This window comes from Cibotium barometz, chromosome 7 (assembly GCF_041138505.1).
Source record: "Cibotium barometz isolate CiBa-2024 chromosome 7, ASM4113850v1, whole genome shotgun sequence".
NCBI lineage: Eukaryota > Viridiplantae > Streptophyta > Polypodiopsida > Cyatheales > Cibotiaceae > Cibotium > Cibotium barometz.
In genome coordinates, this window is record NC_141052.1 from 7,190,531 (window position 1) to 7,262,619 (window position 72,089).

General features: G+C 42.0%; 1 protein-coding gene across 1 annotated transcript; it reads right to left on the bottom strand.

The window, feature by feature from the left end:
- Positions 1-17,483: 17,483 nt before the first annotated feature.
- On the bottom strand, positions 17,484-55,931 carry LOC147636635 (uncharacterized). Its single transcript, XM_086800087.1, has 8 exons — positions 55,691-55,931; positions 55,518-55,588; positions 53,254-53,326; positions 49,808-50,908; positions 18,665-18,706; positions 18,493-18,540; positions 18,338-18,399; positions 17,484-18,221 (listed from the first exon to the last, which is right to left on the bottom strand). The coding sequence occupies exons 1-8, from the start codon at positions 55,793-55,795 to the stop codon at positions 18,116-18,118; spliced, it is 1,608 nt and encodes a 535-aa protein (XP_086656213.1). The 5' UTR covers positions 55,796-55,931; the 3' UTR covers positions 17,484-18,115.
- Positions 55,932-72,089: the final 16,158 nt, after the last annotated feature.

Below are 72,089 nucleotides of genomic sequence, written 5' to 3' on the forward strand. Positions count from 1 at the left end.
GATAAATTCTTAATTCAAAACCAAACTCTAGGCTTGTGAAGCTAGAGGTTAAGACAATGGTTTTTTTATGCTTTTATGATGATAATAAAATTATGGTAAATTCTTATAAGTAGTTAAAAAACTACTTTAAGTGATTCTAAATGTAAGAGATTCCTATCATTTTGGAAAAAGAAGAATAGTAGAAATGGGCTAATCTAGTAGATTTATCATAATTAAGATTATGATTATGACTAAATTTATGTTTTAATTCCATAAATTAGATTTAAGTTTATGGATAGATCTTCTATCATAATTATATTGCAATATCTTATTCTTTTTAGAAACAAATTAAAAATTATCAGTAATAGCAGTGAAGCTATGGTAAAATTTTTAGAAAATAATACATATCTTATTTCATAATGTTAAAAGAGGACTTCCTACCATATTCTAGGATTGAATATCCTATGCTTAAAGAATGATTTTCATCATATTCATGGGAAACAAAATTTTAGTGTTTATGCATAAATGATTGATTAAAGAAAAGAGAAATTTTTGGTAATTTAATTTTAATGCAAAAAGAGGAATTTCCATGATAATGGAGATCCATGTAATTAAATGGAATAAGAGAAATTTTGGTATATTAAAATAATGGATAATTTTATTTAATTTAAGAGAAATTTTAAATAAATTTATTTTATGCATGAGAAATTTTTAAATGATAAAAGAGGAATTCCCATAACATTTGGAATTCAATCATTTAAATGGTAAAAGTGAAATTCTTGGCATATTTGAAATAATGGATATTTTTATTAAAGAAAAGAGGAATTTTAGATAAATTTATTTTATGATAAAATTCCATGACATTTGGAATTCAATCATTTAAATGCAAAAAGAGGAATTCCCATGATATTTGAGATCCAAGAAATTAAATGGTAAAAGAGAAATTTTTAGCATAATTCAAATTATGAGTATTTATCAAAAGTGAAATTTTGAGCATTATTAATTTTATTGGGAAGAAATATGGGTAGAATTGATTTTTGTAAATCCCATGAATCTTTTACTTAAAAGGAGAATATTGAATATATTTCACTTGAGAAATTTGAGAAAGAATATGAAAATATCCGTCGAGAAAAATTACCTTTAACTAGGCCAAGAAATTGACAGAAATTTAGAAAAGTCCCATCGGTATCGAAAATAGAAAATGTTAACTAAATTTGAATAGATGTGAATGCGATGTGAATAAGATGTGAATGCGATGTAATAAGATGTGAGTGGATGTGATAAGATGTGGTGTGATGTAAATGAATGTGGATGGGATGTGAGGTGATGTAAATGGATGTGGATGTGAATGAAGAGATGAGAATGAGATGTGAGGATATGTGAAAGGATGTGATGTGATGTCAATGGATGTGGATATGGATGTGATAAGATGTGGTGTGATGTTAATGAATGTGGATGTGGATGCGATAAGATGTGATGTGATGTAAATGGATGTGGATGTGGATGTGGATGTGGATGTGGATGTGGATGTGGATGAGATGTGATGTGATGTAAAGGGATGTGGATGTGAATGTGATGAGATGTGGATGAAATGTAATGTGATGTAAATATATGTGGATGTGAATGTGAAGAGATGTGAATGAGATGTGATGATATGTGAATGGGTGTGATGTGATGTAAATGCATGAGAATGAGATGTGCATGTGGATGAATGGATGGATGTGAATAGATGTGCATGTGGATGAATGGATGGATGAATGAGATGAGATGTAAATGGGTGTATAATGAGATATAGATAGATGTGGATGTGATGTAATGTGGATGGAATGAATGAGATGTGATGTGGACAAGATGTAATAAGGATGGAATGAATGAGATGTGATGTGGATAGATGTGAACGTGATGTAATGTGGATGGAATGTATGTGATGTGATGGGGATGCAATGAATGTGATGATATCCGAATGGATGCGATGTGATGTGAATGGATGTGAATGTGATATGATGATATGTGAATGGATGAGATGTGATGTGGATGGAATGTATGTGATGTGATGTGGATGTAATGAATGTGATGGATGTGAATGGATGCGATGAGATGTGAATGGCTGTGAATGTGACGTGATGTAAATAGATGTGAATGGATGAGATGTGATGCGAATGGATGTGATGTGATGTGATGTGATGTGGATCGAGGTAGATGTGAATGGATGAGATGTGATGTGAATGGATAAGATGTGATGTGATGTGGATCGAGGTAGATGTGAATGGATGAGATGTGATGCGAATGGATGTGATGTGATGTGATGTGGATCGGGGTAGATGTGAATGGATGAGATGTGATGCAAATGGATGTGATGTGATGTGATGTGGATCGGGGTAGATGTGAATGGATGAGATGTGATGTGAATGGATGTGATGTGATGTGAAGTGATGTAGATATGGGTAGATGTGAATGGATGAGATGTGATGAGGATAGATGTGATGAGATGTAATATGATGTGATTACATGAGAATGGATGAAGGATAATGGGAATAGATATGACTCGATGTGGAATAAGCAAAGTGAATTGATTTAGAAGAATGTGGAATAACAAGAAATGATGTGGAACAATGTGGAACGATGAGAGTTCGTTAGAAACTGTTATTTATGACCTGTTTTTAAATGACTATTTTATGTCAAGAATGCTAGGAAAGCATTTTGACCATCTTGTGAATGAGGTCGTGGAGACCTATGTGTGATAAAGTTCAACAGCTGTGACAGAGGGAGAGTCAATGGAGGACGTCTCGCGTAGCAAGGTCGACCGAGGTCTTGACCAGCCTCGGCTCGATTTAAATGGTGAGCTTCCGGTATGGTAGATGAGGGACAAAGGAAGTGGCCTATGAGTGAAGCGCTAGGTGACTTGCGAAGGAGCCTAGAGGGTGCTGACCATACCGTGCTCGGGCTCTGGGTCACCGAAGATACCCACGTGTGCGTCGAGGAAGAAAATGAAACGAGTTAGAGTTGTTTTCTGAAATCGGGCATGGATCTGGTTGATTGTCCTTGCTGGTCCTCAAACGGATGAGTCCATGGCTCTTTTATATGGATCTATTGGTTGATCTTGTTGATCGTCAACGGAGAGTCCATCTGGATTTTTATAAGTGAATATATTTCCGGATACTATGAGCTAGGAACTATCGAAAAGGCCCCTGAGTGGATAGGTGGTGGAGCGTTCTGGTTGCCAATGATGCCATAGGTAGACCGATGAAGAAATGATTGGAAATTAGAATTCAACCTAGATATTTTGGAGGATTATGATCAATGATACTATGGTTTCATTAAAAGATTGTTTTAAAGACAGCTGAATCTGTGAAACACGCAATTTTATATTGGGTGTGTAAGTGGTGTGACTATCTTGAAGTTTGCTTGAAGAGCTTAGGGGGCTGTGAACTCTTTTCCCTGGTACCCAAGGCAAAACATAACCAAATTCCTAAATGGATCCTATCATTACAGTGGTTGCCCATGGGACTGGATGGGGTTAGGCTGGACTGATGGATCCCTATAATGAGACTCAATTCTGTTATGTTACAATAGATGAAGTAAATCCCGGATAGTCCTTGTTCTATGGAAAAGAATCAATGGCTATGCCTCTTGACGAGGAAATAAGCGTTGGTCTCTATGATCCAAGGGCAAGTCTCTTCCTTGATTTGACAATGTGACTTACGGGTTCGGTCGGATCAATTGGGTTAGTTAAGGCTCTACGTTAGAATAAAAATATCCTGGAGGAATGGCCCGTGCTTTCTGGGCGAGAGAAGTTTTGGAAGAACCGAGGGATTAGTCTCTTGTCCGGATATCCGTGGGGCGAGGCCCCAAGTGAGAGGCTCTACCTTGCACAAGAAGTGCCACTTCCGCTGCTAGCACCCCCGATTTCATTGCGCGGAGGGGGCAGGGATCTTTCAATAACCAATAGACTGAAAGGGAACTCCTTCACCCCACGAGAAATACATATGCATGTCCCAAATCTGCAAGTTAACTGCACGATGATGCAAATCTGTCAAAGTATCCACAATGGCATACATATACTGCAGCAAACCACAAATCGATACATGTGCCATGACACAATCAGCTTCTGACACCTGTAAGAGCTGCAAGTGCGCAAATCCTGTAAATCTACTAATGCGATTGCCCAAAAATTTAGGAGAAATGCCCCAATGCCAACCAAATGTACCTATAATACCCAAAATTGCCTGCAAATAGTGCCAATTTCTGTAAATAGTGCCAAATTCTACACAATAGTACCAATTTTTCTACAAAATCCCCAAATTTCTAGTGTAATTATGTACCAAATCTGCTGCATTCAATGCCAATGTTGTAATTGCATGTTCAATTGTAAAAAGCCCTAAATTTGAACCTGTGCAATTTCAGGTCAAACCTTGTAGATCTGGAACTTGAAGTTACTTTGGGCAGTGCAGAAGAGCAGATACAATCGGACCAAAGCAAGAACAGTCGTACGGTACAGGGCGCAGTACGACAGCAGGTAGCAAAGCAGATCTGGATAGTACAGTGATGAGACGATGCAGATCTGAAGGCTAGGCGACGCAGATCTGAGACTAGGCGACGTAGATCTAGGCGACGGTATCGGTACAATACAGTGGCGATGGCGTCGACAGCAAGTACGGGCGTAAACGACAGCGGCATCAGATCTAGACAAGCAGCGCCAGATCATCTGGGGCGATGCACAGGGACGACGGCGACGTCAGATCTCGATAGGCAGTGCACATAGGGGCGACGGCACACAGCGTGCAACTGAGGGCGCGACTACGAGTAGTATGGTGTACGGACAGAGGTACAGTCAGAGAGCAGGGACGGTAGTATGACACAGGCGGCGCCGTACAGCAGCAGCGGATCTGAGAGGCGATGATGGGCGCCTGAGGGCAAAACCCTAACCCTAAATAGCAAAAAACTTACTGCTCCAAATCCTAATGCAATAGGCTCAAGCTCAAGCTCTGAAAGGCAGCAGGGGGCAAACCCTAATGCTAACCCTAACCCTAACTAGGCACTAATACCAAAGTTGGGTAGGAGGGAAGCTAGCCTGCACACACACACACACACAACCTCAAGCAGAGAAACGTGAGAGTGCTGGAAAAGATGTACTCAATAATGATATGAAAATGAAAGTATAAGTGAGTACTAAAAGGCCTAGGGCAAAGTGCCCATGTGTCCAGTTACAGGGAAAAAACATGTGTCCAGTTACAGGGAAAAAGTGCCCATGAGTAAGCTGGGTTCACACCTGAACTAGCCGAGAGTGGACATGACCAACAGCAATGCCCACCTACATTCTCTCCACCTCTCCACATTCCTCTCCACCTCTCCTAAAATCAAGCCACCTCTCCTATATTCAAGGATGTACTCTTGGCCTATAAAAAGGCACCTTTGGGAATGAGAAATTAGTACAAGTGTTTTGATTCATACCCTCTTCATGCTTGTGTAATTATTTTAATCATACCTTAATCATATTGTTAATCATATTCTAGTGATGGCATACATATGCTTTGATCCACCATAGTTACATGATCCTTTCCATTTTCAATAAGATATTGAGTTTTAAAGCTTTTTAAAGGTGTTAAAGAAACAAAGATTTCTTTTTAGCTTTAACAAAGAGCTTGTAGGCTAGCTAGTGTAAACAACAAAACAAAAGCAACAACCAGCACTACAACAACGAAGAGAAGGAAAAGAAGAAGTCACAGGCAATGCGTGAACAAGAAAAGCGTAGGAGAAACGAGAAACAGCCCCCACACCATTGGTTTACCAAAAATCTCATACTTGAAGGTTCTGTAATTCTAACAAGAGAATAATGATGTTCAAATCTTACTAAATGCATCCATAGTCTCTTATTTTAGAAAGGTTAAGGAAAATGGTGGTTTTGGAACTTGTGATGAGTTGTTTTGATGAGGTGGTGAAGAAGAAGTTTTGTCCAATGGTTGTTATGGATCACCCTAACCCCCCTTGTTGAAACACATCCAACAAGAGATTACTTGGTGAACTGCAAGTGTCGTGAGGATCTTTCTAATGGCCGAGCTCGTAACCCTTGAGGTCTCCAAGCTCTACAACTCCTTGAGAAGCAATTCGACTGCGTCTCCCGGCGAGTGTTGTCACACCGTCGCGTTGCACTACGGGTACTCGTCCCTCCTCTCACCTCACTTCACTCACACACTCACTAGCATGCATTAGGGAGAGATATTAGCAAGAGGATTAGCAAAAGCAAGACTCAATTGCACAATGGGAGAGTACGTTGTATTATGAGAGAAATTCACTTATATACATGGCTATAAGTGTTCACACTCACTTAAATTGTGGCCAGCCGGGCACTTTAGGCTCATAAGAGACCTAATGCTATTACAATGACTACTCTCATAATATATCCATGAAGTAGATCACTTGGGACTTCATCCTAACTTAATACCACAGGGTCTTGAAGTGGGAATCGCCATAAATACTACGTCACACCATTACGGGCGACCGTCCAAGTTGTAGCTTTGGACACCATTGCTTCATATCTTGAATGTATGTCCCTTTGGTTTATCTACCTTGAATCCTTGATGTAAGATAATGGCAGTAGCTCTTGTTAACCCTAGGAATGGGTTAACATCTCTCCCTTCCCTGATGATGGCAATCACGTCCTCGTGAATCGCGTTAAAGATCTTTGTGTGGAGAGAATGAACAAGCTTTGTTGATGGCTTTGATGTTGAATAACATTAAATGGTCTTGTCCCTTCGGAAGGAATAAGAAAATCTAGTTAGTGAATGAAAAGTTAGTGGGTTATTGGGAATTCCTAACGGGGTGCAAGGTGGGATTTTTGTGAATGATTGCATTTTTATATTTGTGTGAGCATTTTTTATTTTTATTTTGTTAAGTGTTTTTTGCTCACTTTGTTTTTGGCAATCCTAAGCAAGGTTACATGTGATTTGTGTTATTGGGGATGCTAAGAGATATTAATAATGGGAGAGAGAAGAGAGGGAAGGATCCGGAGGAACGTAGACATAATCATCAGAAAACAAGATGGTGATTCTGAGTTCCTCATTTGATTCATTGAAGCGACATTCATTTGAAGAAATTGACCTTTGATGAAGTCTCTGTGTGTGGCAGGATTCTTGTCATGTTGTTAAGTAGGACCTATTCCTGCATTCTTCTCCCCATGTGCTTTTTATGTTTTTATGTATAGTTAAATGCTCTTATGAAGCAGATATACATTAAGTACAAGATTTGAGTCAAAGAGACTCTTATTATCCTGCTGCTTTTTGTTGAAGTAGCCACTTGTTGTGGCGAGGATCAAAAGAATTATATCGACTTGCGAGGCTAATCTAGATATCTTCACTAATAAGGATTGAAGATCATGGATTTGTGAAGATGGTAGCGTCGTTTGGAGAGGTTTGTAATTTGAAGGAAAATTCGAGGCGATGGTTTGTACCATTAACCAAGATTTTTGGCCCCCCCATCCAAAGACGTACCTGAAAGTTGTCATGTGGTGTGGTGCAAATGTCATCTAGTACATGAGTATGGATATGTACTCATGGAGCAGCTGCTACATTAACTTGGCCAAAAGAATAGTAAGCTATAAGCTTAACAGAATATAATGGCTATTGAAGATACGTGGGAATTACCATATGTGTTACTCCCTTGTTTTGGTGGGTTTTTTTTTTTACTACGACCTTATGAGAAACGGGTTCTTGTGGCTACTCTCCTTTTTAAGAGAATAGATTCTTATGTCTGTCGCCGCGCATAGCTTCTACACTTACGTTTCACATACAAAAGGGTGAAAAGAGCATTGTGAATTTGTCTTTGTTGCGCTCATAAGTCTCCATTTGTAGACGTGGGAATTGATTCTTGAGTTTTTGGCTCAAATTTTGTCAAGGTGATAGGTAAGACTGCTGGTTGGTTACCATTGGGGTTGTTTGAACATACAAGCTCTTGTGTAGGTACTGAATGCACGAGAGTGGTTGAGTGACTTGCTTGGTGTTGCTTGGGCCTCCATTCTTATCAAACTTTAGGTGAAGCTATTGGGTTTGAAGTTAGTGGTGAGGCTTTCTTCACATTGTTCGATTTTGGCAACCATATGATGGGATTACCATCATAATATTCTTGTTGTTAAAGCACATGCACAGGCACCCATCTTTGATGAACATTATAAACTGGTGTGGTTGATGCCTTTGGTGCTCGCGTTTGTTTCTTTAAACAAGTTGAGAGGACTTTTTTATTTGCTTGGGAATCCAAGCTTTAGTATTATCTTGGTAGTAGTACCCTTGTGCTTGTGTTAATCTTTTTGGTACCCACACTTGTTGACTTGGTGAAGTTCTTTGAGGAACTCACATAGGCTTTTGTGGATGGTGTTATGGAGTCCTTTTCGTTTTCCTTGGCCTCTAAGTGCTACGTTGAGGAAGAGGTTTTGACTATCGAGGCACCCAAATTAAATAAGCACCTTCATAGTAGCCTTGGGCAACAAGTAGCTTCTTCTCCACCCACATTTTGATACCATTAAGATACCTTGATTTGTGTTGTCTTGGTGGATTTTTCTTTTTGGTGGAAGTGGAAGGTTTTGGGCCCTCCTTTACACTGGTTGGCACTGAGGCTGCAGGTTTGAGACTCATGTGCATTGTTGTGACGATGAGGTTCAAGTCTCTTACAGAGTGGCATTTGATGATGAGGCTTTTGAGCATATTGTCATCTCCTTTGGTGAGGTTTGTTGATGAAGAGGCATAGGCTCCGAGGCTTTTCCTTTGAGTTCCTTGTTAGAGATGGATGGTTACGCGGGGGAAACTTCTTCAAGAATAGCTATTTTGATTGTGAGGTTTTGGCATTGAACTTTTTTGGTGAGGATGCGGTTGAAGGAGTAGATGCTTTATCAGAGTCGGTTGTTGATGCAGATGGTAGGTCATTGTGTAAGGGGGCTTCTGTGGAAGAGGCATGTAAACCTTTTGCATTCAATATCATAGAAATCCATTAAAGTTGGATGGTAGGTCATTGTGTAAGGGGGCTTCTGTGGAAGAGGCATGTAAACCTTTTGCATTCAACATCATAGAAATCCATTAAAGTTGGATCCTCTTCCTTGCAATATGGTATCGTGAACTTTTTGTCATTGACCATCATGATGACTCTATCGCTAGCAAAGCACAGTGGTACTTAGGTAGCAATAGTCCATTTATGCCCCAAAATCAAATCTGCTTCTAGCACAAAAAACTTGCAAGTAAGGGGGTTAGATTTAATATACATTGTATGTTCAAAGTATCCCCGACATATCATGTTCAAGTCTTATGTAAAGGGAATTCTTTCAGGATAATCCGTGAGTGTTGGTTGACCTAACCAATCCCATAACTCAAGGGTCATGAGATTGTATTCTCGTGTTGGATAAAGTTGTGCCTAAGCTGTGGTGATTTTATTGGAAAGTTCCAATCCAACCAGAATCCTAGGGATCTTTTCAGTAGTAAGATATGTTGGAAGTTCCAGCTCCTCCAAGGTCTCTTCCTCTCGTAAAATAGCAATTGTACTATTTGTATAGATTCATCAATTGAATACAATGAGTCAAAAATCCAAGTTCCACCAAGGACAACATCATACTCAAAGGAATCTAAGGTAACATAGAATGTAAATTCCACATCTCCACTCATTGTTTGAGTAGCATAGCTAAAGTAACTTGGAACTTTAATGTTTTGTCCATTGGCTCCCCTTGCAAGACCATTGTCTGTAGGGATTAGTTTCAGTTGTCCCAATGACACCCAAGTGTCCATTGTCATGATGTTATGACTAACTCGAGGGCTAATCAATGCATGTTTACACTTAACATCATTGCCTGTAGGAAAATCTAACCATACCATGATAGAATCTTCAAGAGGAAGCATGGATGTTTCAATTTTTGTGTCAGCTTCAGATCACGTTTCTGTTTCATATTTCCATTAACTTTCGTCCTCTTTTGGCTCTCAGTTTTTTCAAGAAGAGTACCCAATGTGTACACTGGCACACTTGTCCTCTGACAATTCTAAATGAGGTTTGTTTGGAAACTTGTGAATCCTCACAGTCTAGTTCTATGGAGCTCTTTATGTCTTGGTATAACTTATGTTGAGTCCTTAACGGTGTAAGTGCTGATGCTATGCTGGCTTCACCATGACAGAAGAGCAGTCCTCCAAATGATGTTTTGAGAGACTGCTTTAATTTTATAAAGGAATTATCAAATTCCTCACGTGCTTTCTCAACTGCATAATTCGTGAAATCTGTCTCTAATGACTCTTCTGTACAAAGTATATCTTCCTCTTGAAAGGGGAAGTGGTACTCCTCTGGGTTTTGTTTTCTGGTTACTTTTTTAGGTTTGGCATTATTAGGCTCAATCAAAACCAGTGATCCTCTAAGACACTCAACCATGTTAAGCATGCTCTCTTGAGCTTGCTTTTAGCGTTCCGCATATGTCATATGATCATGATTTTTAATCTGGGGTGGTTGGGCAGGTTCTAGTTTCTTGATTGGCTAATAAGTACACTGAGTGGACGAAATAGAACTTGTTTCATCCTCACTTAGCGACATCTTGTCAGTTTTTCATTATGTTTGCCCATGCGACGAGATTGAATTCTGGTTTTTGTATCCAGGTGTCACATATGTGGATGTTGTTATTTGTGTGGTGGCCTTGGGGGTGGACACGTGTGCATCATGTGTAGCTTTTGGCTCTTTTGGGTTATGTCCCCTTTTTTGTTTATGTCTTATCCAGGTGTCACATATGTGTATGTTGTTATTTGTGTGGTGGCCTTGTTGGGGGTGGACACGTGTGCATCATGTGTAGCTTGTTGTGTTTTATGAGACAAGTTGCATTGAAGCAACTCATCTTGGGCAATCTTGGAATATGTGATCAATGCCACATCTTTCACACATGAGTTGCAAAGTGTCAGTGACTATGGGCATGGAAGTATTCCAAACTGTGCAGTCTGCCACTTTGTGAGATCCAGGATAATAAAAACATTGAAGTGTTCGATTAACTACCTCTTGAGCGATTTCTACCCTTTGGAGTGTTTCAGTTTGGTACACGCGATGTTAAGAGTTGTATTTTATGAGACAAGTTGCATTGAAGCAACGCGTCTTGGACAATCTTGGAACATGTGATTTCAAAGTGTCAGTGACTATGGGCATGGAAGTATTCCAAACTGTGCAGTCTACTACTTTGTGAGGTCCAGGATAATAGAAACACTGAAGTTTTCGATTAACTACCTCTTGATGAACGGTTTCTACCCTTTGGACTGTTTCAATTTGGTACACGGGAGATAGAGGTTTTGAGTTATTTGTTGATGAATTGGGACACTTTGTAGTATCATGACCAAAGGATTTACAATATATGCAATACATAAAAACAGGTGCCTTATATGCATAATGGGGATTGGGATGGTCATATAGTGACTGCACTTAACACAAGGCATTTCGCTCCTCACTTGTAGAGGCATTAAGGAAGTTTGGCTTTAAAGGATTTCATTCTCTCTTAGAGATGTCGATTGAAAGCTTTTAAGCAAGGCTGCATAGAATTCATTCCCTGAATTCTATGCAGCCTTGCTTAAAACCAAGTGAAACAATGGCAAAAAATATCTTCCAAAGATAAATTCCTTGGTCTCCTTTGCTCCAAACACTTGCGTAAAAAAAGTCTTTTGAATTTGTCTTAATAATTCTTCTCCTTGAGTAGTCTCCATAGCTCTGATACCATTAGCGGGACCTTTACAACACTTGGAGAAGAATTCTTTTTCTCAAATATAAAAATTAGAGTAAACCAGACTTAGAATAAAATTAATACATAAACCTTACATATAAACAAAATAGAATAAACAAGAGAACTTGAGAATAAGAAAGAGATCATCGTCAACACAAGATTGGGTTGAATCTCCCCTAGATGAGTGTGGCCCGTCGTACCACTCATATATATTTATATATGAAAAGCTTGCTTTTCAAAAAGATAAGTCTAAAAATAAAGTTAAAGAGCTTTTTAAGTTTTTGAGCATAAAACGTCTTCCAAAAAATATAACAAGCTACAATTATCAGATCTTGGACCTACCAAAAATATAAATACTAATTGGTATATACAAAGGTTTGAGACCTTAGCCTTCATGCTAAAATATGTAATTATAAAATAAGTGTTCACATGTCTTTTAAAATATCTCATTGTGGTCCAACATATGTTCCACCTACCAACAACTAACAAAATAATGAGAGATTATGACTACCAGTTTTAAAGAAATTTCTACTAGAATACTACTCTCAAAACAAGAAAAAAATAAGAGTTCCAAAACTAGTTCAAAAAATTATCATTTAGAAACTTTTTATAAAAAGTTTAAAATTTTACACTTTAAAACATCAAAAAAAATAATTCACTACAAATACAAAACAAAAATTCTTCTATATTCAGACAATTTACATTTAACTTCTATCGATTAAAGACACTTTTTAATACACGTATCTATGAAGATAAAGGTATTATATTATTTTTATGCTATTTTTAGTCATTTTAGAAATTGTTAATTCATTAGATATGTGATTTTTTTTTGAAACTTTTACACCGATAACATGATACTCTCGTAGTGTCATGGAATTTTAAGTTGATTTTCTTTTTCATTTTTATAAAATTTAAAAAGCAACCTTAAGCCAATTTGGTGGCTCCATTACACAAACTAGAAGTGAAAGATAAGAAAATACGTAAATGAATAGTATGTGTGTGCACAGTGTGCATGTGTGCGCACGCGCACGCGCGCGCGCGCGAGAGAGAGAGAGAGAGAGAGAGAGAGAGAGAGAGAGAGAGAGAGAGAGAGAGAAGAGAAGAAAGAAGAAAGTCGAAAGCTGTATTAACATCTTCAAAAGGCCAAAATGACCTATGAGACGTAACTAAAGTATCAAATAGCCAAAGCTTCGTCCTCAGCTCCAATAACAGTATCTGTGAGCATTGCCTCTCTAGCGAGCCAAGGGTTGCATATCCCCTCATCAATCTAGCGTCGACTGCCTTCCGCATCGAGAACTGAGGTCCAACAAAAGTGATCCCAAGGTATACATATGAGGTAACATACTCCACCGGCTCTCCACTGTATGTAAACTGTACTGCAGATCTACTTGTCCACTATGAGGAGGTGTTAAAGATCATGACCTTGGTCTTTCCAAGATTCACAGTAAGATCCCGGTCCTCGCAAAAGGCTCGTAATGCATCCAAATGCCTCTGCAGCCCCTCTGGTGAATCAGAAATAAGAACAATATCATCTGCATACAAGAGGATCGATTTAAGAACTCCTACCAAATGTGCTCCCGCTCCTCCTTGTCTGTCTATGTAATCTGAGATCTCGTCAATGTATACACCAAATAGAGTAGGAGACAAGGGGCAGCCCTGCTTCACCCCGATAGTGTTGTGTGTATGATCTCTAAGTCACCTCCTGGAGCCCGTACTCTGCCTGTGACTAACTCATAGAGTGTAATGATCCCCCACAACATCTCTGCTGGCACTCCCCGCAGTCTCCTCATCAGTCTGGCCCATGGGACAGTATCAAAAGCTTTGTGAAAATCCACAAAACAGCAATATATCCATTACCCATGAGCTCTCCCCTCCTCAACGATCCCCCGTAGTGTAAAGATATGATCTCGTGTGGAGTGCCCTCTCCTGAAGCCTACCTGCCCCGGTGCTCTGAGTCTCTGCTCCTCGGACCATCTACTAAGCTCATGCTCCAAAATCGAACCATAAATCTTGGCCAAAGTGTGACCAATCATGATAGTCCTATAGTTGTTGGGGTCAATGGGGGCACCTGCTTTCAAGATAGGTACAATAGTATTCGATGACCAACTGACGGGGAAGCCCTCACATAAAGCCATGTTAGACATGTGAACCAGTAAAGGGGCTAACGTGTCCCTAGCATGGGAGAAATGCTCGGTGAGGAGTCCATCATGATCGTGTGCTCTCCCAGTCTGCATCTTGTCAATAGCATCTCTCACCATGCTGAGGTGAAAGAAGGAAGAGTGTGGAGGACGAGGTTCAGGTGGATGGGGGAGAGGTGGCTGCTCGGGGACATGGTAGAGAGAGGTGGCATAGGTGTGCCTGGTGCTCGGTGAAGTAATCGGAGTTGGAAGGCGATGATCCTGGAAGATCCTTCAGGCCTCCTTACAATCCCTTCCAAGAAATAGCTGATATAGCTCCTGCTCAAGCCTGGCTAGGTGGGCTCTCTTAGTTCTCCGTGTGAGAAGTCGAATGATCACTGGTGCCTGTTCGTGAGTGGTGGATCCAGTGCCATCTCCTGATGTAGACGAGCTTGGTATCACGACATTTCTCGTCGTACCAGCTATTCTGTGGGACAGTCCCTCCTGGTGATGTAGGGGTGGCTCTGGAGTGTGGGAAGGCGGCTGCAGAGCGGACGTATGGAGGGTGGCTGAGAGGTGTGTAGTAAGCTCATCAAGTGGGATGTGGGGGTCGAGGTCGGAGAGAATGCGGTAGACGTGATTAGAATAGATGGAAGAGGTCTCTCTGGTGAAGTGGTATCTCAGACATTGATGGGGCAAAGCAGGTGGTTGCATGGTGTATCGGCATGTGAGGGAGAAGGCCAGGTATGCATGGTCGACTGCAATACCGATTGGGCGAGGAGAGATGGTAAACTCCGGAATGAGCGGGATCAGAGAGAGGGATCCCATTAGATAGTCCATTGTACTAACTCCATGTCCGAAGGGGTAGGACGTGAAGGAGTTGGATCTAGGCCATCTAGCCAGGCCATTATAAATGGCTAGCCTATGAGCCCCACCGGGCTAAGAGATACTCTCCATATCCTGTGCTGGCTGTTGTATCATGTGATGTCCGCTCTAGATCCGTACCCACCGTGTCAATCTCCTGGTACTACATGGGATCATCTATCTCAAAGAAGGGTACCTGTGCACCTGCGGTGCGGGCATTGAAGTCTCCAGCCAGAAGGATGTCCCCTAGATTGGAAAACTTCATAATGTCACCATAAAGGGGCAAGTACAGGGACTCTCCATGGGTGGCATATTTAGAATTGGAGGGTGCAAGTAGCACACTGCAAGGTAGATGTCTCGGGCCCCCTCTGTCTGGATCCTTACCCACAAAAATCGTGCGGCCTCATCCCGTCCGACCACCTGTATCACATGTTGAAGCTCCTCCCTGTATGGTAAAGCCATCCCCCCCGACCCCCAGGTACCCCCTACTGTGCATGGATGTGGGCGGTGAACAAACTCCCATCTGTATCCTCTCACCTCTGGAAGCTGCCTCCACTCGCACTGATGAGTCTCTGTGTATAAGACCAAGTCTCTTCCTCTAAATGTCTCCTCGAACAGACCTGCATCTCTCCTCAAGGTGCCATTGCAGTTCCAAACTGCAATCTCTAGCTTGGTCTCATAGGTCTCGCACCGTCATTGGGCACGTCGCTCAATGATGATCACCCTCCCATCCTTGTACACTGCCCATTTCCTTGCCTTCCATGTATCCAAGATGCGTAGCATGCACTCCCTCCTGTGTGCCCCTATGCTAGTGTGAGATTGTCTTTGAGGTGTAAGTCTTCTCTCCTTTTAGTGCCCGCCTTTTGGCAAGGAATGCTTGCCTCGCCTCCAACTCCGCAAACTTGAGGATGAGTGCGCATTCCTTGGTGGTGTCTTTGCCCACCCTCCATGCCTCGACAAAGGGGGTATCAACCATTTCCAGCTTTCTACATAGTGCTATGGCATCCTCTTTCGACGAGGCTCCTTCCTTCCATCCCACCACTCACATTCAATGCCCTAATCTTCCTTCTTTGCTCCTCTTCGAGTGTGTCATTGATGATGTTTGGGGATGACAATGGGTTCCGTTGCTTCTTGCAACCTCAATCCAGCTGCCCGCTTCTTCCACTTGTTTCTGTGTCTTCTTAATCACCTCGGCCCATGTGGTTGCCTCGTTTGCCTTCTTCTCCTCTTGTTCCTAGAGGGTCTTCGTTTGCTCTCTAAGTGTATTCAGCTCATCATTGAGGGATAGTTGAATCTCTCCTTCTTAGAATTGAGTACGTGCCCTCAAGGTCTCATTTTCCACTCTAAGGGTGGCAACTTGGGCCTCTAGCTCCATGATTAGTGAGGTATGGTAGCTGGTCTTTGCGTCCAACATTTGGACCATTTCCTCCTGCTTCTTGCTTAGCTGAGTTGCCATGTATGCCTGCATGTTTGCCTTCCACCTATCCATCTCCTCTTGCATGGAGGCATGCAACTCATGCCTAAGGTCATCACTATCCTTGTTCTCCCCGAGCTTCTTTTGTAAGTGCTCAATGTCCATATCCTGCATTTTGCATACTGCTCTCATGGTGGTCATGCATGTTTTGGTATGGGTGTCGCCCATCTTGTGTGTGCTCGCCCAAATCGAGCTGTATTTCCTCTCCTTCTCACCTCTAGTCCTTGTTGCCGACGAGCTGTCCATGTTGGACTGAAGGGGTCCCCCTTCTAGTACCGATTTTGCTCCTCAACTGGTGGACCCCATAGATGGCCAGCTGCAAGTGGGGGTAGTAGGCTAGCTATAACAAATTAATCATTTACAAAACTGATATGATCATGTAAAAAAGTGATGCAAGCATGTCTGTAAGAGTGAAAATAAAGACTATAAATCTTGTTTACCAAAATCTTAGAACATATTTGACTTATATGAACTATGCAAGTAGCAAAGTAAAAGAACTAGAATAGTAGAACACCTTTTCACTTATACAAAGAGATGTAAATCTTTGTATTTGGTATGAATGGTAACACTAGTATTTGGAGAGAAATAAACACTCCATAAATTCAGATTCATGCGTGAAGTTCGTATGAAAGGCATATCATTCGTAGTACCCAAATGGAACTCTATTGTTTGTTGAAAAAAACACTTGAATCTACCCAACATAAAATCCACAACCTAGTGCTGGAAGCAAACAAGCGCTCTACCAAAGAGGTCGTGTGGGTTGGAGCCTTGACACCGTACGGTTGTGTGTGAGTGGTGCGGCCTCTAGCTCGGCTACATCCCTCGAGGTGGGGCTTTAGGAAACCAAAAAATCCATAATGCCAAAAACATCATCAGTACCCCCTAAGAATTCACATTGTTTGTTGAAAGAAACACTAGCTAAAGGAAATGAATAGGAGACATCTCCTCTCTTTTGAGTCTACATCTCTTTTATTAACTTAAGAGTAACAAAATCAAAGGTTCTACCAAAAGAAATCCTGAAAGAACCTTTCCAAGGGGTGGGACTACGCAATGAAGCGTTGGCATATCATCTCCATTATGAATGAACCTTTCCTGCTTGAGTCTACAATTCCTTACGTAACGTGTGGAAAAGCCTATGTTTGCAATGAAAAAGGTGGATGTCTTTACAACACTAAGGTGAGAATTAGAGGATTTCATAACTTACAGATAGAGAGCAACTAGCATGCCTGTGAGGCTACCATTTGATGTTTCCTAACATGCATTGTAAATAAAACATTTTGCAAGTATTGACAAATTCAATCCAACATTTGTCTACATGGGGAAAAACAGAACCCTGGGCTTCATTCTAAAGCAGATTGTCATTCTCCATTGACATAAAACAGTGGCACCTAAGGCTTCTTCCACTTAAAGATCAAAATTAGAAACCTTCAAAAGAGATTAATCCTTCAGAGAACAAGGCAAAACGTAGTGCCTTCATCATACCTGCATCAAATTGTGATACTTCAGGTCTCCTCTTGGGCTCAAACCATGTTCGAGTTCACAACTACCTAGAATACACCAAATTTCAATATACCATGCCTGCAGGAACCCCTCTTGAGCTCAAGTTTCATGAGATTTCACTTCTTCACCGAATGGATCATTGAGATCTATTGACAAAACGGCCCTTTCTTCAAGCCCAACCTAACCCTGATCTGGCTCTCTTTGGTAAGAACCATTTTGATTGCCGTACAGCTCTTCCACATCTAACCGACATCGTAGAATCTGATACTAAGAAAACTAGTTTGCCTGATTCAAGGATTTTAATCACACAGAATGACAGACAAATCCGAAAAAACTGCTGCGCATGATTGGCAAGCAAAAATGTTTTTCATTTAGGCTCTAGACCCAATATACTGATGCAGCCCTCCCTTGGCTTAAAACCCACTGATCAAAATTGAAGAATCTTCACAGTTGTCTACAATCTGCAGCTCTTTAATCCTCATCAGAGTTTTCAAATTTGATGGAGTGTGACTGCAAGCCAATAAGTCCCCCTCTGTAAGAACCACGCTTCTTTTTGGTTTTTTCATGACGAAAGTCCCTGGATATTCAGCAGACCACACAAGCCACTTCTTAAGAGTAGAGCAACTCTAAGCTTTTGCCTATATGCTCTTACACAACCTGGATGCAATCTCTGAGATATCAAGTTCGCTTTACCTTCCTCGAACAAGCCCAAGCACCTCCTGTGCCTTAGCACCATAGCCTTCCTCGGCTCCATCCTGCAACATTTACAATAAATCTTCCAATTAGTTCTAAATACTAGTCTTCTTTTCTGTATTACAGAAGGTGAGTGTGTTGCTATGCAACATTACCTTGGCCCAGTACGAATTGTCAGACAAGCGTGGATCTGGAAATGACACCTGCAACAGTAGATAAGCAAGGAGGAGGAGCAAATCAAGCAACAGAGTACAAGATTTGAAGCAAAAAAAACAACCAAATGCTTCAGCAATGCCCAGCACTTCGACAATAGACAATCAGCCTGACCTTTTCCGCATCAACTCTCTTGAAAGCCAAGGCCCCAGTAGGCTGCAAGATGAAAGATGTTCACAATGTAAATCAGCTCTCTCTCTCTCTCAGGAGGAGGAAATCATGAGATTTTGGTTTCTACTTACTACATTGCAGACATAGGGACCTACATAGTATGTAGACCATGCTCTTTTTCTTTTCATGTTGTATTGCCATCCAGTTTACACATGGATTACATGGTCTCACAGACCCTTTGGGTATCTAGTAGACGTAAGTATAATCTCTCTCTCTCTCTCTCTCTCTCTCTCTCTCTCTCTCTCGGATGCCCCTACTCAATGGACCAGCCAGCACACACTAAGTGTCCATGTCTCACAGGTGCCACCCCACGTCCCAGGGGCCAGGCGTCGCGCTAAACAAAGTAATCCAGGTGCAGCAAGCTAGATCCATCCCCCACAGCTGCACATCTTTGGAGGCTCTCCATGTCCACCACCTGTGGAGGGGCAGTTCCTCGGATCTGGACCCACTTCAATCCCCTCACATTGTATCATTGTAGCATTTTACCATTGGCACGTATATGGCTGTTTTTTCTTTCAGCTCGAGTTGGGGGCTTTTCCATGATTCAATCTCTTCATGATCACATTGTAACACTTTTGATCTGATAGAGACCACTGAGTGTGCACCATCCCTTCTCAGAGCCAGACATCCCATATCTCAAAGGCCTCATCCCTCCACCTGGCAGCTGCAGATCCACAATAACCTTTGACAAAATGGCAAGCTCCCATCACAGAGAGATCTTCTCCCCTCTCTCTCTCTTCCTTCCTTCATCCCTCCACCCTCCTCCCCATGTAAAAACCCTCAGGCTGACATACTCTACGATTAACTTTGGTCTTTTGTAGACGTTAATAGAACTCTCTCTCGCTCTCATGGCCCAACAGGAACAAGAAGACCAACCAAGTCCATGATGGCCTATGCGGACACGCGATCCTCTCGCCCCACATATATTGGGTGTCACTTAAGCATAAACAAAAAGGAAAACACATATAGACTCAGGCATCTAGCTCACCGCCCAACCATGGAGCCATTCAAGCTCACCCCCGAGCCTACAGATACAAAACATTGAGGAGTACGTTGCAAATCTCCCAACAGAGGTCTTAACCAATGCAACATCAAGAATAAATACCCTATTCCTCGCCTCGATGAGATTTTTAATAGGTTGCATCGTGCCAAGTTCTTCATAAAATAGACTTGAAATCTGGGTATTATCAAATCATGATTCGAGTGCAGGACATTCCTAGACAGGAGCATTAAATGCATGAGGAAGGTTCTGGACGCTATAAGGCAGCACAAATTGTATGCAAGGAAAAGTCTTCTTCACAGACAAAATTGATTATATTGGTCATGTAGTTTCAAACGAAGGATGACTCTGGATCTTGCTAAGATCCAGGCTCTCATTAATTGGCCAACAACACTTAAGTTGACCAAGTATATTCGAAACTTCTTGGATTTAACAAGATGGTGTTGAATATTTGTAAAAGACTATGCCTACATAGCTGCATCACTTACTTCTCAGCTCAAAAAGGAGCTACCCTTCCAACGGTCACCAGAATGTCCAAGTAGTTTTGAGAAGCTAAAGGTGGTACTTGATTGTCAAACTAGGTTAAAGCTTCCAAACTTCAACAGGCCCATGGTTGTTAGAGGCGTCAAAGGCGTTTGGTACGAGGCGGGTATGGTATGCGCCTCGAAAGACTCATATTTTTTAGAGACGTTAGAGGCATCATATATATATATATATATATATATATATATATATATATATATATACAGTGAAAGTTGAGAGAGAGAGAGAGAGAGAGAGAGAGAGAGAGAGAAACTAGAGTGTGTATGTATGAGCTTTGAGGGAGGGAGGGAGAGGGTGTGTATGAGGAAGGAGAGAGAGTGTGTGAAAGAAAGAAAGCTGTATTAAACATCTGCAGAAGGCCAAAATGACCTATGAGACCAAAATAGTACATCCTCATCATCTGGATACATCATCAAGGGTACAAAGTAAAATGAAATGAACTAAAATGAACTGGTAGAGTATAGAGATAGCTTTATGAAAAACATCATCATCCTAGTGTGTGTGTTTGGGTCTTGAGAAAGGCTTAAGGGAGGAAGGGTGAGAATGTATGAGAGAGGGAGAGAGAGTGTGTGTGAGAGGGGCTGCCTTAGGCCCTTAAAGCCCCCATCTAGAGACTCAAACCAACAAAAAAAAAAAATGGTGGAAGCCTCGATCAAGCAATCGAACACCTCGAACTCCTCGAACTGTTAGAGGCATGCCTCTCGTAACAACTATGAACGCCATTTGAGGTGGTGACCGATGCTAGCGGTATTGCTATTGGTGCTGTCTTGATGCCATAAGGCCATCTTGTGGCTTATTAGCCTTGAGAGCTTCGGCCACATGAGAAAAACTATCATACCCATGATTTGGAGCTCTTGATTGTGATTCATGTACTTAAGCTCTAGAGGCATTACTTGCTAGGATGTATATTTCAATTGACCATTGATCACAAAATCTTAAAGTGGGTCTTCTCTCAACCTGTTCTTAACATGAGGTTGAGAAGATGGATTGAACTACTTCAAGAGTTTGATTTTCAGATTAAATTCCATCTTGGTGAGGAAAATGTATTAGCTGATACTCTTAGTCGTCAAGGTTTTAGTATGAAGATCTCTATGCCCTCTAATCCTCTTCCAAAGCAAGTTAAGGGTCTTCTTAACCAAGATCCTTATTTTCAGCCAATTGTGGAAACTCTCGATTCAAATTGCAAGAATCAGAAGCTTGAAGGTTTGACCTTGGATGACGGATGCATGTTGTATCATAAAAGTTGTGCATTTCCCTCAATGAGGGGATTAGAAACAAGATCCTCTCTGAAGCACATGATATCCCTTTTAGGTTATGCTAAGACCTATTCTTCAATTAAAAAGAGTTTTTTTTGGTAGGTTTAAAGAGGGATGTATTGAGCTATGTAAAGCAATGCCTATCTTGTCAAAAGATTAAAACGGAAATAGTTAAGCTTCACTTCTTAGAGATTCGGAAACACACAAAGCGGGAATGTTTTAGTATGGATTTCATCACTGGGCTCCAAACTATGCAAAGTGGATATGAGTACGGCCCATCACCCAGAGACAAATGGACAAGCCGAGAGGGTTAATGAAATTATTGAAGATATGCTTAGGACTTAATGCAATCAAGAACCTAAGAAATGGTTTAAATTTTTACATCTGGTAGAACATGCTTGTAATCCTCTTGTCTTGGGAATGTCTCCCTTTAAGGCCTTGTATGGACAAGAATGTATTACATCTTTGACTTTGTCAGATCCTCTAATTAGAGTTGAGGCCACAAAGCAGATGCTAGACGAAATGGATCCTTAAGTCAAGCTAATTCCATGAGTTCTTAAAGCCGCTCAAGATGACAAAAGGGTTATGCACACATAAAGAGATCCAAAAGACTATTCAAAGAGGAGATGCAGTGTTTCTCCGTGTCAAACCAAAGAAGAGTTCCCTATCCTTCGGAAAATTCCAAAAACTCTCTCCTAGGTTTGTGGTCCATATGTGATCACAAAGCAAATTAGTGAACAAGCCTATGAGCTCCTTCTATCACCTCATCTTGGAGTTCACAATGTCTTTCACGTAAGTCTCCTTAAAAGGTTATGTGGCTGACCCCTTCCCATATATTAGATGATGCCCAAGTGATCATCCCTAAATAAGCAAGGAAAATTTGAAGTAGAGCCATAACAAATATTAGACTTCCGAGAGAAACCTCTTCAGAATAGACTTCTCCGAGAGATTTTGGTAAAGTGGAAACACAAGCCACTCCAGGATGCCAAATGATATTCGTCACGCCTATCCCCATTTTTCAAGCTGAGGAGAGCTCATTCTTTCTAGGGGGAAAGGATGTAAGGTCTCTCCCTCTCTGTATCTAATGACCTGGGTTGTTTTCTTTTATTGTACTCCTATGTTATAAAAATTGAACTTGTGAATTTTGCCCCAATAGCAAGCTAGAAAATTTCTAAAGCTGCAAATTATAAAGAGATACAAAATTACTTTTTGTTTCAGAGACTCAAAGATAGAAATTAATAGATCCTTTATAAATTTTGCACGGCAACGGTGTAGTAAGTATTAAACAAGAGAATTTTTCATGGGTAAAGAGCTAGAAAAATTCACAAGCTGGCCATTATCAAGAGTTATGCTGATAGACCTTAATATGAGGATGGGCATGGCACATTAGCAAGAAATCAAAGAAAAATATCAAATGATGTTGAAAAATTAGAAACAAAATATTTTTTTTAGTGATTTTTGTAAAAGGTGAAATTATTGGTCCAATGTAAGTGACCATTTGGACACCTAGGTGCACTAAGATTGTAACCTTAGTTAATTAGACCTACCTTATTAATAAGGAGCTTGCTTGGGAAACCTATTCAAAGGACTTTCTTCCCCATCCCCCAGCCATGTGTCCACCATAACTCCTCCTCGAAAGAGCAAGACGTTTCTCACCTCAATCCCTTTTCCTTCTGTGACCATACCCACCCTCTTACTAATGTATTCGGGCTATTTGGAGACTTCTTCTCCCTATCCTCAAGCCACCTAACATCCATACCCCTTGAGAGCTGCTTTTTATCACAATTAAACCTCCCTCTTACTACCTAGAGCCTCCTACTATTATCCCCTCCACTCTCCAGTGATTTTGGAGCAATTGCTAGAGCTAGAAGACTACTTCCCGCTCTCCCAAAGCCAAGTTGTGAGTATTGTAAATAATTTTTTGGTCTTTCTCTGGATTTTCAGCAATTAATCTTAATTAAGCCTTCCCTAGGATTTAGTTATGCTGCTAATGTGCTATGGAGTGTGGTATAGTGTCCCAAGAGACCCTTGGAGTTTTCTACTCTCCTCTCTCTCTCTCTATCACTCTCAATCATGTAATTAGAGAGCTCCTCTTCACAGATTAAACTCAAAAAAACCATTAATTAAGATTAGTAATTAGGCTTAATGATTAGGGTAAGTACAGAAGTGAAATTGTGTGATTCAGCTATACTTTAATCAATTTTTTGTTAGAGTTAAGCTGTTTGTTAGAATTTCTCTCATAGGGATTCTTCTCTCTTTATGTTTTCTTAATTCTCAATTAGCTTAAGCATCTCTTTTGTGCTTTTCCAAAAGACTAGAGATTATCTACCTTTCCTAATATCTCAAATAGATTAGAGTAATTCCTGTTGTGGTTATTACTTTATAGTGCTGTGTTTGGGATTTATATGATTAAACAGGATTACGGTCTTGTCTCTCTGTAAGGAGAGAAACGTAATTTGTAATTGTAAATTGGAAATGAGAGAGGATGAATAAATTGCATATAATTGGGCATAGCACAAGCTATGGTTTTCCTATCTTGTACTATGAGAGAAGCAGGGATTTTGTGAGAAATCAAAGAGAGTTTTCATTTCTTCCTCAATAGGAAGCTTGGTGTACATGAGTAGAAAAGATTGTCTTCTCTTAATCTAGGTCTTATTACTCTCGTTTATAGCCACTTTACAAGTGATGGTAATTAAGAATAGTGTTAAGTACTATATCTTCACACACTCAAATCAACTGGCAAGAGTTGTGTGATTTTTGGGTGGATCCTCACCCACCTTGACTTGGCACCCAATTGAGCCTTTTCAATGGATTCCAAATGGCACGCTGGTTAGAACGTGCTAGATATTTGAGATGTCGGGTGGCGATAAATATCTCGTCTTGACAACAGCTTGCCTCACTTCTTCCAAGCATTCAGCAGAAGCTCTTTTACTCGAGCACCTTGTTGGCCACGTGGTTGGCCATAGGAGGGCGGTCGGCAGAGTACACGCATTGCATCCACCCTGTGGAGTCGCTACTACGGCAGTGCATTTGGGACTATCCCAAAGCCCAACAACTTTGACACAGTATTCTTCGCCTCTACACAACGGTGCGGTCCACACCGCATATTGCACCAACTCCAATACACCCTAAAGGAAGAAAGCAAAATCAAGAACAATACTCCTCAATAAAGTTGACACCAAATTTGGGTTGTCGGTACTACTCAACACATGTATGTCTACACCACCATCTTGTGGTACATACTCCACGTAATACCTTCATTAATACATCGTTGTCAATGCCCTCTCCAAGAAACCTATGCACTATGAAGACACACCCACAAGTATATCCTTCCAAGGTGAAGACAAATCTAGTGATGTGTCCCCTAGTGGTGCCTTCATGACACCAAACACCGAAGATACTCCCCCAATGCCTTTGTGACACCAGACACTAAAGATGCTCCACCCAATGCAAAACGGCAAGTGAGAAGATTCCTATGTACTATCCCAAAAACTAAAGTAACTGCCACCAAAGCTATAGATTCCCCACCTAGTACAAACGAAAATTGTGAGTACTCTTCCTTAGAGACTTGTTGGAATCTTCCTATGTCCATACCTCTGTGAAGCACCCCTGGTGTGTGCTCAACCAGCTGAGACACGCACACATGCATCTCCTTCACACGCATTCTCAGGTTTTGAAGAAGCCGCCTCCTCGGACTACTCCTCCAAAGTCCTCAGACAATCCTTCACAATGTGCTCAATGCCATCACACTTGAAACATTGACCAGTCAATCGCTTGGCACAAAACTCCTCCTGAGAGCGTCATGTACGTTACACTCTCCTATGTTGTTATCCTCCATGGCCCTGACCGCTCCTCCATTAAGAGTTGTCTTGCCCTTCTCCTACTGGACTTTCTATTTAGTCCCACGCTTGGCACTCTTGGAATTTAGGGGCTCTACCCTATCCAAGCAGCCAACCCCAGAAAAGAAAAAAAAAATGCAGGTTCAGTAGCCTCTAATGCCATCTATAGAACACTTATCTATGTGCTAGTGTTTTCAAAGATAGAAAAGAGTCCAACGGAATCACACATACAGCAAACATAAAAGTCCTAAACTATTGTTTGTATTATGCACAAGAAAGTGTTACAACTGAAATTTAAGTGCAAGACGTGATTGAGAACGAAACATCAATTCACAACCCATGCTCTGCCGAAGATCTCCTTGGCCAGCCATGCCTTATAGAGAAACGCTCAACAAATGCCTAGCACTAAGAAATGCATATGACAATGCCGATTGCCTTATGCACGTACATATATGCAACATTGTGCTTGTCTGCCAATGAATAATGTTGTCGGCCTGCTATTATTGCCCACGAACAGCAATTAATGCTGCTGACTACCACATCATCAGTGCCATGTCATCACCCAGCACATGGCACCTGCCCCTACCCAAGTTGTTGCATGTTCTGGTGTAACTTCCATGCACTCCACATCCAAGTGTACGACTTCTGGCTCATAATAAGTCCATCATCAGAAACTCGCAAGGAGTGCTCTGTAGAATTTGAGTTTCACGGCAATTTCAGGTGGGGCCATCCATGTGTGGCTCGTGTGAAGACTTTAACGTCTACTAAAGACCCAATGGGTCTATGAGACCAGAAGTGTTACATACATTCCACGTTTAAACTGAAGATCATAAACATAAGCATGGATAAATAGAAAAGCCAAAGAAAATAGGTCTGCATACTACACAGATCCAATCAGTAGTAAGGCCGATGAAACGAGTGGAGCTCATCATGTGTCATCCTCCCTCTATGAGGGCATACAGAGAGCCAATGTCCACTGCATAGAGTGGTGCAAATCTATGTCTGAGAAGAGAGAGAGAGGAGGTTATTAGCAAACGGTCAAACCAACTAGACTGAGGCTTAGAGAGAGAGAAAGCTATAGTGCATAAGGATGACAGTTGAAGACACAACACAACACTCAATAGGTACACATCAAGAGCAAATGATCTACAGTAGTGAGTTAGTTCCAAGGTGTAAGAGGCCTCCCAGGCCTCTCTAACAAAGATCTCCTAAACATTGTCCAACACAAGATTAGAGAAAAAGGGTGTAGCCAAGCTCACCACCCATCCATAGGACCACTACTTTTATCCACCCCCGAGCCAGGGGCTAAGGTTCCACTCCACCGATACATGCTACTATGCTAGTCAGCACTCGCATCCCATACCACCAGTGCCTACCCATAGGGGCCCTCCCTGTGATATGCCATGTCCGTGATAGGAGTAGAAACTCTGGTCCATGCATAGACCTATCAAAAGTGCACCGCTCAACTGACTCTCAAATAATAACCCCAAGGCATCACTCATATAGTGATAATAGTTGCTATAAATAGCTAACTTGCTATAGATAGCAAGTAAATAGTTTATTAATTCTGCACCTTAGCCCACTGTAACTACCTGCTATCTCCTAATCCCAGGGCCCCCTAACCCTATTGAATTAGACCTGCTAATCCGAGGATTAGCTCCAGGTACATAATATACTTCCCCTCCTCAGAAGTTTCCACTCTTGGAAACAAAATCTACCTAGGAAAGAAAATCAGGGAACCTATGCTCTATACTAGCAACTGTCTCCCAAGTCGAGTCCTCCTCTATATATACCTTCATAAGGTCAGAAAAATCTGAACTTACGAATTGAGAGATTTGAGAAAGAAATAATACTGAAGAAGGACAAAGACAAAAACAAAGCATTTGAAAGATCAAAAATAAATAAACTAACAAACCTAGCTACTAAGGAGAGGAAATCAAAAGATAATATCAAACAAAGACTTTTAATTAAGACATTAACAAAAAAACAAAAAACAAAAAACAAAAACAAACAAACAAAACAAAACAAAAGACAAGAAACAAGAAAACAGAACAAAACAATTACATGAATGAAAGAAACTTTAAAAAAATAAAAAATAAAAAATAAAAGACACACACACACACACACACACACACACACAAAGGCATACACACACTTCTTCTCAATAAGAACTTAAACCTTTTGGGCTAAGATACTAAACAACAACACAAAATAGCAAAACAGAAAACTGTAAACTCTAGACCTAAAGCACTTAAGAGCCAGAACCAAACATTAAGCTAAACTTTAAAAAAGACTTCGACTCAAAAGTGCAACCATTAACTCCAATGTATGTCTGAACATGAACTGTAGGTTCATCAACTCTATCATGCATAGCGTGGACAATAAGCTATGACACCCCTACTCTACCCTATCTTTCCACTTGATTTTATACTCAAGGATCAACTTATTCCTAAGTTGCCTTTCTTCTGAAATCAATCAACTTAAACCTTTTGAGGTGAGATACTAAACAACAACACAAAATAGCAAAACAAAGAACTGTAAACTCTAGACCTAAAGCACTTAAGAGCTAGAACCAAACATTAAGCTAAACTTTAAAAAAGACTTCGACTCAAAAGTGCAACCATTAACTCCAATGTATGTCTGAACATGAACTGTAGGTTCATCAACTCTATCATGCATAGCGTAGACAATAAGCTATGACATCCCTACTCTACCCTATCTTTCCACTACCCTATCTTTCCACTTGATTTTATACTCAAGGATCAAGTTGCCTTTGTCTGAAATCAATCACAGCTTCTAATTAATTGGAACATAGGACAAGTCCTCAGCTCCCAGCATCTCTTTCTGTCCACTGACATGAAAGTCGAGTCCTCCTCTACCCTATCTTTCCACTTGATTTTATACTCAAGGATCAACTTATTCCTAAGTTGCCTTTCTCTAAAATCAATCACAGCTTCTGATTCATGTGGAACATAGGACAAGTCCTCAACTCCCAGCATCTCTTTCTATCCACTGACATGAAAGACTTGATGAACTTTCACATTCTAAGCAATTTCAGTCTTTACGCTACCTCTCCGATCTTTTTAGGGATCTGAACCGGTCCTCAATACCTAGGGCATAACTTCCCAACCTTCCCCACTCGTAAAGTCTCGCAACTCTTGGGTATTCGCAAATACATGAGCATTCCCTCAGATAACTTCCTCAACGAACGTGGTAAACCATATAGCCTGAAAAGGTGCTCAACAAACTGTTGAACCAATTCAGCAGATGTTAGTGTTTTCCTTCTGGGTAAAGATCTTGCCATCTTTGTCAATTTGTCTACCACCACCCAAATGGCATCATGCCATCTACGAGTGCATGGTAAACCAGTGATAAAGTCCATGGAAATACTCTCCCATTTACTACAAGGGATCTCCATAGGATGTAACAGTCCTCCAGCCTCAATCTTGTTCACCTGACATTGATGACACTTTACCACATAGTCTTGGACTTCTGCCCTCATCTTGGGCCAGTAAACATACGTTTTACCCATAGGTGTCAAGTACAATATCATACAATTCGTACGATACGATACCGTATGAGAAAATACGGTATGATATAATTTTTTTTCTTATCGTACGATAAAATATGGTGTTTAAAAATATACTTATAAACTTAGGTATTTCCAATTCCAGATATGCAGTATTTTAAAAAGGAGGGAAGCATCATAGTACAGAGGAAGCTCAAACAGCCATAGATAAGCAAAAAAAAAGACCATTACCTCCCAAAAAAAAAAACCTAGAGAAAATTTTTTTGAAGAAACGAACTTTCGAAAAAATAAACTTTTTTTTAAAAAAAATCCGTACGATATCGTGCCGTACGATAAGCCATCGTACGCCATACGGAAACAACCCTGGTTTTACCTAATCATAGGTTCGTTGTACCCCCGGAGGACCTGTCATAGGAGCATCGCGATAGTCATAAGGATGCTCCTCCTAATGTCGACATTATTCCGCACGCAAACTCTATCATTTCAAAATAACAACCCGTTCCAAATAAGATACTGACCACCAGCCACCTTGATAGGTGGAATGATCAAGCACTTTCGTCCACATCCTTTGAGGAGGTTAAAAAGGGAAAGGATTGCGTCTAAATACTCCCTCACTACTACTTATGGAAGAAAGTGAATCCTAAAAAAGAACGAACATGTCTAACAATCCGAGGTACTAACCAATCCAAAACCTTCTAGATCCGCTCAAGATCTGTGCTCATCCCATCTCTGGAAATCCGATGACACAGGTATGTGATTTCTTTGTAAATAAAATCACACTTAGAGATTTTTGCATACAATCGTTCATGCCTCAGAATCCCCAAGACGTGCTTGAGGTGCCCTACATGCTCCTTAATCCCCAAGATGTGCTTGAGGTGCCTACATGCTCCTTCAAAGAAGGGTTGTGTATCAAAATATCATCTAAGAATACCACAACAAATTTCCCCAAACAATCTCAAGAGAGATCATTCATCATCTACGAAAAAGTAGCAGGAGGATTAGTGAGCCCAAAAGGTAATACGAGAAACTCGTAATGACCATAATTGGTTCAAAAACCTCTCTGAAAGACTTCCTCCTCGCCTGTCCCAATCTGATGATAACCTATACGAAAGACTTCCTCCTCGCCTGTCCGAATCTGATGATAACCTATACAAGATCCATCTTCGTAAAATACTTGGCTCCCTGGAGCCTACCGATCAGGCCGTCCACTATGTTGGGGTAAAGGCGTTATGCCCACCCTTATAGTGTGTACAAGCCCATAAGTTATAGTACATAGTACACTTAGTACTTTTAATGTACTAAGTGCACTATGTGTACTAGTGCAATATACATGTGTGATAGGGGAGTCACACACTCATGCTTTTCATGAGTTGACTTATCCCCACAACTCTCTCTCTCTCTCCCTTGCTTCTCTGTGTATGTCTCCCATGAATGAACCTTAACCCTAATTCAGGTTTCTCCCCATCAACTGGTATCAGAGCCGGTGCCCTTTGAATCTCTCTGCTGTGCTGGTGCCCATTTTGAATCACTTGTCTTAAGCAGTGCTGCTCTCCCAGGCGCAGGTGGAGAAGAAGGCGAATGGTGGCTCATGCAGGTCAGTCAGCGCAGCAGCAGCCAGCGCACCAACAAAGTGCTACTAGGCGAAGGCAGCAGGTCAGTTCCCACAGACGGCGCCAGAAGAGGTAGCGATTCACCATAGCGTGCGAAGGCAGGCGAACTGACTTTTACTGGGCGTGAAGCGAAGGAGCCAGCGCTGACTGCTGGGCGTGAAGCAAAGGCGCCAGCGCTAAGCGTCGATCGTGGAGGCAGCAGCCGTAGGCTGGGCGTCGAAGGCTACTAAGCGTATGAACGTGTGGCGCTAGGCGAGTGAAGCGAAGGCGTAGGCGTATAGCCAGGCGAGTGAGGCAATCGAAACGCAAGCAGCGTGAGCACTCGTAGTGCGTAGGGGAGGCAGTCGAGCGAAGGCTCCGTTCCATCGGAAGCGTAGCCCCCTTCCTTAGGCCCTTTCGCCCTTGACCTTGGCTGCCCAGGACAACCCACGCAGCCAGCCTACGTGGCTGCCCAGGCTGCCCAACCAGCAAGCAACTGGCTGCCCACAGCCAGGTGGGGCTGCCCAGATGCTTCAGAAACTGCCCAGCATCGAAGTCGCCGCCACCACCACCTCCGTCTCAACCTGCAAGTCAAGAAACTCAGAAAAATCAGAAATTTCAGAGGTATTTTTGCTTCAATTTTGCGAATTTCTTATCAATTCAAGCAATTGAGCAGGTACAGGTGCCCAATTGCTCAATTTTTGAGCAAAATTGGCAAAATTGGGTGACATTGGTCACAATCAGGATAAATTTGCAGGAAATTGGTCAAATCAGGATCAATTTGCAGGAAATTGGATGTCGAAATTTGGGGATTTTGATGTAATTGTGCAATTAAGCACTCATACATGCTGTATGATGTGAAAAATCGCACATTTGGGCAAAATTGCAGCAAATTGCAGTGCAAATCAAGGTGCTTTTGTGCCGATTTGGTTGATTTGCATGCAGGCGATCGCATTTGATGCTGTGGATAATGTGCTGATGCCTTACAAGCACTCAATGTGCCTGTAAATCAAGGGGCTTTCATGTATTTGATGTATATGTGGCCAGGGGGAAGCATCGTGAACACTCTGGATGCCTTCATGTGCGCCAATGTACCATGCATGATCAGAAATTGATCTCAAATCAAGGGGCTTTTCAAGTTCGTATGCTTGTTGAGCTTGGCAAAGCAGCAGGCAAGCCATTTATGCCTTGAATCCTCAAAAATCAGCTTGCAGTCAAGGGGCTTTTGCCCAATTTCTGTTTGGGACTGTTTTATGCAGTGTACAGGACTGTAAAAGTCTGATTTTCACTCATTTGGACAGCCAGGAGAGCATTTATTGCTATTGTACCTGCTGGTACAGATTTGGTACAGCTTTGTGCATGTTTTGGCATGGCTGTACACTATTTTGAGTGATCAAAAGGTTCAAATTCAGCTGCTGAAATTGCCGATACAGGTTTGGTACATCATTGGTGAGCACTTGGTACTGCTGTACAGTACTTTGGAGAGGCAAAAGAGCACATTTAAGTGCTGTCCAAAATCTGCAGCAACCAGATTTTGGTGTTTTCATCACAAAAAGTGGGAGAAAAGTTGCATTCTTGCTTCCGCAGTGGGAGATAAAGCTTGGGAGAACATTTGTAAGCACTTTGTGTGCTTTGGGTGCAGTGTTTGCACATCTTTTGGTGCAGTGTTTGCACATTTGCAGGGAGTCAGGCATTGACAGGTTGCATTTTGCTATGGCAACCACAGGTGAGAGCTCTTCATTGCTTCACATCAAGAAGCTTGAAGGCTCGCATAATTATGATATTTGGCAAACCCAGTGCTACAATGTGTTGCTCCAGAAAAAGCAGCACAAGCCTATCAAAGAAAGGGGTGTGATGCCCGCTTCTCTTACAGCTGAAGAGTGGGAAGATATGGATGAGCTGGCAAGATCTACTATCATGTTGTCTGTGTCAGACTCATTACTTTTCAGCATTCGTGAAGAGAAGACAGCTTGGGGAATGTGGCAGAGATTGCAGGACTTGTATGCCCAACAAAGTGCCTCAAGCAAAGTGTATTGGTTGAAGAAACTCATAGGTCTTCAGATGAAGGAAGGGGCGTCTATGACAGCCCATTTAAATGAGTTTAATGGTATTGTCAGCCAGGTCATCAATCAAAAGTTGGCAATGGACGATGAGTTCAAAGCCACTTTTTTGTTATGCACTTTGCCAGAGAGTTGGGACACATTCAGGACAGCCACTAGCAATTCGAATGCTATGCTGTCATATGCAGATGTTGAGGGTGCTCTTCTTCAAGAAGAGATGAACAGGAAAAACAACTCTGTTGGAAAGTCCAATGCAATGAATGCACGTGGGAGATCCCAACAAAGGGGAAAAAGCCAAGAAAGGGGAAGGAGCAAGTCTCGCTCCAAAAAGGATTTGGAATGCCATTATTGTGGCAAAAAGGGACACATTAAAAAACAATGCTACAAATGGAAAAATGATCAAAAGGAAAAGGGAAAAGGCAAAGACAAAGAGAAGGATGAAGCCAAAGATGTAAAGCCAAAGGGCAAAAGTGGAGTCAAGATTGAAGAAATCAATGTGTCACATGCAGGTGGCAGTGAGGATGAGGTCCTATTTACTTCTTCACTTGATGCCCATTCACTTCTTACAGGTGGTCATGGTATGCACTCATGGATCATTGATTCAGGTGCCTCCTTTCATGTCACAGGTTGCAGAGACTTGTTTGTCAGGTACACTGCTGGCAATGAAGGAGTTGTTTATTTGGGTGATAACCATGCATGCAAGATACTTGGCAGAGGTGATGTGAGGCTTGTATTTTCAGATGGCTCACAGCTTATGCTCCATGATGTCAGGCATGTGCTTGAGATCAAGAAGAATCTGCTTTCTACTGGACAGCTTGATGATGCTGATTATGTTACCACATTTGGTAGTGGAAAGTGGAAGATTAGTAAGGGCTCACTGGTTGTTGCCAGAGGCTCTAAGGTGGACACTCTTTACTTTATGCATGCAGGTGTTTGTCACCATGCTAATGTAAATGCAACCGAGCTGCCGGAAATCTCTATGTGGCATAGCCGGTTGGGACACATGAGTGTCAAGGGAATGGAGCAATTGTCTCGTTTGGGTTACTTGCCTTCTCTAAAGTTTTCAAGTTTTCAGTTTTGTGAGCATTGTATATATGGTAGGCAACTACAGTGCCCCCACAAGAAAGCTCTTGGACAGAAAGATGCTCAGTTAGAGCTTGTGCATACAGATGTATGTGAGATGCCTCAGCTTTCTTTGGGAGGGGCAAAATACTTTGTGTCTTTTATTGATGATGCCACACGCAAGGTGTGGGTCTATCCTCTTCGTTTGAAGAGTGATACATTCGCAGTGTTTCAGAAGTTTGTTGCTCATGTTGAGAATCAAACTGGCAAAACACTGAAGGCTTTGCGTTCCGACAATGGTGGAGAGTATACGTCCAAACAGTTTCAGGACTTTTGTGATGCTAAAGGCATCAAGAGGGAGCTCTCTACTCCTTATGATCCTCCACAAAACGGGACAGCAGAGAGGATGAACAGGACCATACAGGAGAAGGTCCGTTCTATGTTGTCACATGCTGCATTACCTCATGGTTTTTGGGCTGAAGCTGTTATGACAGCCGTTCACCTTATAAACAGGTCACCTAACACGAGGCTTGGTGGGAAAGTGCCAGAAGAAGTATGGACAGGGAAGCCTCCGTCATACAAGCACTTGAGAGTGTTTGGTTGCGTTGCGTACGTGCACATACGCAGGGAAATGCGCACCAAACTTGATCCTAAGTCTCACAAATGCATATTCCTAGGATATGGTGACAGAGGTGAAATGGGGTATAGACTTTGGGATCCCATGAATAGAAAGATCATACGTAGCAATGATGTCATTTTTGATGAAACATGCATGTATAAGGAGCCTGCAAGGCAACAGGAGCCTGGCAGAGTCATCTTTGATGATGATGGACATCATGGACAACAACAAATGGCTGTAAATCAGCCATTACAGCAGGAAAACCAGCCCTTAAATGGTGCTGAAAATGGTCCAAATGGACAGCCAGATATGGCAGAAGATATCCCTATGGATATACCACAGTTAGAGGAGATACCGGGCATGATTTTTCAGCCTTATGGCATGGAACAGGAGCCACCAATGGGTGATATGCAGGCTGGACAGCAACCTGCAAATGATGGTCATTGGGTACGGAGGTCCACTAGACCCTCCAGAGTCCCTGACAGGTTTGTTCCAGGGGTTGACTATTTGATGCTTACTGACTGTGGGGAGCCCTCATGTTATAAGGAGGCTTTACAGAGGGCAGACAAGGCTCTATGGGAGCGTGCCATGAAGTCAGAGATGGATTCTCTGCATAAAAATGGAACTTGGAAGTTGGTGCCTTTGCCTGCAGGCAAGAAGGTTTTGCCATGCAAGTGGGTATACAGGCTCAAAGTTGCATCAGATGCTAAGCCAAGATACAAAGCCAGGTTAGTGGCTAAGGGCTTCAAGCAGGAATATGGTGTGGACTTTGATGAGATCTTCTCTCCAGTGGTCAAAATGACCACACTTAGAGCTGTGTTGGCTTTGGTTGCGCATGATGATCTGGACTTGATTCAGATGGATGTGAAGACTGCTTTTCTTCACGGTGATCTCCATGAGGAGATATATATGCAGCAGCCAGAGGGTTATGCAGTAAGTGGAAAGGAGAAGCTTGTATGCAAGCTGAAAAAGAGTCTTTATGGGCTCAAACAGGCACCAAGAGAATGGTATCATAAATTTGATACATTCATAAAATCTCAGAAATTCAGGAGAAGTGACATAGATCACTGCTTGTACACCAAGAAAGCTTTGGATGGCAGTCTCTCGATTCTCATTCTGTATGTTGATGATATGTTGATTGCCGGGAAATCTCGTAAAGAGATGGATGCCTTGAAGCAGAGGCTGCATCAAACCTTTGATATGAAGGATTTGGGTGATGCTAATCACATCTTGGGTATGCGGATACTTCGGGACAGAAATCAGCATGTGTTGTATTTGTCTCAGAAGGAATACATTGGCAAAGTCTTGCAGAGGTTCAATATGGACGGGGGGAAGAAAGCTAGTACTCCTTTGCCTCCATATGTGAAACTCAGTGCTATGGACAGCCCACAGTCGGATAGTGACAGGGCTGATATGGCCAAGATTCCGTATGCTTCCGCTTGTGGCAGTCTCATGTATGCCATGGTTGCTACTAGGCCGGACATTGCATTTGCAGTGGGAGTGGTTTCTAGATACATGGCCAACCCTGGCAAGAAGCATTGGGAAGCAGTGAAAGGTGTCATGAGATACCTGAAGGGCACACAGGATTTGTGCATTTGCTTTGGCAAACAGGATGCATTAGTGCATGGTTACACGGATTCGGATTATGCCGGTCATCCAGATAACCGGAAGTCTACTACCGGTTATGTGTTTACATTCACAGGAGGTGCTGTGTCATGGATATCCAGGATGCAGAAGTGCACTGCCTTATCTACTACAGAGGCCGAGTATATTGCAGCCACAGAGGCTTGCAAGGAGGCATTATGGCTATCTCGGTTAGTGGTTGATTTGGGCTATACAGGGGATATTCCATTGTTGCATTGTGACAGTCAGAGTGCCATCCAGTTGGCAAAGAACCCTGTCTTTCATGCAAAGACGAAGCATGTGGATGTGAAGTATCACTTCATCAGAGAGGTGATAGAGAACAAGCAAATTCAGCTTGTTAAGATTCATACGGATGACAACCCGGCTGATCTGTTGACGAAGAGTTTGCCTCCGGAGCGGTTTGCTCATTGCAGACACTTGATGGGCATTGGATGAGGCCATTTTCAGCCTTGATATGGCCTTGTATATTATCATGTACATGCTGATTTTTTTTTCTTTACTTAAGGGCACTTTGCCTTTAAGTGGGAGGTTGTTGGGGTAAAGGCGTTATGCCCACCCTTATAGTGTGTACAAGCCCATAAGTTATAGTATATAGTACACTTAGTACTTTTAATGTACTAAGTGCACTATGTGTACTAGTGCAATATACATGTGTGATAGGGGAGTCACACACTCATGCTTTTCATGAGTTGACTTATCCCCACAACTCTCTCTCTCTCTCTCCCTTGCTTCTCTGTGTATGTCTCCCATGAATGAACCTTAACCCTAATTCAGGTTTCTCCCCATCACACTATAGGAAGGGAGTATCTATTCTTGACTGTAGTTTTATTCAACTTTTTAGAGTTGATACACTTCCTCCAAGTTTCGTCGTTTTATGGGTTCCTTAGGGTAGAGACTTCCGCTTGGAGTTTCTGCATCTAACTGTCAAAATAAGCTTTCTCGACCACAATTATATCCTCCTCTTCAACCATAATAGTATAGTGGCCAAACTCACGATCATGGCCAAGTTCCCCAACATCTACCCCTCTATCTTCATGTTCCCGTTCATGCTCGAACAAATCATCAGTAAAGGAGAAGGGCTGGGGTGTCACCATGGGTTTGAGGGATGGAAGAGAGAAAAAAGCTAGAGTGTATCTCTGTCACTACCAAAAAAAAACACAGAGATGAATATGTGCTTATTCTAAATGCTATCAAAAGTGAGGGAACAAAAAACTACAACCGGAGGTTGAAAAATCTGTGACTAGCCCATGAACCGACTTACCAAAATCTTCCCAAGCTCCGTGTATAAAGTCTGCTCCTTGTTTTGCCCACACGCCGAACGTAAGGAAGTTCCAAGGTTTGATGGTTTAAGAGGGACATGGTTCAAGAGGGACTGTTGGGGTAAAGGCATTATGCCCACCCTTATAGTGTGTACAAGCCCATAAGTTATAGTACATAGTACACTTAGTACTTTTAATGTACTAAGTGCACTATGTGTACTAGTGCAATATACATGTGTGATAGGGGAGTCACACACTCATCTTGGTGAGTTGACTTATCCCCACAACTTGATGGGGAGAAACCTGAATTAGGGTTTAGAGTTCATTCATGGGAGACATACACAGAGAAGCAAGGGAGAGAGAGAGAGAGAGTTGTGGGGATAAGTCAACTCATGAAAAGCATGAGTGTGTGACTCCCCTATCACACATGTATATTGCACTAGTACACATAGTGCACTTAGTACATTAAAAGTACTAAGTGTACTATGTACTATAACTTATGGGCTTGTACACACTATAAGGGTGGGCATAACGCCTTTACCCCAACAACCTCCCACTTAAAGGCAAAGTGCCCTTAAGTAAAGGTAAAGAAAAAATCAGCATGTACATGATAATATACAAGGCCATATCAAGGCTGCAAATGGCCTCATCCAATGCCCATCAAGTGTCTGCAATGAGCAAACCGCTCCGGAGGCAAACTCTTCGTCAACAGATCAGCCGGGTTGTAATCCGTATGAATCTTAACAAGCTGAATTTGCTTGTTCTCTATCACCTCTCTGATGAAGTGATACTTCACATCCACATGCTTCGTCTTTGCATGAAAAACAGGGTTCTTTGCCAACTGAATGGCACTCTGACTGTCACAATGCAACAATGGAATATCCCCTGTATAACCCAAATCAACCACTAACCGAGATAGCCATAATGCCTCCTTGCAAGCCTCTGTGGCTGCAATATACTCGGCCTCTGTAGTAGATAAGGCAATGCACTTCTGCATCCTGGATATCCATGACACAGCACCTCCTGTGAATGTAAATACATAACCAGTAGTAGACTTCCGGTTATCTGGATGACCGGCATAATCCGAATCCGTGTAACCATGCACTAATGCATCCTGTTTGCCAAAGCAAATGCACAAATCCTGTGTGCCCTTCAGGTATCTCATGACACCTTTCACTGCTTCCCAATGCTTCTTGCCAGGGTTGGCCATGTATCTAGAAACCACTCCCACTGCAAATGCAATGTCCGGCCTAGTAGCAACCATGGCATACATGAGACTGCCACAAGCTGAAGCATACGGAATTTTGGCCATATCAGCCCTGTCACTATCCGACTGTGGGCTGTCCATAGCACTGAGTTTCACATATGGAGGCAAAGGAGTACTGGCTTTCTTCCCCCCGTCCATATTGAACCTCTGCAAGACCTTGCCAATGTATTCCTTCTGAGACAAATACAACACATGCTGATTTCTGTCCCGAAGTATCCGCATACCCAAGATGTGATTTGCATCACCCAAATCCTTCATATCAAAGGTTTGATGCAGCCTCTGCTTCAAGGCATCCATCTCTTTACGAGATTTCCCGGCAATCAACATATCATCAACATACAAAATGAGAATCAATAGACTGCCATCCAAAGCTTTCTTGGTGTACAAGCAGTGATCTATGTCACTTCTCCTGAATTTCTGAGATTTCATGAATGTATCAAATTTATGATACCATTCTCTTGGTGCCTGTTTGAGCCCATAAAGACTCTTTTTCAGCTTGCATACAAGCTTCTCCTTTCCACTCACTGCATAACCCTCTGGCTGCTGCATATATATCTCCTCATGGAGATCACCGTGAAGAAAAGCAGTCTTCACATCCATCTGAATCAAGTCCAGATCATCATGTGCAACCAAAGCTAACACAGCTCTAAGTGTGGTCATTTTGACCACTGGAGAGAAGATCTCATCAAAGTCCACACCATATTCCTGCTTGAAGCCCTTAGCCACTTACCTGGCTTTGTATCTTGGCTTAGCATCTGATGCAACTTTGAGCCTGTATACCCACTTGCATGGCAAAACCTTCCTGCCTGCAGGCAAAGGCACCAACTTCCATGTTCCATTTTTATGCAGAGAATCCATCTCTGACTTCATGGCACGCTCCCATAGAGCCTTGTCTGCCCTCTGTAAAGCCTCTTTGTAACACGAGGGCTCCCCACAGTCAGTAAGCATCAAGTAGTCAACCCCTGGAACAAACCTGTCAGGGGCTCTGGAGGGTCTTGTAGACCTCCGTACCCAATGACCATCATTTGCAGGTTGCTGTCCAGCCTGCATATCACCCATTGGTGGCTCCTGTTCCATGCCATAAGGCTGAAAAATCATGCCCGGTATCTCCTCTAACTGTGGTATATCCATAGGGATATCTTCTGCCATCTCTGGCTGTCCATTTGGACCATATTCAGCACCATTTAAGGGCTGGTTTTCCTGCTGTAATGGCTGATTTACAGCCCTTTGTTGTTGTCCATGATGTCCATCATCATCAAAGATGACTCTGCCAGGCTCCTGTTGCCTTGCAGGCTCCTTATACATGCATGTTTCATCAAAAATGACATCATTGCTGCGTATGATCTTTCTATTTATGGGATCCCAAAGTCTATACCCCATTTCACCTCTGTCACCATATCCTAGGAATATGCATTTGTGAGACTTAGGATCAAGTTTGGTGCGCATTTCCCTGCGTATGTGCACGTACGCAACGCAACCAAACACTCTCAAGTGCTTGTATGACGGAGGCTTCCCTGTCCATACTTCTTCTGGCACTTTCCCACCAAGCCTCGTGTTAGGTGACCTGTTTATAAGGTGAACGACTGTCATAACAGCTTCAGCCCAAAAACCATGAGGTAATGCAGCATGTGACAACATAGAACGGACCTTCTCCTGTATGGTCCTGTTCATCCTCTCTGCTGTCCCGTTTTGTGGAGGATCATAAGGAGTAGAGAGCTCCCTCTTGATGCCTTTAGCATCACAAAAGTCCTGAAACTGTTTGGACGTATACTCTCCACCATTGTCGGAACGCAAAGCCTTCAGTGTTTTGCCAGTTTGATTCTCAACAAGAGCAACAAACTTCTGAAACACTGAGAATGTATCACTCTTCAAACGAAGAGGATAAACCCACACCTTGCGTGTGGCATCATCTATAAAAGACACAAAGTATTTTGCCCCTCCCAAAGAAAGCTGAGGCATCTCACATACATCTGTATGCACAAGCTCTAACTGAGCATCTTTCTGTCCAAGAGCTTTCTTGTGGGGGCACTGTAGTTGCCTACCATATATACAATGCTCACAAAATTGAAAACTTGAAAACTTTAGAGAAGGCAAGTAACCCAAACGAGACAATTGCTCCATTCCTTTGACACTCATGTGTCCCAACCGGCTATGCCACATAGAGATTTCCGGCAGCTCGGTTGCATTTACATTAGCATGGTGACAAACACCTGCATGCATAAAGTAAAGAGTGTCCACCTTAGAGCCTCTGGCAACAACCAGACAGCCCACAGGTGAGAGCTCTTCATTGTTTCACATCAAGAAGCTTGAAGGCTCACATAACTATGATATTTGGCAAACCCAGTGCTATAATGTGTTGCTCCAGAAGAAGCAGCACAAGCCTATCAAAGAAAGGGGTGTAAAGCCCGCTTCGCTTACTGCTGAAGAGTGGGAAGATATGGATGAGCTGGCAAGATCTACTATCATGTTGTCTGTGTCAGACTCTTTTCTTTTCAGCATTCGTGAAGAGAAGACAGCTTGGGGAATGTGGCAAAGATTGCAGGACTTGTATGCCCAGCAAAGTGCCTCAAGCAAAGTGTATTGGTTGAAGAAACTCATAGGTCTTCAGATGAAGGAAGGGGCGTCTATGGCAGCCCATCTAAATGAGTTTAATGGTATTGTCAGCCAAGTTATAAATCAAAAGTTGGCAATGGACGATGAGTTCAAAGCCACTTTTCTCTTATGCACTTTGCCAGAGAGTTGGGACACATTCAGGACAGCCACTAGCAATTCGAATGCTATGCTGTCATATGCAGATGTTGAGGGTGCTCTTCTTCAAGAAGAGATGAACAGGAAAAACAACTCTCGGTTGGGACACATGAGTGTCAAAGGAATGGAGCAATTGTCTCGTTTGGGTTACTTGCCTTCTCTAAAGTTTTCAAGTTTTCAGTTTTGTGAGCATTGTATATATGGCAGGCAACTGCAGCGCCCCCACAAGAAAGCTCTTGGACAGAAAGATGCTCAGTTAGAGCTTGTGCATACAGATGTATGTGAGATGCCTCAGCTTTCTTTGGGAGGGGCAAAATATTTTGTGTCATTTATTGATGATGCCACACGCAAGGTGTGGGTTTATCCTCTTCGTTTGAAGAGTGATACATTCTCAGTGTTTCAGAAGTTTGTTGCTCATGTTGAGAATCAAACTGGCAAAACACTGAAGGCTTTGCGTTCCGACAATGGTGGAGAGTATATGTCCAAACAGTTTCATGACTTTTGTGATGCTAAAGGCATCAAGAGGGAGCTCTCTACTCCTTATGATCCTCCACAAAACGGGACAGCAGAGAGGATGAACAGGACCATTCAGGAGAAGGTCCGTTCTATGTTGTCACATGCTGCATCACCTCATGGTTTTTGGGCTGAAGCTGTTATGACAGTCGTTCATCTTATAAACAGGTCACCTAACACGAGGCCTGGTGGAAAAGTGCCAGAGGAAGTATGGACAGGGAAGCCTCCGTCATACAAGCACTTGAGAGTGTTTGGTTGCGTTGCGTACGTGCACATACGCAGGGAAATGCGCACCAAACTTGATCCTAAGTCTCACAAATACATATTCCTAGGATATGGTGACAGAGGTGAAATGGGGTATAGACTTTGGGATCCCGTGAATAAAAAGATTATACGGAGCAATGATGTCATTTTTGATGAAACACGCATGTATAAGGAGCCTGCAAGGCAACAGGAGCCTGGCAAAGTCATCTTTGATGATGATGGACATCATGGACAACAACCAAGGGCTGTAAATCAGCCATTAAAAGTAGCAAAACCAGCCCTTAAATGGTGCTGAAAATGGTCCAAATGGACAGCCAGAGATGGCAGAAGATATCCCTATGGATATGCCACAGTTAGAGGAGATACCGGGCATGATTTTTCAGCCTTATGGCATGGAACAGGAGCCACCAATGGGTGATATGCAGGCTGGACAGCAACCTGCAAATGATGGTCATTGGGTACGGAGGTTCACAAGACCCTACAAAGCCCCTAACAGGTTTGTTCCAGGGGTTGACTACTTGATGCTCACTGACTGTGGGGAACCCTCATGTTACAAGGAGGCTTTACAGAGGGCAGACAAGGCTCTTTGGGAGCGTGCCATGAAGTCAGAGATGGATTCTCTGCACAAAAATGGAACATGGAAGTTGGTGCATTTGCCTGCAGGCAAGAAGGTTTTGCCATGCAAGTGGGTTTACAGGCTCAAAGTTGCACCAGATGCAAAGCCAAGATACAAAGCCAGGTTAGTGGCTAAGGGCTTCAAGCAGGAATATGGTGTGGACTTTGATGAGATCTTCTCTCCAGTGGTCAAAATGACCACACTTAGAGCTGTGTTAGCTTTGGTTGCGCATGATGATCTGGACTTGATTCAGATGCATGTGAAGACTGCTTTTCTTCATGGTGATCTCCATGAGGAGATATATATGCAACAGCTGCACTAAGTGGAAAGGAGAAGCTTGTATGCAAGCTGAAAAAGAGTCTTTATGGGCTCAAACAGGCACCAAGAGAATGGTATCATAAATTTGATACATTCATGAAATCCCAGAAATTCAGGAGAAGTGACATAGATCACTGCTTGTACACCAAGAAAGCTTTGGATGGCAGTCTATTGATCCTCATCTTATATGTTGATGATATGTTGATTGCCGGGAAATCTCATAAGGAGATGGATGCCTTGAAGCAGAGGCTGCATCAAACCTTTGATATGAAGGATTTGGGTGATGCAAATCACATTTTGGGTATGCGGATACTTCGGGACAGAAATCAGCATGTGTTGTATTTGTCTCAGAAGGAATACATTGGCAAAGTTTTGCAGAGGTTCAATATGGACGGGGGGAAGAAGACTAGTACTCCTTTGCCTCCATATGTGAAACTCAGTGCTATGGACAGCCCACAGTCAGATAGTGGCAGGGCTGATATGGCCAAGATTCCGTATGCTTCAGCTTGTGGCAGTCTCATGTATGCCATGGTTGCTACTAGGCCGGACATTGCATTTGCAGTGGGAGTGGTTTCTAGATACATGGCCAACCCTGGCAAGAAGCATTGGGAAGCAGTGAAAGGTGTCATGAGATACCTGAAGGGCACACAGGATATGTGCATTTGCTTTGGCAAACAGGATGCATTAGGTCATCCAGATAACCGGAAGTCTACTACCGGTTATGTATTTACATTCACAGGAGGTGCTGTGTCATGGATATCCAGGATGCAGAAGTGCACTACCTTATCTACTACAGAGGCCGAGTATATTGCAGCCACAGAGGCTTGCAAGGAGGCATTATGGCTATCTCGGTTAGTGGTTGATTTGGGCTATACAGGGGATATTCCATTGTTGCATTGTGACAGTCAGAGTGCCATCGAGTTGGCAAAGAACCCTGTCTTTCATGCAAAGACGAAGCATGTGGATGTGAAGTATCACTTCATCAGAGAGGTGATAGAGAACAAGCAAATTCAGCTTGTTAAGATTCATACGGATGACAACCCGGCTGATCTGTTGACAAAGAGTTTGCCTCCGGAGCGGTTTGCTCATTGCAGACACTTGATGGGCATTGGATGAGGCCAGTTTTAGCCTTGATTTGGCCTTGTATATTATCATGTACATGCTGATTTTTCTTTTCCTTTACTTAAGGGCACTTTGCCTTTAAGTGGGAGGTTGTTGGGGTAAAGGCATTATGCCCACCCTTATAGTGTGTACAAGCCCATAAGTTATAGTACATAGTACACTTAGTACTTTTAATGTACTAAGTGCACTATGTGTACTAGTGCAATATACATGTGTGATAGGGGAGTCACACACTCATCTTGGTGAGTTGACTTATCCCCACAACTCTCTCTCTCTCTCTCTCTCTCTCCCTTGCTTCTCTGTGTATGTCTCCCACACATGAACTCTAACCCTAATGAACTCTCCCATTCAAGGGACAATGTGCTCTATTCAATAGGTGGCCACCCAAGCTTTTTATTAAAAAAAACTTATAATGCCTTTTCCCCTTCGAACTGGGCGCCACTTTCTAGAAACTCCCAAAAGCGGCCAACTATCTGTTTGCAGTCATCTCCTGCCTGTACACTACACCAGGGCCTCTGTTGTGGCTGTGCCCGCCCGTGTTTAGTGTTTCTCCATTTTTCCTCAATCTCCATGTATTTTCCCATTTTTCCCTAAGGTGTGGAGGTTTGTCGGTTGTCCTCAAAAGCTGGCCGACTGCTGTTCTGGTACCCGACCTGGTCCAAAATGGCCCCTTGCCCCCCACACTTCCCACATGTAATTCCGGGATTTTCTTTAGTGTATATAGCAGAGTTACACAGTTTCTCTCTCTCTCTTTCATCTGCGTTTTGCTCTCTACAGCAGTTGTCTTCATTTCCGTTGTGCATTCTGACATGGTATCAAAGCCCCAGGTGGCTTCAAGCTTGGAGACAGTGGGACGTCGAGGGTTTGCTGATTTGAGGTGCTGATTGGAGATTGTTTGGGCTGTACGGGACTTGGAAATCAGGTAGAAAGTGGCCATCACCGTTGGACAGCCGCCTTGCATATTATTTGCAGCCTCTTCTTCTTCTTTTTTTCCACCCACCCTCCCTTCACAAGACCTTGTGAACCCTTGAGATGGCAGACTTGCTTGAGATGGTTGAGAAGCACGTGAAGATCCCAACACTCCCCATGTTCCCGGTGGATCGACAATTGGACGAGAACAACTACGGCATATGGAAGGTAATGATGGAGTCCGTTTTGGACTCTTATGACTTGGCTAATTTTATTGTTGTTGGTGTTCCACGGCCGGAGTTGGAAGACGGGGAGTTACCCTCTATACAGAAGGAAGGGGAGGCTCAAGAACAGTTATGTGATCGTGACAATGCCCTCGTCCGTTCTTTCATCTTCCTGAATTGCGCACCACAGGTGATCGATCACATAAAGCATATGACGCTGGCCAAAGGTATTTGGTAGCATTTGGCTTCTCTGTATAACAGGGTTATCACCCATGAAGAGGATCTCCTTGGAAGTTCAGATACCAGATACGGGTGATAAATCCTGCAAAGTCGTCGACGATGCGGGCGCACATCAACAAGTTGCAAGCTCTTCAACAAGAGGTTCTCCAGTTAGGGAAAGAGATATCATCAGAGAATATGGCCATCACGTTGTTGTCCCATTTGCCCTCTTAGTACTGAGCATTTTACTCCTCGTTGATCACCAGTGGCAAGCTCAACACTATCACGTGGGAGAAGCTTGTGCCAATGGTCTTGGACCAGGAAGAGCGATTTACGAACCCTCCACAGGGCAGAGGTTCTGAGGCCTTGACTGGCCAGCGATCGAAAGGCCGTAACAACAACAACAAGGGCAAAGGGAAGTCTTCTGAGAAGAAGCCCAATTCAAACTGTGAAAAACTAAAGGCCAAGCGGACTTGTAACGATTGTTACGAGAAAGGCCACTATTGGTGTCACCAACCTGGACATTTCCAGGTATGAAAGGGGTCTGGTGGACTCCAAGATGTCTAAATATTTGGAAAGTACAAGCTTTGGGAATGGGAGATTATCCTGGAATACAAAAGGACCACACTCCTAAAATTTAGGAGCATTGCTATTTTTGGCTCAACTCCGATGGAGATTCTGTTCGCGTCATTACATCTAGAATTGAGCAGATACCAGGATTTGGCAAAGTGCCTATGACAAAATGTCTACTAGTTGGGATATTTTTAGAGGTAAAGATTATGGGAGAACCCATCTCTTAGATTGGGACATGTGGCAAGAAAGTGAATCAAAATGAGACAAGTGGCCTCACACTTGTCAGAAAGTGGATCAAAGTGAGACAAGTGGCCTCACACTTGTCACTCCAGCTATTGTGTGGCTCTCCACTTGTCATCATAGCCTTCTCTTTCCATTTTCACTCATGGGAGCCCCAAATCTATAAATTGGAGCCCTCTTTCTTCATTAATGGAGGCTCTCTTGCTGCACACTAGCCTCTACCACCGTTACAGGCTGCCCTAATGATGGCTACTCTCTTTCTCTCTCTCTTGAAGGCTGCCCATGAAGAATACCGGCTGTTGGAGACTGTTTTGGAGGCTTCCATCACAAAGAAATACTAAAGGCAAGGGCATTTAATCATTTATTATGATTTCTAGCTATTGTACTTGTTGTACCAGCCCTTGTACCTACTGTACCAACCACTGTACAGGCTGTACCAATCCTTGTACTTGCTGTATCTGTTGTACCAACCATTGTACCGGCTGTACCAGCCACTGTACCTGCTGTACCAACCATTGTACCGACTGTACCAACCACTGTACTTGTTGTACCGGCTGAATGGAGAGTTGTACTTGCTGTACAAGCTCTATTGCATGAAGACCCGTTGTTTTTGGGGAAGAATCAGTACCCACACGGAGGTATATGGATTATATTGTTGGCTCGGCATTTCTACAGCCTATTTTCCGGCTTGGTAGCCTCGTGTTGGGCTGTGTTATGGCATTTGTATATGGATAATCCGGCATCTCCCATGGGGAGAGTAAGGCCCGCAAAGCTTGTACATGATATTATTCTCCTTGGGTAATAAAATACTCCAAGGGGGGGTCGGCCCATTCCGGCCTCTATGCGAGGTTCTTCTGCTGTGTGGTGATGCTCTGTCTTTCGTATTTGAAGTGTTGGTCTATTCAATTGTTCCGGGTCTCCTATCATGCCGTACAGGGGGCAGCAGGAAGAAGCGTACCACCTACAGCTCTACACTCTCTTCTCTTTTGCTGGCCGTACGCAGCAAAAGGGGTTGCAAGTGACTGTTTATTCCCTTCACTCCCTCTACACTGATCGTACAAAAATTCAGCCGCCAACAGGACCTATCCGTACAGTCGTACAGGGACAGTACAGGCCGCACATGTGAAGCGTAACCGACCAGCCTTGAGGGCAGATTTGGACCAGATTTTGAGGACAGTTTTGAGGGCTGTTTTTGAACTATCTTTGCACAGATCTTGGGAGATCTTTGTGGATCGTGGACTTATCGAAGGATGACCAATTTAGACTTACTCCACTTCTTGGGATTGGAGATCTGGCAAACCCAGAGGGGGTTCTTTGTCTCTCAGCAGCGGTATGTTCATGAGTTGCTTGAGGCCTTTGGGATGAAGAACTACAAGCCCGGCTACAGTGGCACCTTGTCATAATCATCTCCTCCGGCCGGTGTTTTGGGAGGCAGCTCACCGGGAGATGGGAGCCCGGTGGAGGGATGCTGCAGTGCCCATTGGGGGTGTTCGTGGAGCTCGATGGTGATGCGTCTCCTACGTGCGTTAGTCTTCCATTGTGCATTCTAACAGAAGTCTCATTGGGACACAGGATTGCGGATCTTGCGGTATCTGCAAGGTACGAAGGATCTTGAACTCTTTTACGACACTGGAGGTGAAACGAAGGACCGAGTTCGACTCCAAGGTTGGAATGACTCAGATTGGGAAGGAGATCCAAACACGAGGAGATCTACCTTAGGCTATAGTTTTACCCTCGGCTCGGGAGCTGTTTCATGGAGCAGCAAGAGGCAGCCGACTATTGCCTTGTCGTCTACAGAGGCAAAGAATACCGGGCTGCTTGTGGTGCTACTTTGCGAGTTTGTGTGGCTACGGAGGTTGCTTAGCCCACGGTCATCCAATGCAATAACCAGAGCTGTATCACTATTGCTCGGAACCCGGTCTTCCATGCCCGGACCAAGCACATAGAGATACAATCTCACTTTGTTCGTGAGAAGATCTTGGCTAGTGACATCTTGCTTCTTTTTTGTTCGACGAAGGACAATGCGGCGGACCTCTTCGCGAAGTTCTACCTCAGGCTATGCTCCGGCGGCACTCCAGCTCACTGGGGTTGGTTCCACATCCGAGAGCTACGAGAGGGTATTATCTGTACACTACACCAGGGCCTCTGTTGTGGGTGTGCCCGCCCGTTTTTAGTGTTTCCCCATTTTTCCTCACTCTCCATGTATTTTCCCATTTTCCCCTGAGGTGTGGAGGGCTGTCGGCTGTCCTCATAAGCTGGCCGACTGCTGTTCTGGTACCTGACCTAGTCAGGTGTCTTGGCCGACTGCAGGCACCTAGCTGACTCGCTCATTTGCTGGTTGTGGGCAGTCCACGGCTGGTCGTGCTGCTGTCAGCCTGTTTTAGGCTGACCAACCAGCAGCCTTGGGCCATATAAAATGGCCCCTTGCCCCCCCACACTTCCCACTTGTGATTCCAGGATTTTCTTTAGTGTATATAGCAAAGTTACACAACATCTTTCTCTCTTTCATCTGCGTTTCTCTCTCTACAGCAGTTGTCTTCATTTTCATTGTGCATTCTGACACTATCAATAAAGAAGGATTCGCTTAAAAAAAGGGTGTGCTTTCTGTTTTTTCTTTTTTAGCAAAAACCTCAAAAATAACTAGTTGCCGTTTTTGGCTTACTTTCTGTCAGCGCTCAGAGCTTTCTAGCGGCTTGCTCTACCAGCACACACCAAATCTGCTGGTCACCTCTACCTCTACCTTGATCCACATGCTGACTCCTGATGTGACTCTTTGTCTGCTGCACTGACCAGCCCTCTATGCCATAGGCCTGGCCGATTCTCTTGTGCAACTAGCACTGCTACTGCTGCTGCACAACTTAGCCATGCTATGCTTCTGCACCCACAGTCAGGTTGTCTAGCTGCACCCCACTGCACATGTGGCGCTGCACCTACTGGCCAACCAAGTGGCTGCACAACCAACCCCCATGCCGTCTTATGCGCCTAGAGCCCTATTGCCTGGTGCACACAGGCTGTTTACAGCCCTCAACTGCATATCCACTACCCACATGTATCTCTCAACATGCCAAGGGTATGATAGCATCTGGCCAAGATCAAAGGAGTGTAGGCAAGCTCACCACCCATCTGTAGGATCAGTACTTCAATCCACCCCTGAGCCAGGGGCTAAGGTTCCACTCCACAAATACATGCCAGTCTACACTGGCGCCCATACCACCAGTGCCTGCCCACAAGGGCCCTCGGCAAGACTACATGTGATCTGCCATGTCCACGGCAGGAGTAGTTACTCTAGTCTAGACACAGACCCATCGGAAGTGCACCGCACAACTGACTCACAAATAATAACCCAAGGCATCACTTACATAGCGATAATTGCTACTATAAATAGCTAACCTAGCCAATAGCCTAGTTTATTAATTCTAAACCTTGGCCCGCTGTATCTGCCTGCTATCTCCTAAATCCCCCTTTTTGTCATCCAGGTCAATCAGCACTAACAACCACAAACAAACTTAATCTGTATAGATGTTCTTATTGCTCTTAATCCTACTTTATTAGCTAGCCAAGGGATTGTAATTAAAATTAATACCAAAGCATTTAAGTTGCAGTTTATTCTGGAGACTTACATTCTGATTGCTAACCCACAGCGACAAAGTAGGATTCTATTCAAAACACTCACCGTTTTCACCTTGCCGGGAGTATCTTTCTGCTTCTTTGTTTTTGCAGGACCTGTTTCATGCATCTCCACAACCGCATCAACGACTACACCTTCACCTTCTTCGGATACTTTGCCCTCTTTCAAAGCACTCTTTGAATTGCCATCCTTTCCATTTGAAAGTGCTTTTTCAAGAGTTATATCCTTTGACTTCCGTTTTTTTCCACTCAGTTCTTCACCACCCAAAACATGGCCTTCTGTACCGTCAGACACACTCATGTTATCCTTCTTGATCCCTTTCACCTCTGCGTTATAAGATTCCTGTAAGTTACTCTTGGCATCATCAATATCCTTCAAAGACAGTTCTTTCCTGTGCTTTTTTTTCTTTGCACTGGTTTTGCATTCAATCAGCTCTTTTTTCTCATTTGTAACAGTTGATTCAACCAGCTGCATCGTGGCATCAGCACTTTCTGACTGCATCTTGATCTGCACTTTTGATGTGGATTCTACCACAATCTCATCCCTTGTCTCCTTTCCACCAGCATTGACAAGACCACCCACTTCTTTTGATTTTTTCCTTTTTTTTTTACTCAAACCATCTTCCTGTAACAAAACATGAGTGGTATCCACAGGCCTTGTTTCTTCCGACACTAGAATGTCATTGGCTGACAATTCCTCTCCTCCTCGCTTTTTCTTGTCTTTTTTACTTTTCGTGCTTGAAGCCTTTTCAGAACCTGCAACTTCTGTTCGAGTTGCCATGCCTGCTTCAGCATGCTCATGGTTTGCCCCCGCATTTTTCTGTAAAGCACAATCATTGAGTGCATGCTGATTATCCTTAGTTATCTCTTGCATCCCATTAGTTTTTGAAAGGCTTTCCTTGCTTTCTGACTCAAGACCTTCAATGGTCTCCTTGTTCTCATCAGATTTTTCCTTCCTTCTCTTCTTTTTTGACTCCTGTTTCTCATTTGAAGTCTTCCTGGCCTCTGCCTTATCAACTCCAGTTTGACCCACCTCAAGGACAGGTGTTATATTAGGAACAGGATTTTTTCTCTTCCCTTCCTTCTTCTGCTCCGATGTTAGCTCAGCTTGTGCCTTTGTCTTCTCCTCTCCATCATCTATCAAATCCTGTACAATACAAGGAGATTGAAGTTAGAAATTCGATTGCAAAATATCATGAGTACAACAGTGTTTACATGCATCTTTCTGCATGGTGGCAAAAGGGCTTATATTCTACAGACCAGCCACGCACACAGTTTTGAAGTTAACCAAGACAAGAGAATCACAGTGACCACCAACAGATCAAACATCATTAGAGCAGCTTGACAAGCGACAGCAGGTACATTACAGAAAAATGTACTACCAACAATGAATCTTTTTTTCACCGGAAACAAGATCTTTTATTAGTTAACAAAATACAGCCTTAAAAGGCTAAATACAAACTCGCCTCCAAGTACATAGCGGGGATCAAAGAACAAAAAAAGGGTAAGGATGCACTTCTCCTTCAGCTGGCCACCAATGAATCTTTATGAACAGTCAAAATGTTTTCCATAAATGTCATCAAATGCACATACGCCCACTAGAGTGCTAAATCACTTCCTTAGGGCCCAAAATTAAAATACTACTGCATGCAAGACCAGCCGTCATCAAATCCAGACAGCATTACGAACCCTAATGTTCAGCAGAAATGCACAGAAAACAGTACGAACACACAGCATGGAGGTTGGAATACTAGAATGAAGTGTGCAACCACAAGTACCTTAAGTACAAACCCAAAATGTGAAAGTATAGGTGGCCAGACACACCAAGTGTCCAAGGTAAGAAAACCTCTATAATGTGTAGAGGGAAAAAGTGCCCCTGGTAAGCCCCCCTTCACACAGTCACTACCACATATGTATAATCCTACAATGGCCCAAGGTAAAAAGATTATGGATTTGGTTTTTTACGTAATTTCTCAAAAATTGCAGCAATGAGATAGCAACTTATGGCCCCTTCATGCCATAGTGACAATAGCCACATCCATTTTGTGATCTTACATGTCTTATTGGCTCCCTATGCTCATCTAGAAGAAGTCTTAAATTCACAAATTTGATTATCTGGTAAGAGTTTTTGTGAGAAAGTAAAGTAAGACTAATCAGATAACTTTTCCTTTGATTGGATGGGAACAGGTCACCTTGCCTACCAAACTGGGTGATCTAGGCTTGCTAGACTTCAAGAATCACATGGTGGCTAGGTAAGTCAGCTTGTTCATGAATTTTTTTAAGTCAGATGCTGGTAGAGGATGCTATTTCTTAGTTCAAGGGGCATTGGTGTGGCATCCCTTAGCAGGACAAGACTGTATAACATTCCCTTAAAATGAAGGGTTGCCCTTTTGCTCCAGACCTCTTGATTAATTGGAAGAGGGCATTCAGTGGCAAAGCAGGTCAGGCGATAGAGGAAACACTTGGCAAGGGGAGCCAATTTTTTGGTTCAGGGTATTTGATACCTCCTTGGCTCAGGACATTGGCAAAGCAACTGTCTCTATGCACAAAAAAAGGTTGTATCAACTCAAGCCAGTGTTTAATGATCAAGGTGCCTCGCTAACCTGGAGGGATATCAAATCTTTCTAAGCACTTTCAACCCTTTTGGAACCTTATCAGTTTCAAGCTGAGAAGCATGGACTTTCCTCCTAGATTAGAAATGGCAACAAAAGAGATTGGAGATCACAGTATAAAGTCCCTCTTCAAAGGGGGTCCGCTAAACCTCTTTATGCTTCAATGTGTGACTTCAGGCATCTCTATCAAAGCTGCAATAGACATTGGGCTTTAGGTAACCTGAGAAGTGATGGAAAAGAATATTATCAAGCTGTGGAGACTACCCCTTCCCCAGAAAATCTTTTTATGGAGGATAGCCACTGCTGCCTCCTCACCCATTCAAAGCAAGCTGAATTTGAGGGGCATGGGATCCTTTCTCTGCCACAGTACATTTCCCAAACATCACAAAAACCAAAGTACAATCTTAACTCCATGAGACATGAGAGTCTACTTGCAAAGCTCCAAATCATCAACCCCCAACATGCATAGGATCGGCTATGTCCTATGGCATGCCCACTCACAACATCCGTGCCCAAGTGGTAGTGTGTAAATTATGCTGCTTTGGTTTAGCTCTCCCTTTACATGGCCTGTCCTCCAGGATCTTGCTTACTAGGGTCATGGCATTATCCACCATTCAAATAGAAAACAAGGTCCATATTAAACTTGAATAACCTATACATTTAAAAAAAAACGAATAAGCATCCCTTGTCCATGTTCAAAGAAGAACAAAATTTGCGGCTGTGCATGGCAAGCATTACGTCTTATAATCCTACTAGAAATAGCCAAGTTCCTTAGACTATTAAAATGATGGGTACTAGATTGTTAATGGGTAAAATGTTAAAATATTCTAGTTGTGAAAGCAAATGTGCCACTAACATTAAGCTTTATACAAGAAAGTACCTCATTGTTTTCTTTCTTTTTTAACATGTCCTCTGGCTTGACCCTTTTTGATTTCTTTGTTTTTGAAGCTCCGCTGTCAACATGTTCATAGGAAGTAAAATTAGTTGAAAACCTAAAAATGACAACAATTTCACTCACAAGGACTTGAATATCAAAAAAATACCTAAAATATAATACTGTAGGGTAAGTACATTGATGCTAAAAAATGGGGAGAGCCCCGACTTGCTATGCTTCTCTTCACAAACAATGCTATTAAAGCATGTTATTGACATCTTTGCCATCCCATTCCGTAGTAGAAGGGGGTGCACAATCTCTGATCAAAGTAAACGCATTATCACCTTCTATAGCACACTACTAGCATGCTGATAAGGTAAGGCGTGCCTCAAGTCCAATCACCACATTCTAAAAGCCTTTGGCAACAAGTACATGCCTCATCATGTATGACCACAAAGATAATTGGTTCTATCCAACTTATCCTCAACACCAAGCATTCCAAATACACCATGTCCAACCATTTTTATCTGCATATTAAATTTCCGACCCACACCAAATGTAACCTGATCAACACACTGCAAGTGTAGCGCCCACTTAATGCAACCAATATAGCTACCAAGTGATCCACAAAGGAATATTTGCAAATGTGTAGAAAATGGCAGTGTAGAGACAGAGAAAATTATCTGATAGAAAATGTATGGGCAAGGCCAACGAAGAAGTCGTAGAGCAGTGATGTAGGAGATTAATGTTGATGCAAAAGGTCGACACAGAGGAGAGGGCGCAGGAGCGAGAGCGCCAAAGTCCGGGCGCAAACAAAGGTGCAGCTGCAAACATCGCCAAAGGGGGCCGAAAAATGGGGATCCTCGGGTGAGGAACTATGGGCTGTGCTTAGTCGGGGCTGGCAAAGCACCACCGTAAACTGCCCAAATTCTTGGCCCCCAAGTAGAAAAGGAGCGGCAGAGGTGGTGCCATCAACAAGGTGGGGCAGAGGTGGAACGCTGGACACTAGAACCGTCGGGTCAAGGGCAGCGCAAGAAGCGGATGATCCAGCGGATAACATGACGGAAAAATCGCGGACACGGGTAGAAGGACAACAAAGTCACTAAAGGTCAAAGGGGGATGGTGTGCTATGATTAAAAGGGGTGGAGCTCACGCGTAGGAAGCTGGAACCTGGATAGCTCTGATACCAAATGTTGGGGTCGAGGTGGCAGCACAACACCAACAATGCACACAGATACACTCGTTGAGATACAGAGAAGCGTGAGAGGGAAGAGAGAACAATGAATAAAGCAACTGCTCCATGTGTTGCAAACTGTTGCCCTTGGGCTACCTTTTGTTGATTCGGAACTAAGATCAGTTGTCCAATGATGTCCATTGCTCAATGTTGAATTATGACACTTAACCTCATTCTATATAGAGATTGGACGGCAAGTTGTATGTTGGTAGGCCAGCCCTTTTCCCAAAATATCATAAACAATATCATTAAATATGTTCATATTGGGTCCAATATATGTCCCAACCATTGATGGGCACTCCAAGGTACCTACCGAGCTGCGAGAACTGCTCCAATCTCCCATATACAGCCTCTAAACTTACCCCTTTGGTTAACATGACACAGCCCGTCCAAGGCTGCCATCAGCTGTCAACTATCAGAAGTGCACCTCTAGCTCTCCTCAATGGCCTCAATGGAAGCCACTACACTGGTTTGCAAGTTTGTTGGTAGAAAGAGCCTTCCAGAACTCATCTTCTGCAGCTCATCCACACACATCTCAAGCACGCGACTTAGTGACAGCCTATAAAGTCATGTGACCTAGCTCAAACCCCTTTATCACACTTCTCTAAAGGTGAAGCCGGACTCGGCCATGATTAAGTCTCGCACCAATGAGCAAAGTCAATCAAACGTACCCATCTTTCGTCTTTCATTCAGTTTAAAGAGCATTGAGGCTGACTACACATTTACGGCTTCCCCTGGGAATGGAGAAATCCCAGCCACAATTTTCTCTTGGGCAATATTACCTGCCTGCACCCAAATTTTAGGCATGTGTAAGCAGCCTATGTATACATAAAGTTGTGCTGAAAATAAGGGCTCGTCTAAGCACGCATTCAATAGCTATACACCTCCAAACTCAATGGTACCAGCAGCTTATCAGACCTAACGAAACCAGCTTTATCATCCACAAAACTTGTCACCATCAGCTTATAAAAGAGACTTTAAATAGACTAAGAAACATACTCTCATTACATACTCTGAACATTTTATCGTTACATACTTGGCTTGTGCCGATATATAAAACCTGTAAAGGGTCTCCAAATCTACATCTTTAATCTCCCGGCCAGTCATCTGTTGGAAAAAGAGCTAAATCTCAATATCAGAGCTCTGCGCGCGCGCGCGCACACACACACAGAGTAAAAGCTCTGCATAGGAAAGCATAAAGGTACTTACGCCTCCATTCTCGTCAAGAAAAACAGCAAGCGTTTTTGCGAATCCATACTTCCGGAGATAGGATGCTACAATGAAAGCGAGCTCGGCAGCATGCTCAACGGCCATGGTGGATAGCTGGGAGAGCACCCTGCCGTGTGCACAATGCGAAGTGGGTTACCAGATTACTTACTGATCATAGTTTCGCCACTTAGGTTTACAAAATCAAAAATAGGACACCTAAACGCTGGTTTTCTGTTAATTTAAATACGGCAATGGTTTTCATCAAGAAATTCCGAGGTTTCAAAGGTTTTATCGTTAGGTTTTCATATTTAGCAGCAAATGAAAATGGAATCTTTATCCATAAAGGGATATTGATGTGGAGGAATGTTGGTGTGCCTTGTTAAAACTGGGGAGAGATAAAGCTCCTGGCTAGGATGGTCTATCCACATAGTTTTTTATAGCCTTTTGGCCTTCCTTGAAGGATTTTGTGGGTGATATTTGTAGCATAGCTTTCAATACAGGGCTTATGGATAAGGATTTTAAAGAAGGGCTAGTGAAGCTCATTCAAAACAATTTGCCTGTTAACAAGTTTGGTCATTGGAGGCTCGTTACATTGCTAACAATGATTTACAAAATTCTGACCAAAGTGATAGGTTTTAGAATTACTCCAGTGCTGCAAGATATAGTTTCTAAAAAACAACATGGTTTTATCAAAGGAAGGTCAACATATGATAATATCTTTGCTGCATTGTTGGGAAGAGATGTGCTATCAAAACTCATCAAAAATGCATCATGTTACAACTGGATTTAGAGAAAGCATATGACAGGATTCATTGGTCTTTGTAGCAAGAGTGATGGAAAAGCTGGGTTTTGGGACCAAAATGGCAACTTGCATTTATACTCTTGCTTGGGGAGGCTACGCTAAGGTGTTGTTAAATGGAAGAGTGCTAGGTGGGTTTGAGATTAATAGATCAGTCGGACAAGGTTGTCCTCTAGCCCCCCTTTTGTTTGCTATTGCTTCTCATCATCTAGTAATTTCCCTAGAATTGGCCTGCAAAGATGGGAATATTATTGGGCTAAAGCTTAAGCATAGTGAACAACTAGTTATACAATGCTTTGTTGATGACTCCTTATTGTTTTTAAGGGTTGAAAACAATAATGTGAGATTGGCTTTAAAGATAGTGCAGGAGTTTGCCAGAGCCTCTGGCTCTAAACGCAAAATTCTGAAGTCCATAATTACCAGCTTGATTGAGGATAATGACTTTGATATGCAAAGGTGGGACTATGAGGTGGTACAAAAGGGTCAGATTGTCAGACTACTTGGAGTCCCCTTTGGAGTGGGAGTAACTAATAAACAACTATTAGAGTGGGTAATAAATAGGTTCTTGGAGAAATTTAAAAAATGGGAGGGCATCAAAGTTCCTTTCCACAATAGGGTTGATATCTACAACATAGTGCTAAATGCTTATTTTATGGTCCTTTGCCCTGTGTTGGATACTGGCAAGTGTCATTGGAAGAAAATTATAGAACCTATTAGAGACTTCCTATGGAGGAATGGCAAGGGAACTAAAAAAGTCTCTGCTTGGGTAGCATGGGACAAACTGATAGTTCCTAGAGTAGAAGGGAGCATTGGTATTATTCATATGCCTACTCACTGCATTGCAAGAACTGCTCTAATGCTTCCTAGATGTTTATCTCATAACACTACTTGGGCACTAAAATGATGAGGGAATTGGTTGAGCTCTCTGATGCGATGGCTAAAGGTAAATGGGTGGACTTAAATTGGAAGGATAAACTCTTTTCATTTCCTCCTCTTAAGGTTACCAGTTCAGCAGTTTGCAAAATGTTATGCAAAAGATGGAAGAGACTACTTAGGTCTCATTACTCGGGATGGGGGTGGCAGCCCACGTACTAGATCTGACTCAAAGGGAGTTGTGCTCTACTACTACTAATGTGTCAGTCTAGATTAAAGATTGGGCTTGGCTTAAAGCTAAAGGATGGTAAAACCAAAGAACTGTACTCACTATTGAGAAAAGGGGATGCCAATGTGGTGTATTGTGATAAAATTTAGAAAGTCAATTAGAGCCCCCCCAGTTGGAAAAGAGGTGGAATCTCCTTTGGGATAGCCAGATTCCGAAGAAATTTCAGGTCTTTATGTGGAAGGTATGTATGTGGGCATTGCCTATTAGCTCCAAACTTCAAAAGAGAAATATCTCTACTAGTATTTGTCCCAGGTGCAGGTCTTCACTTGAAATGCTAAACATGTGTTTTGGGACTGCCCAACAATTAGAGGAACTTGGTCCAAGTTGTCAAAATGGATAGAGAAGAGCTTGGGCATTTAAACATTATGGGGGGATTGGATCTTGGGTAAATGGTTATTTAGTGATGAACTTACTGGTTTGCTTTTTAATATCATCAGAGCTTGTATTCTATGGAAAATTTGGTCTAATAGGAATGCCATTGTGTTTATTTATGTACTGGCTTGCAAGAGTCAAACTTGATGCATAAGTGTGTGTGTGTGTGTGTTGGTCTGTATGCAATGTGAATAAGATAAGGTTTATGTGCTGATACAGAATCTGCAAAGGAATACCGTCTGAGTCCTGCCCAGGGTCTGGTGGAGCTTCAAACATTCTAGGAGTAAGTTCATAATGTTGATTTGTATGCTGCAAGTGAGGTGTTGGGAAGAGAAGAAGAGACCCCTCAAATTTGGACCAAGAACTCAAAGGTGGTACCGTAAAGTAAAGCAGGATGATCATACTTTTGTTGTCTTTTTAGAAAACCCTGTGGGAACCAGACCCACTGTTAATATTTGGTCTAAGAAGGGGGGAATGTTGGAAAAACAATCCCCTTGTGGATGCACTACAAAATCAATGATGGAGGCCAGCATTAGATATCTTGGGAGCAGCAGTCTTGCTTTTTAATGGAGGAAGAGAGATGGGATTTTCTGTGTAAATTTTTAAATGAAGACAGAAATGATTTGTAAAGATCAATAGTTTAGATCTGACTTGGTTGTATTGCAGTTTTTGGATAGTTTCTAAGTTAATATATATATAATTATTATTGATCCCAAAAATATATATCGAATCTTTAGCATATAATTAATGAAGGCACATGTCCCTTCGTCATGCACAGTGTCACAATCTTTGTTTGGGGTGCACCTTCTCGGTTCTCATAGGAGGTGTTGTTTAAGCCAGTATCTCTTACTTCTCAATCGCCACACAGGGGGTGGTGTTTAAGCAGGCCTCTCTTTTTTCTCAGGCACTCCTATGTAGAATCGAGAAGGTGTTGTTTAAGTCAGCCTCTCTCTTCTTCTCGGGCACTCGCCTATGAAGCCTTACTGCTCTCTTTCTTCTCAGGCACTCGTATGTGGAGCCTTATAGCTATGTTTCTTGTTTACCCTAGCCTCTCAAGGCTCTCCCACGTGACAGACAATAAGGTCAAATCCTACCTGTGGCTCGTGGAAACGTGGTTCCACGAGCTAGCACTCTCTCTCTCTCTCTCTCTCTCTCTCTCTCTCTCTCTCTCTCTCTCTCTCTCTCTCTCTCTCTCTCATAATAGAAGATATATTACCAAAAATTACTTTACAAATGGCCGCATGGCCGCCATGTGATGTACTAGCCTATCCACCTGAAAATTGAAAGAATCTCTCTCTCTCTCTCTCTCTCTCTCTCTCTCTCTCTCTCTCTCTCTCTCTCTCTCTCTCTCTCTCTCTCTCGCTCTCTCTCTCTCTCTCTCTCTCTCTCACACACACACACAATGCCATCTTGGCGGTAACATTAGAAAAGAGAAAAAATGCAAGAAATCAAAGGAACTAGATAAAAGGGTCCTGGGTTTCCCAAGGCACCACCACACCTCAAGAATATGGGGTGGCATTGTGCAAGCAAATGGGTGTCACAAAAAAACTCCCTTTGTAAATGCATGGCAAGTTAGGAAGGACTTGTCGAGTGAACAACCCCTCATCCTTAAGTTTAGAGACCCTTGAATCACGTGCTGCTTTTCTAGAAAAAAGAGTGGCTCTCAAATCTACCAAGATATACTTCGGGAATGATTTCACACCCTTACAAGTGGAGCACAAAAAAAGCTGGAATAGTCCAAGTCATGGAAGCCCGCTAAGAGATGGTGCATGGTCTATGTGAGGCTATAGATCTCACATGGTCTATGTGGTATGACCTCGGAGGTTTTGTAAAGACATTCACATGGAGAGATATCATCTTTTACACATAGACTCACCAAAGCACTAAGAGAGGACTACTTGAGGTGTTTGGATATGAATGGAATTCAGCCTTTAGAGGGCAAACATGCACTGGGGGGCTACATTGTTTAAGAGGAGTGGCATGCCTGTTTTGGCTTTATATGCATCACAATCATTAGTCAAGTTTCTTATGGTTGAAATACATTGCAATATGCTACTTCCCACCTAACAATTACCTTTTACATGTGCCTTAATGTCGAAAGGTAAGTCCCCTTAGACACCATTGTTTTCACACATTGCACTATTCTTCCAATAAGGAGATGTTCTCTTGCTAGTGGGTGATTTTAATGCATGAATAGCTAGGGAATTGCTCCTAATGTATGATTTGTAAGATGATGTCATCATGTTGTCCAATATTGATCTTGATGATGACATTATGTTATACGATGTTGAGATGGGTTTGCAACGAGCCTCTCAAGATACATCATCTATTACAAGATATGGGTGTCTCTTTCTAGAGATGGGAGCCATGCAAGAGAGACGATTATATAATATGGGATGTCCTTGCTTCTTCCCACACATGGGAGGTTCTAGCATAGTGGATTGCCTCATGGAGTATCCTGCTAGGGTTAGGGCCTTTTAGAGTGTCCGAAATCACTCCTCAAGGGTTAGTCCGGATTGAAACTATCGAAGGGGTAGAAATGGAAGGGTATATCACAACGGAAGAAAACTCAAGAAATATTATGGACCCTTGACCTAAGAAATGCTCACACAAGAGCATCTCCTAAATTAAAAGAAGGAGCTAGTCAAGGAAAAGATCAAACAAGCTCAAGAGGAATCCAAGGCGAGGGAAGCCAAAGTAAAACAAAGACTCCAAGGGAGAACGCTACACGTCAACATGGCTTCACTCACTATGCCATTATGAATTCCATTGAATAAGGGCAAACACGCAGTGGCATGCAACATGGAATCTTCCATGCCACGAAAAATAGATGGCTTAACAGAACAAGCATCCACATCGAAAGGTCATCCCTCTTCAAGAGAACCAAAGCAAAGGCAGCAAAAGTATCAAGGCACAAAACATTGGGATCCCAAGGCAAAAGTATCCCTCTTCAAGAGAACCAAAGCAAAGGCAACAAAAGTATCCGGGCAAAAAACATTGGGATCCCAAGGCAAAAGTATCACTCTTCAAGAGAACCAAAGCAAAGGCAGCAAAAGTATCTAGGCAAAAAATATTGGGATCCCAAGGCCCAGGTTTAAGCACAAGGATACTATGAGATAGGCAAAGCCTCATGGGTAACAGACATGCTACAAGCAAGAGACAAGGAAAGCCATACAAAGACATGAAGCTATATTCCAAGCAAGGAAAGCCATACAAGGACATGAAGCTATATCCCAAGCAAGCCCACACATAACTTAGCATTTAACAGTGGTGGGTCCGCAAAGACTTACTAGTGGCATAGGGCTATTATCAAGGAAGAAAAACAGTATGGGTACCAAAAACAACTCCAAAACCCGATTCCGCATATGTACTTTCAGAAGAACAAAAGGGTGCCATAAGCACACACAAGACCAAGTTCCAACTAAATCGAGTTCTAAGGAAGCACCAAAGTTTATCTCGAAAAAGAAACAAGTTTAACCAAGTAATCAAGGGAGAGAGACACTGCCAATGTCATCCACCAAGGAGGAAAAGTTGAACCAAGCCGTGGACTAGGGTAAGAGAGACGTGCACTCACATGCATAGGAAGCAAAATAGGTTCACCAAGATTTGGTGGATGTAATCCTCCACTACATGGAGGGAAAAATCAAAAGTTCACTCAAAACTTAAGTGATTGTAACAACATATACCCATAGGCTCCAAAGTACAACATTGGTTCCTGTGGCACTAAAAGGAAGGATGATGAGGGGTACCCAGCTCCAACAACTGGGTACAAGGTAAAGGGGTATGCTTTTCATGCCATGAAACATGTTCATTCATTTCACATGTACACTTCTACTCCTCAAAATGCATAACATATTGCCTTGGAGTGTTTGAGCATATAAAAAATAATAGGGTATCAATATTTGCATGTATAAGGGTACAAGCTCTTTCACATCATGAATCGGTTCAGGCTAGTTCACCTCGTGAAACACTCAGGACTGTTTCACGTCATGAAACACTTCAAAATGGTTCATGTTGTGAACCGATTCATGCCACTTCATGCCATGAAATGTAAAAAAACCTACACGAATAGGTGGCATATCCAATTAAGATGGCCATCGGCGGCGGGGGCCGACGACTAGATCATAAATACATCTTTTTTCCCATTTTTATCATTTTTCATCGCACGGCTTGGTTTGCTTCTTGGTATCATCATCTGCATCGTCTTCTGGAGTCGATCGTATAGTTAGTGTTCTCCCTCACTTTGCGACCAATTGATTCTCAAGTAGGAGCTCTTCACACACTTTCAATGGTTTCATTCGTTTTCATTAAATCATCTCTGTGCTTACGCACACATTGCCTGCATCTGTGCCATTCTTGTTTTCATCCATCTTGTTTCATCTTGTCATTTATGATTTCATCTTGTCACCCACCAAATCTCATCATAAATGCATACAAGAATGGCCCATGAAATAGCAATCTGCTATTTTACGGAGTCAAATGAAAATCTCGAGTTTGGGAAAAATATAGTAAATTGCTGAAATTAAATTGACTACAACATAGGCTACCCATCAACACTAATAATCATCACAACATAACCTAATTTTCATGAATTAACACCTGCTTTTTCATGAATTAACACCTGCTACTTCACATATTAAGCCTTTTTCATGAATTAACGCCTGCTACTTCACATATTAAGCCTTTTATGGCTTAAGCCCTCACATCTTTACACTTCACCAAATAACCTTTCACGTGCTAACCCTTCATGGGTTAACACCTCACGGATTAACCTTTCATGCACAACTACTTCACACTCGGCCAATTCACGGCCTGCTACTTCACAGATTAGGACTAATTCCCGACAAACACTAATTCACACACATCCTTTCTTAATTCATTGCTCACCACACTAACACTCTTCTCATCATACATCCATGCACATCACTAACACACACATACAAAAAGAAAGAAAGAAAGAAAGAAATAAAAAGGAGGACTGTGAGCTCCTACCAGTCATAGTGATTGATGTTCTTTTCACATGTTACAGATGGCCTCCTCCGCTACTTCTGAAATAGAGGTTGAGGGGAACCTGGTCGTAACTCATGCCAGTACCACAAGGTCAACTAAAAAGTAGAAGAGAGAACCATGCGGCACCAAGCTAACCTACCTTGGGCTATATACCCAGAGAGTCCAAGGTACAGTCATCCACAAAGACATTCAAATAGCTCACAGCAGGAAGATTATGTTTAGTATCATAGCCCATAGTGTTTAAAGATCTTAGAAGATACATATGTAAAGAACAAGCTGGAGAAGGTAGGCCTTGGAAGAATGGCAAAGATCCTCCCCCGCACCACCAACCCAATCCTATGTTTGCGAAATTTCTAAACACTTGTGAACAGAAACACCAAAAGGCGTACAGTCATAAAGGCGGATGGGTCCACTAAGTAGCTCCTTAATGTTGCATGTGCTTCCTCTATTTGTTGTGTATATTGTGCTTCTTTCTCCTTGGTATATGCCACTTCCTTTTATTGTACCTTGGCTTGTTCTAATCTTGCCTTGAGCTCCTCATTCTCTTTGGTGGTATGGACTATGGTCTTGCTGATGAATCTGTTATTACCTTCTAAGGTCTAAAGCCTTGCCTCCTGTTCCTCAGCTACCTTTAAGCTCTTTAGTATCACTTCTCTCTGTGTGGCATCCACCGCTGCTATTTACTCCTTAAACGCTTTCACTTAGTCAGTGGACTCCTGGACTTGTTTCCATAGTGCAACATTCTTATCATGCAGCATGGTAATAAGCCCATACCCTTTGCTCTTAGGTCCAAAGATGTACACTTCAATTATGTTTGGTGCACTAGCAGCGTATTGAGGACTTCAATGGTCTCTTCAAGGAATCAATTAGCATCGAGATTATGCAAGAAGGATCCTTCTTCTATTACCTTCCAAGGTCTAAAGCCTTGCCTCCTGTTCCTCGGCTACCTTTAAGCTCTTTAGTATCACTTCTCTCTGTGTGGCATCCACCGCTGCTATTTACTCCTTAAACGCTTTCACTTAGTCAGTGGACTCCTGGACTTGTTTCCATAGTGGAGCATTCTTATCATGCAGCATGTGAGTGGTAATAAGCTTCTCCGTACCCTTTGCTCTTGGGTCCAAAGGTGTACACTGAGAATTATGTTTGGTGCATTAGCAGCGTATTGAGGACTTCACTGGTCTCTTCAAGGAATCAATTAGCGTCGAGATTATGCAAGAAGGATCCTTCTTCTATTGTGCCCTCAGCTTCCACTCACCTTCGCTTACTCGGACTTTTGGTCTCGTCAATTCTCTTCCTCTTCTCAGCTTCTTGAGTTTCTAGGTGTGTTGAGGTGGCCTCTTCATTCCTTTTGCCCTCATCCGTTTATGGCTCTTGTTGTGCTGCTGAAACCTATGTTGCACCAACTCTGCGGAGGTGGGCTGATCTGAGATTACGAAGTTGTGGAGTGGTGAAAGGTTTGTGAATACCATTTGAGCAAGGCTGGAAGGTGGTGTTTTTTGTGTTAACTTTGGAATTTCTCTTGCTGTTAAACTGATATTCTCCTTATCTTTTGCCTCCCTTTACTCCAAAACCTATTGAAAAGATGTGATGTCCTATGCCACCGCTTCTTCCATATGTTGTGTTTCGGATTCTAATTGTTGGAGGCTGCCTCGATCTTTTTACCTTTCTTTGATTTCTTACCACCCTTTAGCTCTTATATTAGCTCCTTTGTTTCCTTTAGGACCGCTTGTCCCTACTGCAGCTCTTCTGAAATGAGTGTAGAGGGCTCCATGGATCCTTCAATATGAGGTACCCCTTCCTCCTAAATGCCTTGAGGAATGGGAATATTTGCTGCATGACTAAGTACTTTGGTTAGGAGATATGGATTAGATACCTTGGATTGGTGTGACGTGAGATAATTCTCCATCTCATGGGTGGATATACCAGGCCCAGTCCTCCTATTTTTCCTCATGGACTTTTGCTATTCGGTTGAGAGGGACCCTGATATACCTATCCACTGTCTTTACTTGCATGAGCATTAACATGGCTCTACAAGCTTTCTCATCTACTTTCTCATCTACTTTATCCCTTATATTCTTGCCAAAATTGAGATATTGTTTGAAATGTTTTCCCCTGAAACATAAGTTCAAAATAAATTCTCCAAAGTGCATTAGGAATCAATTAAAAATTATTTAAAATATCTTAGCCTAAGGGTCAAGATTTTTTAAAAATTTTAGATTATGGTCCAATTAAGGTTCCTATGGGCCAATAGGATTAATCCAAGTGTGGGGATGAGATAAATCCAAAGAATAAAAGAAAATACCCAAAAATGAGTAAATGCTCACATAAGATGAAGAGTTGACTGAGTACAAAATTTATTAGTTAAAAACTATGAGATATTACTAAAAAATGAGATATTTTAGAAAAATGATACATTTTTGACACCTTGGTAAGGAGGGGGAGACTTCAGGGAAGGCGCCTATTTCACACGTGTGGATGAGTTTTTAAATTAAAAAAAAGTGATATTTTTATCTCTCCTTTCTCTTGGATCAAACTGGGAGCTAAACTGGTCCAAATTCAGCCAAACTGAAGCTGGAAAATTCTAGAACTTAGTTAGAGTCAGTTAGTGGCCTCCCTCACTTATAAATAGACCCTCATTCTTTTGTTTTCTCATCTGTGAATTATACCATGCTAGTATTACATTAAAATAATCATATTTTCTATTATCCCTTAAAAATCCTCTACTTTTGGAGAGAGTGGAGCTTCTCTCTCTCTTTAACAATCCTTGGGGCTTTCTTCTCAACATACTAAACCAATTGATTGGTTGGGGGCTTCCTTCTATGATAAAGAAGCAAGCAAAATCAATAGTAGGTAAGATGTAATTTCATGGTTTTTCTCTACTATTCTCAATATTTTCACTTCTCAACCCCTCTCAAGCTTGAGAAGTTTCTAATTAAGTGTTTATAATGCAAATTAAGCTTTTCTTAAGAGTTGTAATGAATAAGTAAGAAAAGTTTATCTTTATGCTTAATTTAGGATGTTTTTTATGTATATCTCTCCCTCCCCAAAAGAATGGTCATTCCTTTGACCAATTCTCTATTCAAATGATGCTTCTCATTGATAAATTCTCAATTCAAAAATCAAACTCTAGGCTTGTGAAGCTAGAGGTTAAGAAAATGGCTTTTAATGCTTTTATACTAATAAAATTATGATAAACTTATGATTTAATTCTATAAATTAGATTTAGATCTAATGATAGTTATTCTATCATAATTATATTACTAAGTCTTATTCTTTTCAAAAATATTAAAAATTATCAGTAATAGCAACGGAGTTATGGCAAAATTTTTAGAAAATAATACATAATTCATTTTTGTACATAATGTGAAAAGAGGACTTTCTACCATATTCTAGGATTAGTCATCCTATGCTAAAAGAGTAATTTTCATTACATTCATGGAAAACTAATTTTTAGTACTTATGCATAAATAATTAATTAGAGAAATGAGAAATTTTTGGTATTTCTATTTTTATGCAAAAAGAGGAATTCCCATGATAATGGAGATCTATTTAATTAAATGGAAAAAGAGAAATTTTGGTATATTAAAATAATAAGTATTTTATTTAAAGAGAAATTTTAGATAAATTTATTTTATGCATGATAAAATTTAAATGATAAAAGAGAAATTCCCATGACATTTGGAACTCAATCATTTAAATAGTAAAAGTGGAATTCTTGGCATATTTGAATTAATGAATATTTTTATTTAAATTTAAAGATAAATTTTAGATAAATTTAATTTATGCATGAGAAATTTTAAATGATAAAAGAGGAATTCCCATGACATTTGGAATTTAATCATTTAAGTAGTAAAAGTGGAAATTTTGGCATATTTGAATTAATGGATATTTTTATTTAAATTTGAAGAGGAATTTTAGATAAATTTAATTCATGCATGAGAAAATTTAAATGATAAAAGAGGAATTCCCATGACATTTAGAATTCAATCATTTAAATGGTAAAAGTGGAATTCTTGGGTAAATTGAAATAATGGATATTTTATTAAAGAAAATATAAATTTTAGATAAATTTATTATGATAAAAGAGGAATTCCCATGACATTTGGAATTCAATCATTTAAATGTAAAAAGAGGAATTCCCATGATATTTGAGATCCAAGAAATTAAATGAAAAAAAGAGAAATTTTTAGCACAATTCAAATTATGAGTATTTATCAAAAGTGAAATTTTGAGCATTATTGGGAAATATGGGTAGAATTGATTTTTGTAAATCTCATGAATATTTTACTCAAAAGAAGAATATTGAATATATTTCACTTGAGGAATTTGAGAAAGAATATGAAAATATCTGTCGAGAAAAAGTACCTTTAACCAGGCCAAACAATTGGTAGAAATTTAGAAAAGTCCTATCGGTATCAAAAATAGAAAATGTTACTAAATGTGAATAGATGTGAATAAGATGTGAACGAAGAGATGAGAATGAGATATGAGGATATGTGAGATGGATGTGATGTAAATGGATGTAGATGTGGATGTGAATGAAGAGATGAGAATAAGATGTGAGGATAGGTGACAGGATGTGATGTGATGTAAATGAATGTGGATATGGATGTGATAAGATGTGGTGTGATGCAAATGAATGTGGATATGGATGTGATAAGATGTGGTGTGATGCAAATGAATGTGGATATGATAAGATGTGATGTGATGTAGATGGATGTGGATGTGAATGTGATGAGATGTGGATGAAATGCAATGTGATGCGAATCAGAATAGATGTGAATGAGATGTGATGTGAATCAGGATAAATGTGAATGTGATGCATTGTAATGTGAATCAGGATAGATGTGAATGAGATGTGATGTGAATTGGGATATATGTGAATGAATGAGATGTGAATGTGATGTGATGTGATGTGAATGTGAATGAATGGATGGATGTGGATAGACGTGCATGTGAATGACTGGATGGATGTGGATGAATGAGATGGAATGTGTATGGATGTGATGAGATATGGATGGATGTGGATGTGATGTAATGTGGATAGAATGTATATGATGGGATGGGGATAATTGGAATGAATGTGATGGATGTGAATGAATGAGATGTGATATGAATGGATGAGATGTGATGTGAATTGGGATAGATGTAATGTGAATGGATGTGATGTGGTTTGGGGTAGTTGTGAATGGATGAGATGTGATGTGAATGGATGTGATGTGATGTGATGTGATGTGGATATGGGTAGATGAGAATGGATGAGATGTAATGAGGATACATGTGATGGGATGTAATATAATGTGCATGGATGAGAATGGATGAAGAATGATGGGAATACATATGATTAGATGTGGATTAAGCAATGAGAATTGATGTAGAAGAAAGTGGAATAACGAGAAATGATGTGGAACAATGTGGAAAGATGAGAGTTCATTTTAGAAACTGTATTTATAACCTGTTTTTAAATGACTGTTTTATGTCAAGAATGCTGGGAAAGCATTTTGACCATCTCGTGAATGAGGTCGTGGAGACCTCAGTGAAAAAGTTGTAACAATTGACGGAGAGTCAACGGAGGGCGTCTCGTGTAGCAAGGTCGGTCGAGGTCTTGACCAGCCTCGGTTCAATTTAAATGACCTACATCTTTTCATGGTATCAGAGGCTAGTTCATGCTAAGGTATAAGCGGCAAGCAAGAGAAGCACAGAAAGTGGTACACCAACTACATAAAATGTAACACGACCCAACCCCTGAAAGAGACGAAAACAGACGGACCTAGATGGGTTGTCGGACGGACTATGCCTGTTCCATTAAGCAATTGACGAATTTGACAGACGCTACTGCGTTTGATGTTGTCGACTGTGGCAAACAATCTCGAGAAAAAACTGTTGTGGCTGCTGTAGGTGATGTTGACTGTGTGAAACATGTCTGCCCCGACTACTATGAGCTGAAGCCGCCTACATGAAGTAGATCGACTAGTGTTGATAGAGAGTAGATGCCGCCTGTGTGCAGCTTGTAGAGCTACTACTATAGAAAGCTTCACAAGAAGAAGAAGCCATCAAACCACTTGCTCTTGGTTATGGAGTATTACAGTTTCATCAATGAAGAGCTTGATAAAAACACCTTGTTTTTACAAAGCTCTAATGGGAAGCTCAAACATGACAGTAGCTACCAGCCCTACTCTCTAATACCACTGTTGGGTTGAGGGGGACCGAGCTCACACTCACACATACACAGCTTGAGACACACTAGAGTAAGAGAGCTAGAACAATTCTTTTGGATAAGCAAATGTAAGAAGTGATAGTACAATGCTCTAGGATCCTCGCGTACCACTGCCCAAGAGGGTGGTCACACGTGAAAAAAACCCTTCCTAGCAAAAAGGTAAAAAGTGCTCATGTACACCAGAACGACCATGAGGTATATACAAGTAACAAATAAGGTGCTACAAATCAGCCCCATACCGGTTGAAAATCAGCTCATATTTTAACCCATAGAATAATCTATTGATGAGGCAATAATGGATGATGCAGTGGACAAGAAAAGCAACCATACATGCATCCAAGTGCTTGCCAAAATGACTGGTGTGCAGACATTGCAAGTTAGCAAATTAGCTGCTCCTTTCCCTACCAGGACACATACATGTTCTCATCATGCATCCTATTCCTTTATGGATCATGCTCTCATTGCCAGTATATGCAATGAAGAGGAACCTATTTCCTTTGAGGAAGCATATGAAAATAATCATTGGATGCAAGCCATGCAAGATGAGTACAACTCATTCCTTAAAAAATGACACTACCAGATTTACCTTTTGTTGCAAAGGTGTTGCAAGCCTTGTTGTAAAGGGTTATGCTAGGGCATAGATTAAGATGACACCTTTGGCCCCACGTCTTGTATAACTATAATTTGATATATTATTACATTGGCAGTGCATCATGGATGGAAGGTACATCACTTGGATATCAAGATTTGTTAGATTTCCACTCTATCGTTGATTGAGAATGCTTGTTGAGACACCATTGTTGTACCATGCTGGTAGTTGGTATTGTGGGTGATACCACATTAAAATTGATGTGCTTCATTGATTCACTCCAATGTTCTGGGCTTTTTGTATCTTTTATTTATGTGAAATCCAGTTTACATGGGTTTGTTCCATTGTGCTAGTTCTTCAAATCTTATTATCTATCTGAAAGCTAGTTTACATGGGTTCAATTTGTTGTACATTACTTTTTGTGTCTTTTTGTTTATGTGACACCAAGTTTGCATATAAGTATAGCCCATGATGCCACGAATCCAACTCTTTAGTCAGATCACAAATCCGAGCTCGTTTGCTCAAGTTATGAGCAAAAAACTCCTAGGCGTGAACCACCTCTAAGAGCCTAAAAGCCCTTACTAAGGTCATCGTCGTTAATGGGGGGGGAGTGTCCTTAAATTGGATTTGCAGGGAGAAGGCTACAGCTAGAGTGAGAGAAGGGGAGTCCTCCCTTAAGTCTATTCACCAGGGGAGGGGGGGGAGGGAGAGCAGCTAAGGACACTCCTTAAACTGGAGAAGGCTACAGCTAGAGTGAGAGAAGGGGAGTCCTCCCTTAAGTCTATTCACCGGGGGGAGGGAGAGCAGCTAAGGACACTCTACCCTTAAGGGCGAGAGTGTGCAAGAAATATTCTGCAAAGGGCTTACTTGGAGATGGGCAAAAATGGCTTGCTAGAAGAGGGGTGCAGAGGGTTGTCGGGTACAGCACCGCATAGAGTGCTGGGTGCAGTCTGTCGGGCACGGGCACTGTGCAAAGTGACGAATACGGGCAGAGTAGGGTGCTGGGGTGTCTCGACCACAAGGTGCTGGGGGGTTTATATAGCTGTGGGTACGGGTGCAGGGAAAGGGAGAGCAAAGTGTGGGTGTAAAGGACGGTGTACGATGAAAGTACACCGACTTGTGGCTTGCATGGGCTTGGGGAAAGGAATGGTACCTGTGCGTGGGCAAAAGCTATGGTACGCATGTACCTTTTAGGTTAGAGGTAGCATGGGCGTCCATGTGGCGGTCTGTGTTGACCGTACACTAGGGACGGCCTTTGGTCTTTGCGCGGGGATTGTATGGGTGCTCGAGTGTGTGTACATCTTTTTGGAGTGCAGATCCCTAATTTGCAGCATCGGCCTTTCAATATGCGTGCCAGAGTGCCCGATGGTGCGAAAAAAAAAATCGACAAAAATGTCTGGGTGTCTCCTTGGTCGTAGGGGTGTGGACCATTTGTCAATCAGACACCGATTGTGCATTTACTAAGGTTTAAGTTTACCGTATTTTAATCTAAAATAACTAAGAATTTACGTATAGGCTTGATTTGGTGTCCGTTTTCAATGCCGTAAAATCCTATATTATGCGTAGATTCCAAATTTGGACTCAAAATTCTAAGATTGTAAGTGGAAATAGCTCGTTTATTAAAATTGTTGATTTTTACACCACAAAAGATCATAAATTCATGGGCATATATTATTATTGAAGATGGGCATGTTACATCCTTCCCCCCATAAAGAAATCGAGATGTTTTCATCTCGTCTCATGAATTTGGGGTAATCCTTTAAGAGTGTCGCTTCATCTTCCCAAGTCGCATCTTCTTCATGATAATCTTTCCACTGTACTAGATGTTCTACAAGAGTTCTATTACGGAGCTGCCTTTCTCTAGAATCTATGATCCTATTAGGCTGCAACTCAAGGACTCCCTGAGTTGGGATTATAACTTGTTCATCATCAAGAATATGATCAAGACTAGGTACATAAGGCTTTAACAATCTTACATGAAATACATTGTGGACCTTAATATGGGCTGGGAGCTAGATTTAGCTCATAGGCACTTTTATCCAAACACTTGATAACTGTATAGGGCCCATAATATCTTGGGCTGAGTTTCTTAGATTTCCCAAGTGACAGAGAACTACGCTTGGGTCGCACTTGTTAAGAAGAACTTTGTCTCCTTCCTTGAAGATCCTTTCAAACCTCCTTGTGTCAGCATAATGCTTTTGCTGTATGTTCCTCCATCTGTTCGAGCATTTTTTTGGATGCCTCAACTCT

Bases quoted from the DNA above. Each gene is read 5' to 3' on its own strand.
- LOC147636635 (XM_086800087.1), bottom strand. From the start codon at position 55,795: ATGGCCGTTGAGCATGCTGCCGAGCTCGCTTTCATTGTAGCATCCTAT. The intron at 18,541-18,664 runs GTCAGGCTGATT...CTACTGTTGCAG, and splicing joins AGAGAGTTGATGCGGAAAAG to GTGTCATTTCCAGATCCACG. The intron at 18,400-18,492 runs GTAATGTTGCAT...TAAATGTTGCAG, and splicing joins ACAATTCGTACTGGGCCAAG to GATGGAGCCGAGGAAGGCTA.